The 72089-nt window shown below is 38.9% G+C and overlaps 1 protein-coding gene across 4 annotated transcripts; it reads right to left on the bottom strand.

Moving 5' to 3' along the window:
• Nucleotides 1-12380: 12380 nt before the first annotated feature.
• Nucleotides 12381-41407, bottom strand: LOC145108050 (ABC transporter G family member 29-like). 4 transcript variants are annotated; one of them, XM_079045040.1, is made up of 18 exons: nucleotides 40955-41407; nucleotides 40156-40365; nucleotides 30653-30897; nucleotides 23955-24085; nucleotides 23713-23803; nucleotides 23305-23606; nucleotides 20655-21253; nucleotides 20286-20556; nucleotides 19716-19869; nucleotides 19430-19632; nucleotides 16411-16743; nucleotides 15962-16336; nucleotides 15746-15879; nucleotides 15161-15388; nucleotides 14913-15084; nucleotides 14582-14836; nucleotides 14221-14497; nucleotides 12381-13742 (listed from the first exon to the last, which is right to left on the bottom strand). In XM_079045040.1, the coding sequence occupies exons 1-17, from the start codon at nucleotides 41350-41352 to the stop codon at nucleotides 14225-14227; spliced, it is 4374 nt and encodes a 1457-aa protein (XP_078901166.1). In that variant the 5' UTR covers nucleotides 41353-41407; the 3' UTR covers nucleotides 12381-13742; nucleotides 14221-14224. The 4 variants fall into 4 exon arrangements, with proteins under 4 accessions (XP_078901166.1, XP_078901169.1, XP_078901168.1 ...); XM_079045043.1 differs by lacking the exon at nucleotides 12381-13742 and having other exon boundaries at nucleotides 14013-14497; nucleotides 40955-41034; nucleotides 41143-41407; XM_079045042.1 differs by lacking the exon at nucleotides 12381-13742 and having other exon boundaries at nucleotides 14013-14497; nucleotides 23955-24073.
• Between the last annotated feature and the right edge of the window lie 30682 nt (nucleotides 41408-72089).

The following is a 72089-nucleotide window of genomic DNA, read 5'->3' on the forward strand; positions in this document are numbered from 1 at the left end:
GAACATAAAACTGAGCTTAAAGAGGAAAGTTGGAAAGTTAAAGAGTGATAATGGAACAGAGTTTTCTTGATTCATTTTTGACCAAACTGGGCATCTCTCATAATTTTTTGTCCCCATACACACCACAACAAAATGGTGTTGTCGAAAGGAGGAATCATTCCTTGTGTGAAGCGGCGAGAATGAGGCTCACTTATGCGAATTTGCCACAATACTTTTGGGCGGAGGCGGTTTTGACTGCTTGCTTTACGCAAAATCGTTCTTTCATTCATCATCATTTCAACATAACACCTTATGAAATTATAAACAAAAGGAAACCTAATGTTAAAATTTTCCATGTTTTTGGATGCAGATGTTTCATCATGAATCTCAAGGATAATCTTTCGAAATTTCAGTCGAAAGCTGATGAGGGAATTTTCTTGGGATATTCTCAAAATTTTGTAGCCTATAGGGTGTTAAACAAGCGAACAACGAAGTTGGAAGAAACTTTCAATCTCACATTTGATGATCATTACGTCAAAAGAGTTGAACAGTCATTTACTCAAAAACCAATTATTGTTGAAACAAATGTTGATTCTAAACACATAGATACTTTTGATATTGATATTGATTTAACTTTTGGTATTCCTAATACGCAATCAATGTAAAGATCAATGCTCACGATAATCAAATTCCTGAGGCATCAAAACACTCAGATGATTCGATGGTCACAATTGAACAAAATGAACCACATTCTTCATCGACTTCAAGAGTAAATGTCGAAAGAGTACATGGTTCGATTGATGATCAAGTGGAGGGGGAGCACTTGAGTTTTACATCTCACAATGAAAGACATTATTCGTATGTTGAGGGGGAGCATATGTCAACTCAAGCTCATGTCGAGCGGGAGTGTATGCCTAACCAAGTTGATATCGAGGGGGAGCATCACATCTCTAATCCATTGGTCAAGGGGGAGCCAAGTGGATTGAATCATGATAATGGTAATGATCAAATTAACACTTTTCAATGATGTAACTAATAATATCTCAACTGCAGGAGCAAATTAGGACGCAGAAGACATCTTTGAAGATGCACCTTTAGGCTTTGATCCTGCATATCTACCGACGGACAAATTGACCAGAATTCATCCGAAAGAATAGATTCTTGGTGATCCAAACTCTGGTGTCTTGACTCGATCCCAAATTTGAGCCAAAAATGAGGTGATGAATGTTCATCAAGAATTCTGTATGTTTAATGTTTTCATCTCGAAATTAGAACCAAAAATAGTAAAGATTGCATTATAACACTATAACATCCCGAAAATCAAAGGTAAAAATTGCAATTTTAATTTAAAACAAAACACTAATTGTCTTTCATTTAAACATTCAAAAGTAATTTATAATAAACAATCATCAGAGTAAAATCCCAAAATCATTACATTACAGAACCATGGGTGGATGCAATGCAGTCATGCAAGCCCTTCCCTTCTGTACCATAAGTACCTAAAAACATCAACAAGAAACCGTAACAACAAATCTTAGCGAGTTCCCCAAAATACCACATACCATACATACAATAGAGATCGTTATGTGCCAACCATAGTCTTACCATTATACCACGAGCTGTATCATGGTCTTTCCTTGCCAGGTCGGGGGCCAATACCTTGGGTCTTACAGACAAGTGCCAGGAGCCACCTCTCGGTCTTCCATGCAACTATCACAAAGACAACTAGCATAATATCTACATACATAACTATCTACCTATCTGCAAGGGTCCGATTCCTGGTCTTGGATATAATTTGCCAGGAGCCACCTTCGGGTCTTTCATACAAATGCCAAGGGCCACCCCCTGGTCTTCCTATATAACATAAGCCAATGGGCTAACATTGGTGCCTTTGACCCATAATATAGTGAAGAGACTCACCTCAAGCTGCTGAATATCACAGACAAAAGCTCGGACTGCCGATCCAAAAAATCCCTGCGCTAACAGGATCAAATAACACCATATAAATAATTGGTCCTCGACCCATAGCTGGAAACCTAGTCCGTTTTCCCAATAGTCAGGGTAAAAGTCAAGATAAGAGCAACTCTTTTTCATAAGAACAAACCAAGTGGACCAAAATATGCCATAAATCACCCCAAACTAGATCTTACTCAAAGAAATGTCAAGACAAGAGCTTTTTACCTTCAATGGATTGGAAAAGAGATGCCAATTCTGGATCACCAAGCTCCACTCCAAGTGATGATTCTTCAATAACCTTTAATCTCTTCAAAAAGCACAAGAAGGCACCAAGATACCTCCCAAGAGCTCAAAAACACCAAGAAGGTGGCTAAATGGTCGAGATTAGGGTTTAGGAGGTATGAAGGCTATCAATAGGCAAGGCTCAAGGGACAAAAGAAGCTTAAATAGGGTTAAGACCCTAAAAATTAGGGTTTCTAGCTGAAGAGAGTATGCCCTACGTACTCCTGAGTATGCCCGACGTACTCAAAGATTACACGCGATCAGTCCTTCCACTACGCGCTGCGTACTAGTTTAAGTCCCAACCCCTTCTAACTTGAAATGGTCATAACTCCTTCGTTCCAACTCCGTTTCTGACGTTATTTATATCACTAAAAGGTAATGAGACACTCTACCATTCTATCAACTCTCATTTGGCTGAAAACTTCCAGAAATTAAACCCCAAAATTCATAAAGGCCTGAACTACCAAATCATGGTTATACCCTTTAGCCCTGACACACAATCGAACTCTCGGATCTCCTAATCTATAAAACCGACATCCAAAAAGGGTCTAATTCTCTCTTCCCCCAAGGCCTGAAACTTATGATAATTGATAATTGGGCCACGACACTAAATAATGAAGCGGTTTGAAACCGGGTGTTACAACATTCCCCCACTTAAATTAGATTTCGTCCTCGAAATCACTCCTTACTAACACCCAGCCACACTAGATAACTTTAACAACCCATCCACAAATCTGATACGATCTGAGTGAACGGCTCCTACATACGACAACACTCCAAACTTGTGACCAAACCAGGCCTTATCAGGGCTCTCACTTTCTTGCGAAAAACGGATCCCTGCAACACTAGAGTTAACCCCCAAGGAATTAATCATTACCACCTTGTCCGAAATCTGAAATTCTAAGATACTGTGTGACTCCCTGACAGACGGCCCACTACAAATCACTATCAGGTCAACTCCACTTCGTATTCCAAACTAATCATAACACTTCCAAACCTTGATTATCTTGTTGCTTCCACTGGGAACATAGTCACCACTCATTGTTGCAGAACACTTGTACTTGACAGAAAGTTTAGATAATCCTTCGAGTAGAAGACTCATCCCTGCAACGGTTAGACTCAGACGAGAGTTGCGCAGTATGGTCAAATCAATTACTTTGAGGTTATTTAATCCAAGATGCAAATGACTTAACATATTCACTGAATAACAAGCGACTATATACAATAGTCCCATATCATTAACACCACCTCGGGCTCATCTTGTTGCCCCCCCCCCCCAGTTACTTTCTAGATGCAGCCAAGACCTCCCTGGTCTCAATTTATCTACCAAATGACCAGATACCAGATTTCCAACCGGTTGCTGAGGCTAAAAACCTCACACAATCGCACCACATGACTTCTAAACAAGGGTATTATCTGCCAAGAGCTATCCAAGCTCGCTTACCATCATGGCTCCAACAGCCCATCTGATCCAACCGTACCTAACCACCATCAAACCTGATGTCACCAAATCCCTTTGCTAAAATTGAATGTTACACGCTCAACTGTAACCTTATATCACAGTCGGCCTCATATGGCCCACAACCTTCCCTAATTCCATGAATGTTGTGGCATTCCCAGAGTCTCACAACCTGACCTACCATGGTCTAATCCTGTCTGAAGGAATCTACAGGTAGAATAATATATTTGCCATCCTCTCAAAGGTACCTAAGAACTCATGAATTCTACGGGCCACCCCACAATCTTACAGCACTACCACACTACCTGCCAATCTAGTGAATGCTACGACCACCCCGCAGTCTTACAACACTCCTATACCATCTACGAATCCAATGAATGTTACGACCACCCAACAATCTTACACCACTCTTATACCATCTACCAATCCAATGAATGCTACGGCCACCCCACAGTCTTAGAACACTTCTAATCCTGCCATGGCCACCACCCATGGTCTTACCGCTCATCTACCATACTGACCATAATCAACCTGAGTTAAACTCGCACCTGACTATACCCCACTCAGGTGTTTGGGTCATGCTTCAAACTGTAAAGCCTTAGTCTGACCAAAAACAAGCAGAGAGGCTCCAACCCTCAACCTATATTCGTACCCCTTCTCACCATGCGTCACCACTGATGTGCAATGATATATGAATATCCTTCCTCGTGTGGTCCCTTAGGCCAACGATTCTCCCCTACTTGGATTCTACCGCGCCCTTCCAATCCTCTAGATTTTGATGGGTTTCTAATCCATCTCGCAACCTTACAATTCAAACTGTCGCCAACCTAAGCTTAGAAGAACTAACATTCCATTACTATCCAATCCTAGCGATCACATATCTTCCCAAAACTAGACGAATACTTCGCAAAATCTCAACGAGCTCCATAATCCCAAACACTTCCCACTGACTCCCTACAAGCCCTCGGCGTCTTATCGGATAATGAAGATCAACACTACACATATCGAAGTGGGTAGCCATTTGATTCCACAACCTACTTGAACTTAGGGTATTTCCCATGCGGACCTGCAGCTGACCACGATACGAAAGTATGAGTCATGGCAACTTTTGACCTCACACCCACGTTCAAACTATTCCTTATTGCTTCGAGACCATGAGGAACCCTGACATACCTTGCATCCGAACCCGACACGTCCACCTGGCGAATTTCTTGAATCCTTGCCAAAACTACCAAATACTAAAACAACTGATGATCTTTTCTCACTTCATGCTTGATCCGACGATAGCTAATGCCTCCCACATCGCAATCCAAATCTGGCTCACCCAAACATTCCCCCAAATACGGCTCTCGGTATGCAAAATGGCATATGAATATTCTCACGATAAGATGTCTAGAACATCATGAAGAAAAATATAATCCCAAGCGGAGACTTAGATACACCCACATAGCATCTCACACATGAATATATAATCATAATTATATTTAATAAAAAAATGAAGGAAAACAATGCAATACACACCTGCGACATCGATGGATGGAACTAGGATCCCCTTGACCTATGACTGCAATGCTCGGCTCCTCACCACATGAACCTCCACGATACCGTCACGTTCATCTGTAGTCCTCAAAGTGGCTGGAGAGGGTGCCCTCACTGATCCTCTCATTAGCTCATGACAGTCGGCCTTCTTGTGGCCCACTTGGTTGTAGTGAAAACATAACGGGCTTGTCTCCTGAGGACAATCTCTGCTGAAATGACCAACCCTGCCACACTTGTAGCAGCCCATACCCCTAGAACGAAAAACCCCATCGTGCTACTTCCCACACGTGCTACACTAACCCAGGACCTGCTAGCCCATCAACCACTGGTCTGAAGTCTTGGGCCTCTTCGCAGGACCCTCAACTGCCTGCACCTGCTCTAGCTTCCTCTTCCCCAGGTGCTCCAAATCGATCTCCTATTCCCGGGCTCTAGAAATCATATCATTCAGGGCCTTACACCCTGACATACTAACAAACTCCCTGATTTCATCCCTCATCATATCATGATAGCTTACTTTCTTCATCTCCTCATCTGCTGCATACTGTGGAACCAACAAAGCCCTCTCTTGGAACTTGGCAGTAATCTCTACCACGGTCTCAGTAGTATGATGAAGGTCCTGAAACTCCCTCGCCAACTACTGCACCTTAATAGTTGGTGCAAACTCAACCTTAAACCGGGTCACAAACTCTTCCGAAGTCATCGTCTCCAGGGCTTCACATCCCAAGACGAAGTCTACATCCTCCCACCAATCTCGAGCTCTGTCTTTCAGAAGACAGGAAGCAAATCTGACTTTCGACCCCTCGAGGTAGAAACTCGTCTGAAAAGTGTTTACCATATCCGCCAACCATCTCCTACTAGCAATGGGGTCCTTCTCCCCAAATAGCTCTAGAACTCCACAAGAACGGAACTCATAGAAAAAAGAGTGTGAGCCCCAACAATAGCCATAGCCTTAGTATGGAATGCGCCCAGATGCTCATCCAAAGTCTCCAGAATCCCCTCCTTGACCGTACCAAAGATCATAGGAGTCTGCTCCAAATTACCGCGGGTAATCTCTAACGAGATGAACTCCCGCATCTGCTCACCGATCGACTCAATACCTGCACCTGAGCCCGAACCTGAACCTGAACCTCCTTCCTGAGTGCTCATCACCATTCTGAAACAAAATAATCATACAACTGATCATAACATACCCACAAATCCTCTCCCAACAAGCTCCCTAAACTATTTGGGACTCTCCTTGATTCGAGTATGGATCCTGTGCTTTCAGTAGTACGGGCACAATACTACCTACCAAACCTATCCATACTTTCCTAAAGTAACATCCTGAATCCTCTAAGTCACCTTCTCAAATTGATACACCAAATACTCGCTACATAGCGCAACCAACCCACTAAAAGCACTTCCTAGACCCTCCTAGGTTCGCGACCTCACCTTGCCATCAGCTGCTGAAAAAAAACTCCCACTAATGTCAGCTAACTACCTCATGAATACAGTCACATGAAACAAAGCTCAAATAATCCTTCGAGTAAAATACTCAACCCTAGAACGGTTGGACTCAGACAAGAGCTACGTAATAGGGTCAAATCCATCACTCTTAGATTATTTAACCTATGCAACATGTGACTTGCCATATTCACTTAGTAGTTAACCAACATCATTAAGAGTCCCTCAAAGCACAAAGCAAGCAATATCCGGGCAATGGAAAATCTAGCCAACGTGCCAACTAATCAAGCCATTCTGTCCAGTTATCTGAAATCCCTACTAGCATGCAATTCTAAAAGCTCAACAATCGGGCATATAATGGCATTTCTCCTAGCATAAAATCCTGAGCATAACCTTAGCCCTAATCTAGCATGCAATTCTCATAACATATAACATAATAAACAGGTGTGGGTATTCTGGGAATCACTTACTTGAGCTCGGCCGATTGCACGCATCACACCCCTTTCTTTTATTAGAAACTCCTTTAATAAAACAAATTTTATATGAAAAATTTACCAAACCCTCAGTTTGAGTTCAGACACACCCGGGAGCGTGTCCGAATCCCTCAAACCAAGGCTCTGATACCAACTTGTAACATCCTGAAAATCAAAGGTAAAAATTTCATTTTTAATTTAAACAAAAAAACCAATTATCTTTCAGTCAAACATTCAAAAGTAATTTAAACAGTCATCGTAGTAAAATCCTAAAATCATCACATTACGGAAACATGGGTGGATGCAGTGCATTCACACCGGGCCCTTCCCTTTAGTACCAGAAGTACCTGAAACCATAAACAATAAACTGTAAGTTCAAATCTTAGTGAGTTCCCCAAAATACCACATAACATACATACAATAGAGATCGCTATGTGCCAACCATAGTCTTGCCATTATGCCACGAACCGTATCATGGTCTTTCCTTGTGAGGTCGGGAGTCAATACCCTGGGTCTTACAGACAAGTGCAAGGAGCCACCTCCTGGTCTTCCATGCAAGTATCACAAAGACAACTAGCATAATATCTACATACATACTATCTACCTATCTGCTAGGGTTCGATTCCTGGTCTTGGATACAGTTTGACAGGAGCCACCTCCGAGTCTTTCATACAAATGCCAAGGGCCACCCCATGGTCTTCCTATACAACCTAAGCTAATGGGTCGACATTGGTTCCTTTAACCCATAGTATAGTCAGGAGACTTACCTCAAGCTGTTAAATATCACTGACAAAAGCTCGGACTGCCGATCCGGAAAATCCCCACACTAACAACATCAAATAACACCAAATAAATAATTGGTCCTCAACCCATAGCTAGAAACTAGTCCGTTTGTCCAATACTCAGGGTAAAAGTCCATTTTACCATTTCCTCACTTAGCCCAAAATCCGAAGCCCAAACCAATAGCAACAAAAACCTAATATGGCCCAATTCCTAAATTGGGCCCAAAACCCATCATGAGCCTAATCCCAGAAGGCCCAATTTCGTAAAAGGTACCAAATACCTATCGGTCAACTGGTCAAACTTATGGTTAAAGGTCAAAGGTCAAAAAGTTAACAAGTTAAGGAAGTCCAAATAGACTGAGTGCGCCCTGAGTACTCAGTTGGTATGCCCAACGTACTCTGGATTTTGACCATCTCACGGGGGTGTTGACCCAGTACGCGCTGCGTACCAGGAGGTACGCCCCGCATATGCTGCCAACTCTTAATCCATCAAGAAAAGTCTTAAACATTTAAGCCAAAACTTCTAATTCTCAGAACTTTCCCCAATACGTGACTTAATCCATAAAGTCATTAACTTTGAGCTTTTGCATGGCTCAATGGGTCCCAAATCCAAGCCCTATCTTCACAACTTCAACAAAAGAGCTAAATACACATGCATGGTAGCTATCAACCATAAAGATTACATTTTTTATACATTTGGGACCCTTAAAACGTCCATATCTAGTGACCAAACTCCTGGAGCAACTCTTTATCATAATAACAAACCAAAGCGACCAAAATATTCCATAAATCACCCCAAACTAGATCTTACTCAAAGAAATCTCAAGACAAGAGCTTTTTACCTTCAATGGATTGCAAAAGGGGTGTCCATTTTGGATCACCAAGCTCCACTCCAAGTGATGATTCTTCAATAGCCTTTAATCTCTTCAAAATGCACAAGAAGACACCAAGATTCCTCCCAAGAGCTCAAAAACAGCAAGAAGGTGGCTAAAGGGTCGAGATTAGGGTTTAAGAGGTATGGAGGTTGTTACGAGGAAAGGCTCAAGGGACAAAAGAATCTTAAATAGGGATAATACCCTAAAAATTAGGGTTTCTAGATGAAGGGAGTATGTCGTGCATACTCCTAAGTACGACCAACATACTCAAAGATTACCCGCGATCAATCCTTCCACTACGCTCCGTGTACTCAAAGAGTACGCCACGCATACTAGTATAAGTCCCAAACCCACCTAACTTTAAATGAACATAATCGGGCCACGGCCCCGAATAATGAAGCGGTTCGAAAGCAGGTGTTACAAACACTCTGATTGGGTTGTTGTAATGCAATCTGAACTTGTTGAATTTGAACGAAACAAGGTTTGGAGATTAGTTCCTAAACCTAAAGATGTTTCGTTAATTGGTCTAAAATGGATTTTTAAAAATAAAACTGACAAAGAATGCAATATTATTCGAAACAAAGCAAGACTAGTTGTAAAAGGTTATTCTTAACAAGAAGGTATTGATTATGAGGAAACCTTTGCCCCTGTCGCAAGACTCTAGGCGGTACAAATTTTTCTTTCTTATGAAGCTCACAAGGATTTTGACGTCTATCAGATGGATGTCAAACTGTATATGTCGAACAACCTCCAGGTTTCGTTAACGATAAGTATCCTGATCGTTGTTATATTTTAGACAAGGCAGTCTATGGGTTGAAACAAGCACCTCGTTCCTGGTATGCAACTCTGAATTTTTTTTTGAAGATCACTAAATTTAAACAAGGAATAGTTGATCCTACTTTATTTAGAATGAAAGTAGGGGATCATCTGATGCTCGTTCAAATTTATGTCGATGACATTATCTTTGGTTCGACTGATCCTTCATTATCTAAGGAATTTGAGGAACTTATGCAAAGTCAATTCGAAATGAGTATGATGGGTAAAATCTATAACTTTTTGGGGTTGAATATTCGTCAAAGAAGGGATGGAATTTTTATCAATAAAGAGAAATATACTCGAAAATTTCTTGAAAGATTTGGCATGATGAATAACACGAAAGTTAAAGTACAAATGGCAGTTGTCACACACTTAAGTCCTTCGTTGGATAAACCTGTTGTTGATCTAACGACGTATATAAGCATGATCAGTTCGCTTTTATATTTAACTGCAAGTCAACCTGATATAATGTTTGTTGTATGTAATTATGCCAGGTACCAATCAAACCCAAGAGAACTCCATCTCAATGCAGTCAAGAATATCTTTTGATACCTCAAAGGAACAGTTTTGTTCGGATTATAGTATCCTTCGAAGATAGACTTCTTTATCCAAGCATTTTCTGATGTGAACCTGGGTGGATGCCAATTGGATCGAAAGAGTACAACTGGAGGGTGTCAATTATTGGACAGGAAACTTGTGAGTTGGCAAACGAAAAAGCAAACCTGTGTTTCTATTTCGACTGCTGAGGCAGAATATATCGCTGCTGCAGCGTGTACATCAAAAATGATTTAGATTCAAAGACAATTGCATGACTATGCAATCAACATGAAGAAAATACCATTCGTTTGTCACAATCTTGTCCAACATTCGAAAACAAAACATATTGCACTTCGTTATCATTTTATTAAAGACCATGTTGAAGATGGAAACATTGAAGTCCATTTTGTCAAAACAACATACCATCTTGCTAACATTTTCACAAAAACTTTAGATGAAAAATCATTCTTAAGGATTATGAATGGTCTGGGAATGATGGACGCATCTTATGTTCCACATTCTTCTTGAATCTGACTCGAACATATGTTTTACCTTACTTTCGATTGATCTTCTTACTTTCGATTAGTGGGTATACCTTTTGTGTGTTTTAATTCACTTTCGATTGTTTGCATTTTGTTCAGAGGTTACTGTTCACGGTCAGCATTCGACTACGTTCGCATTCGACTTTCCTCTGAATCGTTCAGTACACAATTCACATTTGATGGAAGACTTTCGATGCACAACCCATGCTTGATGATTGTTAGCTTATGGGTCGAACGTATCTAGGTACTGTTTTACATTCTCTTATTTTTGTCTTGTTATTCAAAAACCAAAAATGCAAAATGATTTTCTTATTTTTGTATTTGATTTCTAAAAAACCAAAAACCCAAAAATATTTTCTTATTTTTGTATTTGAATCTAAAAATCAAAAATCCAAAAATATTTTCTTAATTTTTTTATAAATCCAAAAATACAAAAATATTGTCGTTGGACTCTCATTGTAACAATATGATGCATTATCGCATGCCAAATGACCACATTCTTTAAGGGAACAAGTATTATTCGAAACTATGTACTAGTTAAGTGTCCCTAGAAGCATGCTTCATCATGTTGTCCTCAAAGCCTGAAAGACTCTTTGTGTTTGAAGCCTTAATGAAACTTATCACACACAAATTTTCTTCCCAATCAGGCTGTATTCAGATTAGTCGTAGAGCTACCTTACTCTTCTTATGACGAGTCAAGAGTTTTCTACTCGGTCAAATTTTTAGTAGAGGTACAATGAGTTCTTTCACCACATCTTTTTCACCTAAAATTTCTTTCATGATCACACACTACACTACATATCCTCGACACCTCTGGTCGAAACCACCAGAATGTAGATATGCCACAACTCTGTGTTTATGATCCGACAGTCGAAATAGAGCATGACAGTGATAGCGAAAGGTCTGAAGTTCGCATCAAGGATTCCTTTATTGGTTTACCGCGAATGGATACCTCTATCAAGTCGACTTTCGAGGAGACAAGTATTTCCGATGTCACTATAAACGTATATAATATGGATACAAACATCAATTCGGGTGATCAATCATAAACCAATAAATATCCCTGAGAAGGCATTAGTCATACCATCTGGGTTTTCGAATACTGAGTCCCATAGTTAGGAGGTTGAAATTCCAGACATCACTGTGGACTTATCTAATAAGGACACAAATCTCAACATGGATGAGGGGATAATTCATGTCGAATCTTTTGTGGCAACATCAACTGCTTTACCACCACCATCATCACCCATTATAACTTTTGTTCCTGCTTCGACTATATCACCAACATTTTTTGGTGTCATGCAAGAACCAATCACCACTATTTCTCATCACAATCCGTTTGACACGGGGGCGAGTCCTTCTGAAGAAGGGGATAATGATGGCGGTGGCCCAAACTGACCCGTGTTTCGTGAAGGCCAAATTGGATCTCATGCCATTTGGTTTAATTTGCTTTTATCTTTAGTTTAATAATTTATTTAATTTTTGTTTGGGTTTTGATAAGACTGGAGTTATCCATTTGTTAGGTTGTTACCTAGTTTTTGGGATTAGAATTCTTTTTAGCTTTGGACGTTTGTTTTCATGGGGGATTCTTTATGATTGTTGAATAAAGTTTTTTTTTTCTCTCCTTCGGAACTCTCTGTTAGCCTGTGTTCCAGTTTGAGGTGCAAAGAAACTGCATCAGTCACGAACCCATAAAAACGAACCTTTCATTAGAATCTCATCACCAGTCTCTGCTAATTTCCCCAAGCTTATTATATTGTTACATAGACTTGGGATAAAATACACCTCATGTAGCACTCGTCTTTCATCTGTCTTACATTGAAAGACAATGGATCCTTTGCCTTCTATCCGCACCTTGAACCCATCTCCAAAACTTACGTAACCCCAAATACCTTCAGCAAGTTCCTGAAACTTATCTTTGTCGCATGTCATGTGGTTCGACGCCTCGTTATCCAGGTACCATACTTTCGTACGGTTCTCTATATCTTTTGAACTCTTTAACTTTGGTACTACATGTTGTTCGTTTAGATACACTTCCTCTTGGGCTTCAACTGGTTGAAACTTAGCTAACAAAAGTGTTGGTTCATCTTCATCTTGGCCTTGGGTCAGATGCACCTCCTGATTCCTTTCCTTCCGTGGGTTCTTGCACTCTGAAGCGTAATGGCCAAAATCTTGGCAGTTGTAACATTGTACTTTGGTTTCGTCTCTGCTACTCCCTGTATTGTGTCCGTTATCGTGGTGCTGATGAGGGCTGCTACCCCTCTGTTCACCACGGTTGTTCCAGCCGCCTCTTCCACGACCCCGGCCACGTGTGTTTGAGTTTCCTCCCCTACCATTCTTTTGTGACATCGTTGAGCCTCATAAATTTTCTTTTTTACCCTTCTCAAGCCACTCTTGCTGAGTCAACAACACTTTTCCTTCACTGTTTTCCCCTCGACCACGTACCCTTTCTTCATGGGCTTTTAATCGTCCCACAACTTCTTCCATAGACATAGTCTCGTGATCAGCGATCTGCTCTATTGTAGAGGCAATATGCAAGAATTGTTCTGGAACGGCTCTGAGCAATTTCTTCACAACATACGACTCTTCTAGTTTATCTCCCAATGCCCTAATATTACTCACGATGTTGTTTACTTTCCCAGCAAACTCATCGATGGTGTCCGCTTCTTTCATACTTATGACTTCGAACTCGACCTTAAGGGTTTGAAATCTTGCTGTCTTTACTCTGTCTGCTCCAAGGAACATAGTATTCAGCGCTTCCCACGCCTCCTTAGCTGTTTGTTTCTCTGCCAACGACAACAATAAGTCTTCCGGTATCCCTTGATAGATGGCCGCCATCGCCATTTTATCCTTCTTTAGTTCGACTACTGTGTTTGCGGTTCTGGGTTCGACTGCATCCCACACGCCTTGGGTTTGCATGAAGACTTTCATCTTTATCGCCCAAGCAGCATAATTGTTTCTGGACAACATCGGGTAATGGAGCATAACTTGGCTTTCCTTTCGTTTCTATCTCCCATAGTTGTTGGTCTTGGTTGGTACTTTGGCATATACCGTGAGCTCTGATACCAAATGTGGGGTAGACAAATAAGCCCAATAATAAAACAACAGAGAAAGAGAGGGATATTTTGGGGCAAACTTTTCTGAGTTTTCTTTGTGCTTATCAAAAATTGGAAAACAACCTTCTACTTATCTAAACTTCATGCTAAAAATAAGGAAACAACTACCCACGTGACTACTAAGCTACAAAAAGGGAAAATGGCCTACATGGCCTTTGATTACTTCAACTTGACTTACGTAAAAAAGTAAATAAAAATACTTGATACTCGAAATTACTTAATTGCCCCCCATGACTTCTGGATTAACCCAACATAAATTACAACACAATTCACAAATCTGATAGTAGTTATTGAATAAGGAAAAGAAAAAAAAAAACTAAGTTTTACTTGATCTTTCAAAAAATCCGTAAACATCACATAAAAACTAAGTTTTACTTGATCTTTCAAAAAATCCGTAAACATCACATACTTAAGAACTTACTTTTCTATCTCAATTGGAAGTTCATAAACCTGAGGAAAGTGGCATATAGGAAGGCGAAGAATACACAAAAACCAATCAAAACCGCAGCAACGGGACCCATGAAATCCAATTCAAAACCATAGTAGTCCTTGATATACGATGTGAGGGCCGGGTCAATTCCCATGCCAGGCACCTTAATCGTGTTATCCGCATCATGATATTGAGAAACAATGCAACCATACACAGTCCACGCCATGGGGCAGATCCAGTAGTACCACACCCACCATCCAGGAATTTTCTAAAATTTAAGAAATAGAATAAACATGAAATAATAGAATACAATTATCGAAAAATGAGTTGATTTAAAGAGATGATAACTTACAGGTTGCGGAATATAAAACCCTGAAAAGATATTAAAAAGTAGGTAGAAACCAGCTGCAAATATGGCTGCAATATGCTCGTTTGGTGTAATGGAAACAGTCATCATTCCATAGTATGTGAAGTAAAGGAACGAAAAGAAGTTGATGAAAAAGAGCCAGAAGAATTTGGGTACTGTCCATTCGAATGACACCATGGCGTACACTATAAGAGTGTAGTATGTCGTTTGAAGGAATACATATGGTATCTCAACAATAACCTTTTATTCAAAGAAAAGGGTCATTAAGTTTGTAATTTAAGTAATTAAGTAAATATTTGCTTAAAAAATTTCTTACTTGTGCCATGGCATATGGTAATGAAGAGTACATTCCAGCTGCTCTTTCACGATAAAAGACTGTTCTTTCTGTTGCAACAACTGGCTGCACTGTTTGGGAATTGTTAATGCCAACAAAAAATATAGCAGCGTACATGGCTCCAATTGTTGTGCTCAAATCATTGCTGCTCGACCTGAAATATTTTATAAAATATATGAAGGTTCCGACCATATTGTAAATGGATCATTTCAAAAGAAGCAAATACTCACTTTTTGCTTCCAATTTTCCAGAATACAGTCCCGACCATGAGTGCACAAAGCAAAGTGAAGAAGAAACGAACAAGGTTATAATCGGGATTTCGCCAGTAACTCCACCACATCTTCCATAAACAAGAAGTGAATTGTCCCCATATATTTTGAGAATATTGTGTTTCAAAGTGAAGATCTTCAACACCTGGTGGAGGTACACTCAACTCCTTCACCAAAGCCTTGTTCCTCCTGTCATGTATACAAACATATTATAATTACAAGTCCTTGCTGATTTTATATGATTATAATTTGTTGAGATATCGGTTAACATGAAAGAAAAAATTTGTTCCACATTGGTAGAGTTAAAAAAATATCCAAGGCTTTGGTGTGAAAGTGCCCCAATCAAATAAATTTAAACAATTTCATTTTTTTTTTGACATTCTTCTCTTGTTTTAGAGTGCTTAAAAGTCCGGTTTGTAGCGTTTCCAATAACTACTCATGCATGTGTTCAATTTTCTCTATTATTTTTCAATGGACAGGTTTTTGGAAATCTTTGAGACCATTTTCCCAACATATATTTTATCACCAAAATTAAAAAAGACTCACCGTTGGACACGCGATTCACTGTAGTAGTCAGCAAAGTCAACATCGAGCCGCATCTCTGCAGCAGCAGAGCTGACTTCCAACATCCATGTTGCTGGATTGGATTTTTCAGGGATCTTTGGAACCCCAGGAACTTCCTAATGATATAAAAACAACTTAATTTGTTCAGTGTTTTTGTTTTTTTGGAATTCTAGTTTATATATTATGCACGTGAAATACCTGAAAGTGGTTGATGATGTTTTTTGAATGCCTGCCTAGTGGGCCCGCATAGATAACTTTTCCTCCTCTTTTCAATAGCAACAACTCATCAAAAGATTCAAATATATCAATACTTGGCTGATGAATGGTGCAAACAACTGTTCTCCCTGTGTCCACAGTGTTTCTTACAGCCCTCATAACAATGGCAGCTGCCCTCGCATCAAGTCCAGAAGTTGGTTCATCCATGAAAATAATTGAAGGATTTGAAACAAGCTCTACTGCAATTGTTAACCTCTTTCTTTGTTCTGTTGACAAACCACTAACTCCTGGAAGTCCCACTATTGCATCCTTGATGTTGTCTAGTTCTACTAGCTCCATTACTTCACCCACAAAAACCTGAAACGTAATATGATTAACACTTTATTCTTCTTTTTGATATCTTGTTTGGTAATATTTTTTTTTAATTTTACCATTTTGTCTTCCTTGCTGACTTGTTTTGGGAGACGGAGGAAAGCAGAGTAGATTAAAGATTCATGAACAGTAATTGTGGGAGAGTGGATGTCGGTTTGCTCACAATACCCAGAGATTCTTGCAAAAGTTTCTTGTTTTTTTGGGAATCCTGATATTCTTATGTCCCCTTCTATATAACCAGTGGTCTTTCTTCCAGCTAAAACATCCATGAGTGTAGTTTTACCTGCCCCACTTACTCCCATTAAAGCAGTTAGGACTCCTGGCCTAAAAGCACCTGTTACATCAGTAAGTAACTGCAACCTATTGTCTGTCACCCCTTGCTCTCTCATTTCCTGTTAATCAAGAAATAATAGTTAAGCCTAACAGTGACAAGGTCAAACTTCAAGATTTTACTAGCAATGACGTTTTTGAAAGTGTGAATTGAAGCGGTAATTTTGTATACATAATATATCACATAAGTATAAATTTATATCAAATATATAGGGTTTTAGATGTATTATATCAATACCTTATAGAAAAAAGTTAACAAAAATTCATTGGTCTCATGCTCTCATAGAAAAAGCAGAAAAAAAAAACTCGCGCGTTGGAATGCCTTTTAAAACCTTGGCTTTAATCAACAACAACAATGACAATAATACCCAAATCCCATAACATAAATATGGAAAGGGAGGTTAGATGTATACAACCTTACCTCCACCCGAAGGTAGAGAGTTTGCTTCCATCGTGTTTGGTTTAATTCCGACTTTTAGTCAAAAGTGGTGACTGGTTCAAAGCATACCGTTTTACTAAGGGGTAGTTTAGTCTTTTGCTTAGAGTATGAATAAGTAAATGACCATGTGGGCACTAGAGATTTAGTAGGCAGTAGTTGCAGTCTTTTAAGGATAAGTAGTTGAAATTTGTGTTATCTACTCTTGTATTCGTTGATAGATGGACAATGAAAACCACAGAAAAGTTAGTCCCAAAACCTCTAATTCGTTTCTCATTTTTACCAGCAACTGTGTGTTTTGTTTTGGCATTCTTTTGTGCAGATTTTGGTCCTACACATCGCCTATCTCTAGCAAAAAGAAATATGTGCCAAAGAGAAAAGTGTGTATATGTGGATGCAAGAGAGCATAAAGCGACAAGAAGGTACATAAGCAGATACAAGCAACGGAGTAGAAAGAGGGACAAAAATACAAGTACAAACAATAGATCAAAAATAACAATCATATACCAATAATAGAGCATAAAATAGAAAGAGGGACAAAAATGCAGATAAATACTATACTAAGAAACTCATATAAATAAAAGGAAAATTATAGAAAAAACCTTAAGTTTGTCAAAAAAAAAATGATGGTTTCACTCCAATTAACATGAAATTTATGTACGATAGATACCTGAACTTTACACGATTTTGACATCAATGTGACAATGTCATTTAGCATGTAAATTCAATGTGACAAAGTCATTTACCCGCTAAATGACATTTATTACATAAATTGTGCAAATTTTGGGCATCTACATAGATAAATGTCATGTTATGGTAAAACCATCATTTTTTTTTTCTGTAATTTTCCCTATTGAAAAAGGAAACATAAATCCAATGCTACTCTACTACCCTACTACTATGTCACTACTCACCTATGCTCTTTAGCTACTACAATAATTCTAAGGTGTTGTTTGGTTTGCATAATATTTCTGAAAGAATTAGAATTGGAATCGGAAAATGAATCAGTCAGAAATTTGAATCCAATTCCCTATACTGTTTGTTTGACAGGAAATAGAATTAGAATTAATTCTAGATTCAGTTTGGTTGGCAGGAAACATAATTAGAATCCACGTAAAATGACAGATCTGTCTTTTTTTTAATCCGTTTTACATTGAATTCTATCTTGCATGTAAAGATTTTTTACACAAACTATAAAAATAATAAATTTTCATTTTATTAATTGAGCATTCATGTCGATGGCGGTGGTAGGTGGTGGTGGCGATGACGATGATAAGTGGTGGTGGTGGTGGTGGTTGGTAGTGGCGGTGATGGTGGTGGTGGTGAAGAGTGGTGGGTGGTTGTGGCGGTGACGTTGGGTGGTGGTGGCGGTGGTGGTAGGTAGTGGTGGCGGTAGATTGCGGCGGTGGTAGGTAGTGGTGGTGACAATTGCGGGAGGTGGGTGGTGATAGCAGTAGTAGTAGTGGTGGTAGGTGGTGGCGGCGGTGACAGGTGTTGGTGATGGCGGTAGGTGGTAGCCGTAGCAGTAGGTGGGTGGTGGTGGCGGTGGCGGTAGGTGGGTGCTGGTGCCGATAGCGGTGGTAGTTGGTGGGGGTAGGTGATAGTGCTGGCAGTGGCCGTATGTGGGTGGTGGTGACGGTGACGGTGGCATGGATAGGTGGTGGTGGTGGGTGACGGTGGTAGTAGGTGGTAGTGGTGGTGGTAGGTGATGGTGGTGGTGGCAGTGATGGTAAGTGGTTGGTTGTAGCAACGACGATGGCGGTAGCGGTAACGGTAGTAGGTGGTGGTTGGTGGTGGTGGTTGGTGGTGTTGGTGGTTGCGGTAGGTGGTGGTGGAGGTGGCGGTAGGTGGTGGTGGCGGCGGTGTCAGTGGTAGGTGGTGGTGGAGGCAGTGTCGGTGGTAGGTGGTTGTGATGGCGGTGGAGGTGGTAGTGGTGGTGGTGGTGGGTAGTGGTGGTGGTGGTGGTGGGTGGTTGGTGGTAGGTGATGGTGGTAGAAGTTATGTTCTAAAATAAAACAAGGGTAATAAGGAAAAATGCCACTTTCCTTCCTAGGAGAGAATTAATTCCATCATCTTCTTGAAAGAAAGTGTTTTCCTTTATTTGATGAAAAGTTTTCTAATTTTAAGATTCCAATTCCATCACACAAAGTTGAACCAAACACCGAAATGTGATGGAATAAGAATCTTTTTCTACAGAATTCCATTCCATTCCAGCGAATCAAACACACCCTAAGTCTCCACAGCCCATTAGTATCTATATCTACGCTGTAAATATTAATTAGCAGCAACACAAATTAAAGATTAGAACTTACACGAGGCATATCAACAAAATAGCTCACGTTGTCGAATGACATGGAATACGGAGTAAACTGAAGAATCATTCCCTTCTTAGCAAGACTACTAGCATCAGAAGTGCGTTTATTTCCATCAACAGGATGTGTTGTTGGTTTGGTATCTTGACCTTCCATGGCTGCAGCTTCTTCCTTGGAGATAATTGCTTGTGGTTTTCCAGGGGCTAGTTAGTAAATAAAAGACTCATGAAGGTTAGTAAGGGAAAATATCAATCGACTTTAGGAGAGTCAAGTGAAACGTAATTACCTTCTAAATACATGAGAGCTATAGTAAAGAGGATATTAAAGAGAAATGCAAAACAAAGAAGAGCAGCAGCACAAATCCAATATGAGCTCTCTTTAGTTGGGACGTCTAGGTTCTTTAACACTGCATACCCCATATTGGTTGTATTGTCTGTGCTCTGCCAAATATATACAATTTTTTTAGTTTTTTGTTGGGAAAATTACTAAGAAAAAAAAATAGATTTTTGGCAGTTTTGTGGTTTAATTAACCACAGATAATTTATTTTTCCAATCAAAGCATCATAAATTTTGAAAGAGAAATCAAATATCCTCCTACTTTTTTTCTTCTACCATATTCCTATACTATGAAGATTACCACACTTGTCATATTTAATAAAATTAATAATTTTTTTGTTAAGTGGAAGGAAGATAGATAGTAAGAATAAATAGGAGGATATTTCTCTAACTTCTATTCTTTTATTGGAAATTATTTTTAAGTATGGTTAACATACAAAACTGTCCAAAAATGTACCGTTTTTTTTAAATTCTTATTTTTATAAGTTTTTGAGATTTTGAATAAGAATTACCAACTTACCCTTTTGTTTGTCCATCTAGGATCAAGAAACTCGTTTATGGCGAACGCTTTCAAGCCATAAGACAGAGGTGAAATCCAATACGCCCACTCCCACCAGTTTGGAATACGGGTCTTAGGAACTATAAAACCACCCAACAGAAATATAAGAAGAAGTACGATAGATCCACCCGTGTTTGAAATGTTCATTGTTTTACACACCCCAGCAATTAGCCTAAATAGTCCCGCTGCTACATTTTGGATCAAGAAAACCAACAGCAAATGCTTGAAGAACCTGTAAACCATATTTCCATTACCATATATAACATCAAATTAAAATACCAAAGTTTATTAAACTAACAAAAACTATTAATAAATTAATTAATTAATTACCTGGAAGCATCAGGGGCAAGATCAACGCCAAAGTAATATATACCACACCACATAATACTCTCTAGCATAGATATAGGAATACGTAGCAAGAAAGCTGGAAGAGTGAAAGCCCATGAAGGGTGGAACATGAGATCCCTTTGTTTGTAAACTACCGGAAGCCTCAATATGATTAATGAAAGATCAGCAAGCCCATTAAACATGTTTATGAGCAAACTGTTTAAAAGTGCCCCTACATAAATAACACCATCTTGTTCATTCCTGTGGTGCATGGTTGTCCTAAAATACAAGGTCGTGCAAATAAATGCTATAAACACGATTTGTATAGACTTGAAAACATAAATAAACGCGTTTCTCTTCATTAGCAGCCACTCTTTATCCCATGAGGCCTTAAGGAGCTCCATTTTAGGGACTAAGTACTTTGTGAAAACTAAAGCTGCTTTATGGCTTTTGTTTTTATCGTATGGATCTGACAACTCCTTTTTCAAATTTTCCCCCACGTGGAAACGATTGAACCGCTCGGAAAACTCAGTGACTGGAATATATCTATATGGCATGCTTTTATCTGCCCAATATTGTTCTTGATCCTTTTTAGAGGTCACCTGTAATCATAAACATACAAAATTTTTAATTTGTAATTGAATGAATTAGGGATGTCAACAGGACTAAACGGGGCAAAAGTAGCCTCCCATGTCCCCGACCCGAATTTCCCGATTTCCAGCCCCTGACCCCGGCCCTCAATTTCAAGATCATCCCCACTTCCGGCCCCATTAACCCCATTTAGCATGAAATCCCCAATTTAACCTTTTTCTATCATATTTTTCACTTGTTTATTTCGTTTAACCTTACATTTTACATTAATTATTCAAATACAAAATGTATATTACACAATGGCTAATCTAAGTTTAAGATTTTTTTTTATAAATATAAATAGTTAAATATAGGATAATTACTTCGGGGCCCTCGCGAAATATTCGGGAGGGAACTCCCTGCCCCCGAAAACGAAACCTAGGGGGTCGGTAAAACTCACCCCTGAACCAGAAAACATTGTAAAACTAACCCTTTTCATCTTTGACTATTTTGCCTTTATCTGATTTTTTTTAATATATTAATTTTTTATTGTTTATAATTTTATAACTTTTTTCTTGGCCCTTTGTTACTATCAGTTTATCATCTATAATTTTGTTTTTCCTATTTCTTCGATCTTCTCTGCAACTGAGGAGGGGAAGTCAGAGGGATAAAAATCTAGGGTGATCAAAATCAGATCAGACAAGGATGATAGCTAAACCAAAGAAATGGAAAAGTTTTTTTTTCGAAAGAGAAAGAAATGGAAAAGTTAAAAATTAATGACGTGGACTAAAATCAATAATTTTTTTAAGACCATAGGGACAATTTTCGTAATTTAATCTCTGTAATATGTAAAATAGTAAAGATGACATTTACTTAGTATTAGAATAGTCTGTTTTTGTAATTATGTTATATTATGAGGTGGTCAAATGTAATGTTGGTTTTGTATATATATACACCGATATCAATGAGAGGGGGATTGATTTTGGCCTTATCACATATTCTATTATGGTATCAGAGTATTACGTTCCTTCCTAATTGGCGCTAACCCTAATCGCCTCGTTCTTCTTCTTTTGATCACCTCCACCACTCTCAAATGACAGGACCGACAGCCCCCCTTCACCCTGCAGTCACTGTCACGAACATCAAGAATTACATACCAATCCTCCTTGATACGGATGACAGCCAATACACATCTTGGGCCGAACTTTTCAAGATACACTGCCGTGCGTTCCAGGTTCTTGATCATATCATTCCACCTGCTTCATCTACTTCTGCCAAAGAAAAAGATCCTAAAGCCGATGAACAGTGGTCACACCTGGATGCCATTGTGTTACAATGGATATACGGGACGATTTCTAAAGATCTCCTCATAACCATTCTCTCGCCAGGAACCACCGCTGCCGCCGCCTGGAAGGCCATTGAAAACATCTTTATAGACAGTAAACCAGCCCGTGCTCTCCACCTTCACCAGAAATTCGCAAATGTCAAGCTCGAAAACTTTCCTAACATGGCGGCATATTGCCAAGAAGTTAAAAATCTATCTGATCAATCAGCGGCTTGTTCTACAGCTTATCTCCGGGCTCTCTGATCAATACGACAGCATCGCCACTCTTCTCCAACAATCCACTCCGTTACCCGACTTCTACACCGCCCGCTCTAAACTTTGTCTCGAGGAAACCAGAAAATCGCTGCATAACCCACCCGTCACCGCCCTCACTGCCTCCATCACCGCACCACCAGCGAACGTCGCCGGCACAGCCTCCTCTGATCAGCGGGACAACGGAACGTATTCAATGAGAGGGGGATTGATTTTGGCCTTATCACATATTCTATTACTTAGCAAGTTAGTTATTGGCTGTTAAGTTAGTTGACATCTATCTCTTAAACCCTTACCTTGAATAGTCATAACGGTTAGGTATCCTAATTATAGATACTACTTGTATATGAATAAGTAAACAGTAAAGGCATATACCCTATGTAAAGTTAATGTTGATTTTGTTAGTAAGAACATTTTTAGTATATCTATTTCTGTTCATGTGTTCTATCTTTGTTCTAACAAGATTGCTGTTGTGTGTTTAATTACCTCTTGCAAGAAGTCAGCTGTACCCTTTCTTTCGGGACACATGAATCCGCAACTCTCAAAGAACTCAACAACATATTCTCGTGGTCCTTGATACACGATTTGGCCCTCAGATAGTAGGATAATGTCATCGAATAGATCAAACGTCTCTGGAGCAGGTTGTAGTAGGGACATAAAGATTGTTGAATCGGTGAGGTGTACAACTTGCTGTAAGCACTTGACTATTTGAAACGTAGTTGAACTATCTAGACCTGTTGAGATCTCATCCATAAACAAAGTTTTCGCTGGTCCAACAAGCATTTCCCCTGAGTCCAGTATATATTAATTCATCACTTTATGCATACAACACTTGGAGGGAAAAAAAAACCAAAAAACAAAAAATAAATAGAGAAAAACGAGCAGACAGTTAACCTGTGGTTACACGCTTCTTTTGTCCTCCAGAGATACCTCGTCTCATTTGATCTCCAACAAACGTGTCACGACAGACATCTAGGCCCAATATCTGTTATAGTCATATGAATATTGTTAAGCAAGACATGATCCCATCTGTCTCTATATATGTTAGAAAGAAAATCCAAAACTTCATGTATCTAACTAACGAATCTTTTGATCTGGGTGTGGAAAGATTTAGACAATACAAAAGTTATACTTACTCTTAGAGTGTAGTACGTAATCAAACTGCTCTCGTCTCCTTCAATGGCAGTGGCCTTCATGAAAAAGTCGACTTCAGGTTCTGGGTTGACCCCATTTTCCTTTTCTCTTCTTGTAAGCTCTGTTAGCATTTCTGTATTTCAATATATTGTTATAAATCATGTCTTTTTGTTTCAAGAATCTGAAGTGTTAGTGTCTCACATCTGCTAGACACATGTCTCTATATATGTTGAGTTCTACCCAGGTTTCTTCAGGGGAATTTCGTATATTATATATACCTTTCATAAACTTTCAAAATATGAAATTTGTCCAAATTCTTATTCTTAATATTTTTAAACATTTTATAATAAATTTAAATCATTACTTATTATCAATTGACTATTATATCCCTCTTATCATATTGGTTGACTAAGGAGTTGGGGATTTCTTATTCAAAAATAAAAGCCATCATGAGAGTGTATTCTTGTAGTTTCTTTTTTGGTTGAAGATAATCATGAAGTGTATCAGGAAACTGAAGGCTCATCTGACTTTGATAAATCAACACATGTACCATGTATGTACTTCTCTTTTAATTTGTTGTTGGTATGATCATTCACAATTAATTTTTTGAACATGGTGAAAACTATTGATGAATTTGACCTTTAATTTGGAAGTTGAACACTAACCGTAGAACTGACTGCAAATAATTAGGATTATAGTTAATACTAAATTGAGAGTTAGATTTAGTTTTGTATGACTGCTAATGGGTTTTTTTGTTTAGAATCAAACAAAGTTCATATAATGGAATTTCCAACTGTTTAAAATCAAAAAGGGGGTGTAATTCTAGTGAACACCAATCAGTGTCAAGAAAATGAAAATCCATTTGAAAAATCAACCCAATATGGATACTAATTACTATTTGGCCATTTGATCAACAATCTACTTTTATGAATAGGATTCAAACTAAACGACAACTTTAATTTTACCTAATTCGAAACAAATTTATAAACTTCGAATTCCATAACCTGTCAATTGATCATTAAAGGGTTATAATAGCTAAGGATTTAAATTGATTATAAAATGTTTAGAAATATTAAAAATAATGATTTGGGTAAATATAATATTTTGAAAGTTTATGTTGAACACGACTCTTTGTATGGGAAACAAAAAGACTTTTATTAAGACACTTAAGAAGACCTTACACTTTGTGAGACTACTACACACTTTGCTCTCTTTGAGGCTTTCTTGGATGGTTTGGAGCAAATGAGCTCCACACCTATTTATAGGCCTCTTAGGAAGGTTCTAGATACTAGTATACACTTACTACCTACTAGATAACTCTAGAACTATCTAACATACTCTATATGCTTCCATATGTTTCTAGAATATTCTACCATGTTCTGGAGAGGTCTAGGTTGCTCCAGTGTCTTCTAGAATGATCCATAACCTTCCAGGATCTTCCATGTCCTTCTAGAGTATTCTAGACTCTTCCGGTGTATTCCGGAGTCTTCCATAGTCTTCCATAATGTTCTAGAATCTTCTAGAGCGTTCTAGAACAAGCTAAAGTCTTCTAGATAATATTTGTTCTATTGGGCTAGTGATGATCTTTAACACTCCCCCTCAGCACTAGCCCTCATTCTTCGTACCATGTTAAGCTGACAACGAAAACCTTCACATTTTCCAATACTCAGTCCTTTGGTGAACAAGTCTGCTATTTGGTCATCGGTCTTGATCTGTCGCATCTCAATTTCTTCCATCAAGACTTTCTCTCTGATAAAGTGATAATGCACTTCCACATGCTTTGTTCTAGCATGAAATACTGGATTTTCTGCCAGCCGAATTGCAGATTGGTTATCGCAGTGAAGTGGTACCGCATAGTCAACTTTTTGATGTAAGTCCTCCATTAGGAGTACCAACCATGTACTTTCTTGAGCTGCTACGGCCGCTGCTTTGTACTCCGCTTCTGTGGTTGACAATGATACGGTTGGTTGTCTTTTACTACACCATGATATTGGCCCCGACCCAAGCTTGAACACATACCCAGTGGTTGATCTTCGGGTATCATGGTCTCCTGCATAGTCAGCATCACAATATCCAACCAACTTGCAGTCTTCTCCTTTTTTATACAAGAGACCATAGTCAATTGTACCTTTGACATATCTTAAGATCCGTCGGGCAGCATCCAAATGAGGTTTCTTCGGATTTTGCATGTATCGACTCATAACTCCAACTGCATAAGCAATGTCAGGCCGAGATAAAGTTAGGTAGATAAGACTACCTACTAGTTGTCGATACATCGTTCCATCGTCCAACTCTTTTCCTTCATTAGCACTTATCTTGGTATTTGGCTCTATTGGTGTTGATACTGGCTTACACTCCAACATGCCAAACTTTTGAAGTATATCTCTTGTATACTTTTGTTGGCAGAGGAACAACCCTTCCTTTGTACGATCAACTTCTAACCCCAAGAAGTGTTTAAGCTCCCCCAGCTCTTTCATTTGGAATCGCACCGATAGATTTTCTCTTGTTTGATGGATTTCTCTTTCGTCATCCCCGGTGATGATCAAGTCATCCACATAAACCAACACAATTGCCAACTTCCCTTCTTTTTCTTTGACGAACAGGCTTGAGTCTGCATGTGCAACTGAATAACCACTTCGGGTAAGAAATTCAGCAATCTTACCATACCAGGCTCTTGGTGCCTGCTTCAATCCGTAAAGAGCTTTTCTCAGCTTGCACACATGAGTGGGATTAACTGCATCCTCAAATCCCTTTGGTTGGTTCATGTAAATCTCCCGATCTAATTCTCCATGCAGGAAAGCATTCTTCACATCCATCTGCCATAATTTCCAGTCTTTACTAGCTGCAAGAGCTAGCAGCACCCGTACAGTAGTTATCTTCGCCACTGGACTAAATGTTTCATCATAGTCCAGTCCATATTGTTGTGAGAACCCTCGAGCCACCAAACGAGCCTTGTATCTTTCAATTGATCCATCTGTGCGTCGCTTTAATTTATAAACCCACTTGCAGGAAATGGGTTTTATATCTCTTGGTCTTGGTACCAGTTCCCACGTTTGATTCTGCTTTAAGGCTGTAACTTCTTCTTCCATTGCCTTCTGCCAAGCTTTATTCTTAATTGCTTCTTCATATGTCTCCGGCTCTTTAACACCGTCTTCTAAAATAGCCGCATTAGCATACTTGGGATTAGGCTTTCGGATTCTTTCCGTCCTTCGAAGTTGTGGAGGCGGCGTCTCCCTTTCACCGGCATTACTTGTTTGAGTTACTTCTTGCTCAATGACATCAGTGTCGCTCGGATCTTCAGGTGTATCAACACTTGACCAAATGTGTGCAGTTTGCTCCCCCATCTTTTGTTTTAAAACTTCTTCAATATTTTCCGAGTCTGGTAATACTTTCTTCTCTAAGGACCACCATGAAGATGCTTCATCGAACACTACATCTCTTGAAGTGTAGCATCTTCCGCTTGTTGGATCACAACACCTCCATCCTTTTCTTTGATTGTCATATCCAACAAATATACACCTGACTGCTTTCTTGTCAAACTTGCTACGTAAATGACTAGGTACAAATACGTAGCAGACACAACCAAATACTCGAAAGTAGCTAACAGTAGGTTTCATGTTCCATAGTGTCTCAAATGGTGAGATGAAACCTAACCTTGGTTGGGGAAGTTTATTGATCACATGGGCAGCAGTTCGCATTGCTTCAGCCCAAAATCTTCCTGGGACATTCTTCGCGTGTAGCATGCTTCGACAAATTTCTGCAAGATGTCGATTCTTTCTCTCAGCTACACCATTTTGTTGAGGTGTGTTGGCACATGTGAATTGATGACGTATACCACATTCTTTTAGATAGCTATTGAATTCTTCCGAGGTGTATTCTCCTCCATTGTCTGAGCGTAGACACCGAATCTTCTTTCTCACTTCTCCTTCGACCGTTGTCTTGTATTCTAGAAACTTTGAGAATGTTTCAGATTTTTCTTTCATGAAGAAAACCCACACATATCTCGAATAATCATCAATGAATGTCACCATGTACCGCATCCCGCTAATTGATGTCTGCTTGACTGGACCGAACACATCCGAGTGAATTAACTCTAGTGGCTTCTTTGCTCTAAAATTTGACTCCTTGTATGGTAATTGATGAGCTTTACCATACTGACATCCAGCACAAACAACATCTGTTTTAACTTCAAGTTGAGGTAAGCCACTGAGCATGGATTTCTCCATTATTACCTTCAACTTGTGATAACCAACATGTCCCAGCCGTGCATGCCATAGATCTGCTGTCTCGTTCTTACGAGTCTTATCTACATAGGCAGACTCTGCGGAGAGAACATAGACGGACTCCACTCTCCGTCCTTCCATTGTTGGCTTTTCTAATATTTTAAGATCTCGATAGACCTTCACATCTTGTGGGCCAAACAAGACGTAGTTTCCTGATGATGTTAGTTGCGATACCGATAACAAGTTCTTCTTCATACCTGGCACGTGATAGACATTATGTAGTGACACCATGTCAGATTTATTACCAGGCATGATCGTTGTTTTGCCAATCTGAGCAATTGGAAGTCGTGCATTGTTGGCTGTAAGTACCATGCGACTCCCTTTGTACTCCTTCACGTCTTGTAGTTTGTTCTGATCACCAGTCATGTGATTGGAGCATCCAGAATCAATGATCCAGTCATTCTCATAGTTGATACGCTCTCCCATCATTGCCATGAGCGCCAACTCGTTTTCTTCTATGGCGCATAATGCCTCAGCATCCCATTCATCCTCTATTTCCTTTTTGGAAGTTACGACATTGCTTTCCACAGACTTTTTCTTTGACCAACAATCTTTGGACATGTGGCCCCACTTTCCACAATTGTTGCAGTTGCCTTCGAACCTCCTCCCCTGAGAACTCTTATTGTTGGTCTTTTGAGATCTCCATGGTTGTGAGGTTCCTGGCTGACTCTTCCCTTTGTCAGCATTTTTGTATCCTTCTTTAGAAGGTGGCTTGAAATTCCTCCGACTTTTACTTGTGTAGAGTGCTTCTTCTTCACTCTTCAGCGTGATGCCTCCCATTTGCTTAGCCATAGCTTCTTGGCTGGCCAACAAATTCTCAAACTCTACAAGTGATGGTTGAACGGGCCATCCTTGTACAGCAGTAACGAAGCTTCTATATTCCGGCCTCAGTCCATGGATGATGATCCTCTTCATTCGAGCTTCTGTAATGACGGATTGCGGATCTAGTTCAGTAATCTCCCGACATATCGACTTGACCTTGTGGAAATATTGAGCAATCGTCATGTCACGTTGTGAGATTGATAATAGCTCGTTCTCCAAAAGTTGTAGTCTTGTATCATTCTTCTTTGAGAAAAGCGTCACAAACGTGTCCCAAGCTTCTTTCGGTGTGTTCTCGTCCCGAATATGCTCCAACATCTCTTCTTCGATTGTGGTCTTCAAGGCAAACATTGCTTTGCCTGCTTTGATTTTCCATTTGCGTAGAGCGCCATTAACATCTTCCTCCGGAGGCGTGGTTTCGCTTCCGCCAACGACCTCCCATAGATCTTGTCCTTGTAAGTAGGACTTCATACATGTTTCCCATGTTTTGTAGTTGTTGTTGTTGAGTTTCTTGATTCCTCCGACGACTTGGAGATCACCCATCGTGTTGGCAGTACCTCGGTAATACCAAACAAGCTAGTTTCGACACTAAACTTGTAGAGTCACAAACTACTCACGATACAACGAGAATCACTCGTTCTCACTATCAAGAAACCTTGCTCTGATACCAGATTGTTGAACACGACTCTTTGTATGGGAAACAAAAAGACTTTTATTAAGACACTTAAGAAGACCTTACACTTTGTGAGACTACTACACACTTTGCTCTCTTTGAGGCTTTCTTGGATGGTTTGGAGCAAATGAGCTCCACACCTATTTATAGGCCTCTTAGGAAGGTTCTAGATACTAGTATACACTTACTACCTACTAGATAACTCTAGAACTATCTAACATACTCTATATGCTTCCATATGTTTCTAGAATATTCTACCATGTTCTGGAGAGGTCTAGGTTGCTCCAGTGTCTTCTAGAATGATCCATAACCTTCCAGGGTCTTCCATGTCCTTCTAGAGTATTCTAGACTCTTCCGGTGTATTCCGGAGTCTTCCATAGTCTTCCATAATGTTCTAGAATCTTCTAGAGCGTTCTAGAACAAGCTAAAGTCTTCTAGATAATATTTGTTCTATTGGGCTAGTGATGATCTTTAACAGTTTATGATGGGTAATATGATATTTAGAAATGAGGTTGGTCAAATATGATATTCTAATGCTTAAGGAGGGTATATACGAAATTCTTCCTTTTTCTTATTAAGACTCTTTTCACTACAAGAAATACTAGCTATAGCAGCGACATCAAACTGGATGCGCTTCGGGTCTTTAGTTGCGATATTTGTCGCCCCTATTGACCTGATTTCTTGTAGTTTTTCGAGAGAAAATCCAAGACTTTCTGACATGTAAACATGGCATGAGAGCGAGTCTAATTTAATTAAGTCTTCATATCGGGAACTGTTAGTCTCTCCCACTGGCTATATATGGTACCATCTATCTCTATAAATGTTGGATTTCACTTTCTCTCTAAAGACTCTTTTGGAGAGGAATGTAGGCATCTTGCTGAGAAAGCTAATAGTTAACATATCTAAGTAACAAAAGGGAAGCTACCTAAACGAGATCCAATTCCCTGGCATCTTGCTGAGAAATCTAATGTTTCTTTCACGGTCATTTCTCCAGCATGAATATCGTTCTGGCTAATGTATCCTGCTGTCCTTCGTGGTTCAAATTCATTGAGCTTATGACCATTGTAAGTTATCTCTCCATCAACTTTTAAGCTGTGATCCAGCCTTCCTGCCAAAGCCAACAGAAGGGTTGTCTTACCAGAAGATGGCGGACCCAATAGAAGTGCCAACCTATAACATTAAAACAATTACAATTAACCACTTGTAAAACAACAAAATCCACTTGATCACCCAACAATGGCAGCCTGAATGTATGGAAGAAGGAAAAATCTTGCAAAATGACCAAAAAACATATTGAAAACTGACAACATGTGTGCAAATAAATCTTGAAACCAATCAAAAGGAGAATATTAAGTAAAAAGTTAATAGAATATATAAATAAATAAACACATAATTTTAATTATACATGTTATAATAAATCTGTACAAATCCGTCACCAAAAGTTGACAATATCGGAGACATGAAACTTATAAATAGAAGAAAATAGTTAGGATTAGACGTATATAACACAAAACACATGCTAGAGATAGACGGTAGAAGGTAAAAGAGAATAATAATATGCTTGGTTTTGTTGCATTACAATCATTCAATATGTACAGACTACATGAGGATAACCATGTATATAGAAAGATGTTATCCTAGTCTAATAACAAAACTTATGATAAATACAATTGTAAATAACAAATGTATAAATCCAAGCTAGATAAATATGTCTAATGGTCCCATGCATTCGAAACTTCATTCAAAACTTGAGACGGTTGAATAGTGAGACGATTATGACTATTATGGAAGTCATTAAAAAGAACCCATGGCAATCCTTTGGTAAAGACATCAGCTAAGTAGCTAAGTGGTACCGTGATGGTACATGTAAAAACTCACCTCTCCTAGAGCTAGAAAGCGACATCGTTGTAGCAAAGGAGGTTCGAGGAGGTGGATTTGGATTAATGTAATACATAAGATAGCATAACTTGTAAGTAACATATGATGCGTTTAAGGCCAATCATAGGTGATGTTCATGGATAATGCGTACAAATGCAAATATGTTGCATCGATTAAGAAACATCTGCAAGTAAATGTGAGATATGGTAAGGCTCAAACAAGGCATCGACAAAATATGGGATAAGGAAATGGATCGCCGGCTATATATGGAACTTAACATTAAATCAATGTCAACGGGTGTAGTTGATGGTTTACAAGAAGTCATATATCGGCTCGTTTAATTTTCTGTTTTTATGTCTTTGGTGTATTAAGTGTTTGTGTTTTGTAACGAAAACCCCCAATAAATATCTAAGTGGCCTAGGTCTTTCATAGCACTATAAGAGCTTGGATTTGGTATAGTAAAGTCAAAATATGCAACCAGCTTCAAGCTAAAATCAAAGTCCATGACACTAAATGGGACGGTGGAATGGCCTCCACAGACGATGTAGCTGATTAGGTTTCTTCTCTTAAAAAACAAGAGGGTATTGACAATTTCGAGCGTATGGACTTACCCCAAAAGGATATGGTTACCCTGGGTACCCGATGAAATATCATGTCATCTTGAAGAAAAAGTATGGGTAAGTGGCAATCCAAGGTGTCATGGTGGATGGGTAATGGATAACCTTTGAAGGTCCGACGTTTTATTTGGAGAGCTACGATGGGTAGAATTCTAGTGGCTGATACCTTGTCCTTGTCCTGTAGAGATATTAATTCTCGAGTCTCTAATTGCAACTTTTGTGTTGCTGCTTTAGAATATATGGATCATGTTTTGATCAAATGTCAAACGGCTAAGTCTATAGAGTGGATTTTGGTGCTATATCCCTTCTCGACATTTCTCGAGTGTCATGGATTTCATTGACTTCGAAACTAATTGGGGCAATTGTCCGTGTAAATGAAATATAGTTAATGTCATCTTTTATTGTTTTGTTTGGAACATTTGGATGACAAAAAACAAGAAGGTGTTTAACTCCCCTACTAGAATTAAGGTAAATGTGATTACACATTCTTATGTTTGGTGTAATTATATAATTTAGGAATTAAATTGGGTTGACTGGAATTGTTCACCTTTCAACCATCTTAATTTGTAACATGTACCTTGTTTGATAGCCTACGTTTTAGCTATTTGCTAATTGTGGGTCTTTTTTATTTAATATATTTCGCCGTTTCCAAAAAAGGCTTGTGAAAGGTGAATTATAAATTATTATGCCTTGGAATTTTAAACCTTTGGAGAGGGTTTAAATTGGAAAATAAATTAGACAAGATGTTAACTAGAGTAGAAATTAGACATGTCGTTTGGAGTTATGGTAAGGATATACCCGGGTCGGATGGATTTACATCTAAATTTATGAATGCATATTGGTAGCTAATCAAGTATGATGTAGTGGCTGCAGTTTTGCATTTTCAACATACTTAAACTAACCCACAAAAATGCAACGTGTCTTTTATTGCTCTTCTTCCTTAAGTGTAAAATACTAAAGAAATAAATAACAATAAACCGATTAGTCTCATTGGTTATCAATATAGAATTATTCGAAAATTGCTAGCAAAGCGGTTATATGACATGATAAGTGATATTGTTAGCCTCGAGCAATCGACCTTTATAAAAGGTCGGCAAATTTTAAATAAGCCACTAATGTTGAACAAGAATGTAGCATGTCATGAAAAAACATTTCAAGCTACTTTTTGGTTTTCAAATTTGATTTTAAAAAGGCGCATGACTCTGCGTGTTAGGGTTATTTGGACGATATGTTCAAAAGTTGGGGTTTGGTGATAAACGGTGGGGAAGGAATCCTAGATAACAGGTCAGATCCATGACATCATTTTTGGCTCTAAACAAAGTGATCACTACAACCTTTCTTGGCTAGAAAAGGAAAGTTTTATGCTTAGCTCGACTGAAAGGAGAAGAAACACCTAGAAAAAACCATTTTTTGAGATTTCTTTGGTTAATGGGTTACCACCTTTGAGTTTCAACTTAAGCGGGGTCTTCGATTAGGTATTTCACTTTCTCCCTTTTTGTTCATTGTTGCCATGAAATGATTGCACATGAAAGTTAAAGTAGCAAAACAAAACTCACTCTTTTGTGGTGCAACTTTTGGCTTGGAGGAAATTAAAATATTTCATTTCTTTTTTAAGGATTATGTAATTCTTATGGTGAATTGTCCTTTTTAAATACACCCAACATTGTACAGATTCTTCATTACTTTTTTCTTGACTTGAGCCTCATGAGGTAAAACACTTGGCTAATCTTATTGGTTTTTCAGTGTTACATTTTCCATTCACGTGTCTTGGATTACCATTGTTTATAATATCACTAGAAGATCGATTTCAAAAGAAGTTGTGGATAAGCTCATGGCTAGACTCACTAATTGGAAAGTGAAACTTCTTTATGTTCGCGGCCATCTCACGATAATAAAATCTATTCTCGCAAGAAGTGAATATACCATACTACAAGGTATATAAACTTAGATACTTAAATCCATCATACTACGTTGTTTTTGTGTGATATATACATTGTAATCGTCCAATGTTCTTAAAATTAAACTCCGAACTTGATTTACTTCCAGGATTTTTAAAATTTCACCATTATCTTCCTCTTCCATCATATTTTTTTGCTAAACACCTACTACGGTGTGTGTGTGTGTGTGTGTATATATATATATATATATATATATATATATATATATATATATATATATATAGTTGCAAATGAAAACTACGTAAGAGAAAGATAATGATAAAATTTCTGAAAATATTGAAAATAAATGATGTTACGAGTTTAATTTTAAGAACTTTGGATGATCAGATTGCATATATGATACAAAAACAAGGTACTATGGTGGGTTTGGGTACCTAAGCTTATAAACCTTACACGGTATATTCACTTTTTCTCTCTCTCTCTCTCTCTCTCTCTATATATATATATATATATATATATATATATATATATATATATATATATATATATATATATATATATATATATATATATATATATATATATATAGAGAGAGAGAGAGAGAGAGAGAGATAGAGCTAGGTTCAGGTGTTTAAAGTAATTATTGTGTTATTGTATGCATAAATGTGGGCCAATCAAAATTAAATAAAAAATTAAATAATTAAATAAATAAGGGTAATTTTGTAATTTGTTTAGTAACTTCCAAAAATAATCCCTATAATCATGGATCCACTTAAATGATTAGGGCTTTTAAATCCGTGTTCCTTTTGATCGGGAAAAGATGGACGAAGGCAGATCAACGAGTGCAGGTCACAGAGACTCAAGAAATCGGGTGCTGGAATCGTTTGGGGGTGCTGTCGATTGGTGGAAGCCGAGGTTGTGTTTCCGGTGGTGGTAATCGACGAGACAAGATCTTCGGAGTTCTTTGATTAATAGGAACAGAAGAGAAAGGAGAGCGATGGCAAAGGAGGTCGCCGGTCTTTGGCCGATTACGAATGGGAAACGGAGGCTGTGAAGTTCGACGGGAAGAAGAAGCGAAGTGTAGCTCCGATTTATAACAGGTTTTTCTTCTTCTTATTTTGACTGTAAATCCATGAAGTTGAATCAACAGGTTTATATGGGTGTTTGGGTTTGACTGTTTGACAGAAATTCGATGGGTGTTTGTATAAGTAATTGAGTTTGTTGTTTTCACAGGGATGGGAGAAGAACACGAAGTTCGTCGTTCATGTGAGCTTGGATTCGTCTGTCGAATCCTTCAAGTCTGTGATTTGAAACTTCATCTGGATGTATGCACTCTGTCTTCATCCTTTTCCATATCACCAACCCTTATCTAGCCTTGATTTGAAACTTCATCGAACGTGCTAGTTCTATTTCAAGTTTCAAATGGGTTGATACACTAATGAAGCTTGTTTGATTTGGGGTTCTATATGTTATCATCTCACTTCTCACCATGAAGTTACTAATTGGTCGCTAGATAATATTATTAGTCTTGGCAGCTGCCTTGTTCTCAATTTGGTTTCAATTCAATTTGTGTTTGAACCAGTCAATCTGTAGACCTTCACCTTGAAATTGGTTTTCAAACTCAGTAAGTGATCAAGTATCTTCACTATTCATCAGTAGTGGCTTTGCTTTCATTCACCCAAACTCTTATGCAGACATATTGGCTGTTAAAGCTGTTCCCCTTGACCGAGTCGACCCAGCCCAGGTACAAAAAGGCCTAAATGAGTTCACTCAGAAACTGAGTTCAGCCACAACTGACTTGGAGAAAGTTGAAGCCCAAATCGGGGTGGATGTTCATAGTGCTCTTAACTTTGCTCTTACTAGTTAGAGTAAGGTGAGTGATTGCCTAATGGGTCTACTTTGTTGTGTGATCCTTTTGGATTAAATAATAATATGCCAGTCTTAATGGCTATTTGGAAGATTTTTGTTTGCATTTTTGTGGGGGGATGAATTTCATTTGATATCATATTTATACCTGTTTTGTTGTAGTAAGATCTATATAGGTCGCCTTCTCAGTTCTCAAAGACGATCGGACACTTAGGAGTTATGGTATACTACTTTCATCAAGTCATTACTGGTTATACATCTGCATGTTTACATGTTTACTCATTATGATTGACATCGTAATTTCAATCTGAAATGATTCAGATGCTATGATAAATTGATAATAGTTCTTATTCGATATTGAACATTAAGATCAATTTGTTTTGAATTATGTGTTTGTGTTATTAATCTTTTTTTTTAATAAAGAGAATACCAAATTACTAATTTTGATAATATTCGTTTATAGTATTTCTATCAGAAAAGAATGTTTTTATGATAATCATGAACATATTCTGTTAGAATGCACCGAATTAATATAATTATTGGTAAATGAATTCCAATTCTATCATAATGGAATCATGAATTCCAATTATGCTGGATTGGAATATGAATATTTTCTCACTAATTTATTCATTGAATTTGTTTCCACAGAAGCTGATGCTTGAAGAACGGACCACGAAATTTGAACGACGCCTCTTAGTAACATTATTCTTTTAGAATAAATTAGTGTATTTGTTAGATTTTGATGTTTTTTCCCGATTTGAAAGTTTTTTAGTTTTATCCTTTAACAATAAATGTAATTCTTAGCAATTGTTACATGTATTCTATAAGAATTAATATAATTTTTGTTTTAATTCTGCAATTACTGGTTCGAGAATTTATTATTCTACAAGAAATATGTTCAAGAATATTTTTATTATTTTATGGTTCTACAATATTTTTCTTTTTGAACATACTCAAACAAATTCTGTCAGAATGTCCGAATTAAAAACCTTATAATTCATAAAATCGGAATTTTAATTATAAAAATTACGTTATAATTAAAATTAAAGTAATTAAAAAAATTAGAATTTTAAAATCAAGAGAGTTAATTATCCCAAAAAATATGGAATTTTCCTTTTTTAAATTTATCTCAATTGTCTAAAATACCCTTAGAATGAAATTAGATGGTATTTTTCAATTATCTTTGATTAAATAATATGTATTAATCACTTTCTTAAAATAAGTAAAATGATTGGTCCACATTTATGCATACAATAACACAATAATTAATTTAAATAGAATAACCTAAGCCTATATATATATATATATATATATATATATATATATATATATATGATTTTTTTAATAACCAATATTTGCTTGAGAACTTCGAATTCGTCAACCATTTTTCGAAACCGACACCACTATTGGACTCCATCTAAATGTTGTGTCTAAGCAAATGTACATATATGTACAGTTATAGATTTCAATTTATTTTGTGTTTTTTAACGTTTTCAAGTTGTAAGTCTATTAAATGCTTAAATTAGAGTCCTATGGATTTGTAGATTTTAAAGAAAAATTAAAAAAAAATTAAATAATACAAACTGTGCAATATATATATATATATATATATATATGCACATTCATGTTTACATATATACACATTTAGAAAAAAATTATGTCAAAACTTTTTTTGAACCTATATACGGCTTAGGGGCAATATCTAGACACTAATGGTGAGGTTGGCTTGGTAAAATGTTGGTCCAATTAAAAGTTCTGATGTTATCATTCAAATATTGGTTCTCAAATAACTTATCTCTCTCTCTCTCTCTCTCTCTATATATATATATATATATATATATATATATATATATATATATATATATATATATATATATATATATATATATATATATATATATAGAGAGAGAGAGAGAGAGAGAGAGAGAGAGAGAGAGAGAGAGAAAGAACCATGTGTGTATGTATGTATGTAGGTAGAGGTATGCTTATGAGGTCTCTTAATTACAAGGAAAAATATAAAAATAATTTAGATTTAGATTTTCATATGGGGTCTTGAGATTTTACAACATAATGAGTTTTTAACGAATTCTTGTATAGTGAATCTTTATTTTTAGATTAGTAAGGTTATACTTGTATAATATCAAGTTATTTGGTAGAAATAAATAAAGAGCCGATGTAATCCATGATTAAAAAAAGATAAAGAAACTTGAGAACTTATTAATACGGTTAAGAAGAATATTTTAAGTTGTCCGTAGTTATAGCTACTAGCATCAAACGATAAAAATTTCTGAGTTGTTAAATTGCACATGCATAAGAAGTCAAGAGTACCATATTATATAACAACATTAAAAAAATATATCCGACCAATATGCCACTTGATGATATATAATTTGGTGAAGGGATACTATATATAAAGACAATACAAGTTTTTGTACATATTCTATGCATAATATAATTTTGAATAAACAACGACACATTATCTAAATATAAAGTTAATACCATAAAAACACCTTGTAGTCTTATTTTGGATTAAAACACAATTCTTTGTCCAAAAAAGTTAATATGGTTTTTATTTTTCTGAATTGAATAGGTTTCGAATATACTAATTGTTTTTTTTATTTCGGATTATAACGATGAAAACCATTAAAAGCCCTATAAAAACAACAAAAAAATGTGAGAATTATAAATCAAAACAAAAAAGTATATTCAAATAGAAACAAAAAATGAGTCTTAAAGGAATTTAATGTCATTATCATAAATCAAATCATTTTAAAAATTGAAATTTTTTTAATCGGGAAAACATAAAAGTTAAAATTAAAAATGTCATATGTGATGTTATTTATTTTTTATTATTATTATTATTATTATTATTATTTTGTGTGTGTGTGTGGGGGGGGGGGGGGGGGTGGGGTTGGGGTTTGAATGTTGAGAGTTTTTTTTATAAAAAAGGTTTGTGTTTTTTCTATAAAATGTATATAAAATCGAAAGATTATTTATGAAATTGCTAGATGATGATGATGATGATGATGATGATGATGATGATGATGATGATGATGATGATGATGATGATGATGATGATGATGATAATAATAATAATAATAATAATAATAAGATCTTTTATGGAAAAAGATAATAATTAAGGTTTAATCTTGAAAATATATAATATATAAGTTATGTCATGACATTAATTAACCATTAAATATATAGTTATTATTATTATTTTTTTGTGTAAACCTATTTCAACGAATTATTAGAAAGATACTCAATGATTAGGCCAGATACACCATTAAGTGATGAGTTGTTATTTTATATGCATCCTCTAATTTTAAAATTTCTTGCACAATGTCAATTAAAATGATATGTTATTATTTTTGTTTAAAAGGGTAATACTAGATTCTTGTAAGAGATTTCATATAATTATTATTTTGGAAAAAAAAAAACAAAAAAAACAAAAACAGTGTTTATTTTCTATGTATACCGGTTTTTTCCAATTTATAATTATATATATATATATATATATATATATATATATATATATATATATATATATATATATATATATATATATATATATATATATATATATATATATTAAATCTAAAGGAGTTTAGGAATAGTACTTTTTTACGTTTTAGGTTTTTGCCACAAAAGTTTGCTGAATTTAACACTTTTAGTCCCTAAAGTCAAAATTTTTACATTTTTGCCTTTTGATTAATGTGCCTTGAGGTTTTTGCCACAAATCTTTAATGACTTTGACACTTTTAGTCCTTACAGTCAAAAGTTTTAAATTTTGGTGTTTTTCCCGCAAATCTTTAATGAATTTGACACTTTTCGTCCTTATAGTCAAAATTTTTACATTTTGACATAAAAAACACAGAAAACCTCCTTTAAAATTTTGCCACCATATTTTCCCAACTTTAATAACTTTAACATTATTGCCACATCATTTTTGGATTTTCTCCACCAATGCCTCTTCTTTTCGTTGTACACTTTTGACATCTAATTTTAGGGGTTGTCGACTTTCTCCCCTATTTGTGGCGATTTACAATTTTAGCACATATGTTTTAAAATTTGCCGATTTTTCCCATATTACCCCAAAAGCGGCGTAGCCGTGGGTTCTTTACTAGTTAGAATAATAGTCATGCTATCAGATGTTGGAAAGTATATACCTTGATGGTCTGATAACTCCGGATGCATCTTTAAGAATATGAAGTTTAGCCTTTTGGGAAAAATTGATCCCGACAATAGCGAAAAAGGATTCAACAATATTTCTGGCAGAATTTATCAGCGTTTGGAGTGCTCTATCTCCGACATGGCAATCAGCTTCTATAGACAAATTTTGAAACCGAACTTCAACCGTTGGAAGTGTGATTCCAGCCCTAAGATTAGCCAATATAACAATATTTTAATTACTAACCAGATGTTGGCTTAAACACTTGTAATATTGACCCAACCTTGTCGATAATTGCAACTTAAATTTTGTAGTATCATCGTATACCCATAAAAAAAAGCCAATTTTGTACGCTCCTATATAAAACATGGGTTGTCCATACAACCTACTACTGTCCCCAGTTTTCGAGGTTCGAACCATGCATGACCTTCTGAATGAGGAGTTTAACATTGCTATTCTCTACCGATGACCCGTATAAAAACATAAAAATATATAATTTGATAAATAAAAACATTGATAAATGGTATAAATATATTCAATTTACATATGACTACAATATAGATCGATGAATATAAGTTGTCTTTTTTTGCCTAACTATTTTAGAAAAACTCCTAGCCTTCTCGGTACCCATTTCATCATAGTAAGCAACAATTAGAAACCGAATGTATTGAACTTTTAATGGATATATATTTTCATATCAAACCAGGAGATCCGACTATACATGAATTTTGGTAGACATGAAAGCAAAAAAGAAAAATAGGGCAGTTAAATTTCGATGATGGATCAGAAGGACTTACTTGTCAACCCGATCTCTGAACTTCTTCAAGAACTTATCGTTATCTTCTTCAGGGTCCATAAAAATCTTGTCTATAAATTTCTGTCGAGCATTTGAGTCAAGCGCTCTTACATCCAACAACATCTGATTATCAGAATGCTTTTGCTGCTGACCTAACGGACTATATGACTTGAAGATGGTGGTTCGTACCCGACTGTAAGTAGGAAGTTTCTCCAGTGCAGCCCATCGCAAGGCCTCTTCGTCTTCCTTGGAATTACGACTTGTCCGTCCGTCATGACTACCACCTCTACCAGGGGAAAACACATCTTCAATCCGCCAACCCGGGGAAGCCATGCTGATACCCCTACTTATGCTTCTCGCCAGACTCTCGCTCACACTTGACTTCCCCTTTTCATCCATTTTTGAAACTTCAATCTGTTAATAATCCCACTAGGGTTCTTGCTTAAATACAGGTCCAGGGATTGGAAGTTTATACAACCCATTTCCAGGGAATCTTGATACTTTTTGAACGAACAATAAAAAAAAAAAACACAAAAGTTCACGTTTGGTCCCTATGATTTGGAAAAAGTCGTTTGTTATGGCCCTATGGAATATATACTCTTCACGGAGCAATCCGTGCCTTATGTGGCATCAGTGCCACAACCGTAGCCTTTCGTGGAGAGTGGCACCGTGGGACGTGGGTCACGAACCAATGGTTGGTTTTTGGCTGATTTTCAAAGCAACAGGTGTTGCATATTTTTTTTTTTTTAAAAAATCAAATTTATTATGCATACCCATCTTTTCTATATATACCAATTCAATTTCACACACAACATCTTTTAACATTTCTAACACTATAAACATGAAATTTATGGAATTTTCAGAAGAATATGATTCAGAAGACGGAGAGTTTGACACAACACTCTTTAATGTTGTTACAAATGTTGCCAATGAAGAGTCTATGCATGTTACACATAGAAGAGCTATTGTCAATTGAGGTAGTCAAGAAGCAAATGAGTGTTTGCTACATGATTAGTTTATGATAGTTGTATTTATAATGAGGAAGCATTTGAGCGTCGTTTTTTGTTTAAATAAAGAGGTGTCTTTATGCTTTAGTAACGACTTAGAGGCGTGATATGAATATTTTTAGCAAAGACCAGACGCTAGAGGTCGGATGGGCTTTAGTTGTATATAGAAATATACTGCGACACATAGGTATCTAGGTTACAGTATTACCTATGACTCAACGAACGAGTATTTGAAAATATATGTGAGAACCGCATGAGCGTGTGTTGAGTATTTTTGTGCATATGTTATAGAATTATTTGCCAAAGTATACTTACGTAAACCTACTAGACGTGGCATTGAGAGATTGTATGCGACTCATGAAGCAAAGCATGGTCTACCAGGATTGATATGTAGTCTTGACTATACGCATTGTGAGTAGAAAATTTTTCCAAATGCATGGCGATGTCAATTTACCCGAGGTGATGTTGGTGATTTTCTATCACTAATATTATTTAAGTGTAATGAGATTAATTTTTTGATCAATGTCACTTTGATGATTATCGAACAAATTAGTATGGTGCGGAGTGCACATTTGTTTGATTTTGTCATTATTGAAAGTATACTGCTATTTAGGGAGCCCCTGAACTGACGGGGGTCCGAGGGCAGCGCCCCTGGGAGCAGGGTCCAAGGGGCGGCAGCCCCTGGCTGGGGTCGAGCTGCATGACCGTTTTGTGATCCGTAATTTTGGTAAAAACACCCGGTTTTGTGATCCACTTATAGACTCGGTTTTATGTTGGTTTATGACAGGTAATATGAGCGTTTTTTGGATAGGGAGTTGTTTTCCTGTAACTACCATATGACAGTTTTAAGACAGGAAGTTAGTTTCTGTTATATGATCATTTTCGGATTCATTTTGGGTACAAATTTCATAACATATTCTTCATTCTCCCTTCTAGAAAACCAGTGAGTTTCATTCGATTAGAGATTTTGAGTGTACCCTCGAAATGTTTTAATCTGAAAGTGTTTCACAACTCTCATTGATCCAAGTATATCTATATCCCGATTTTCTAACAAAGATTAAAGCATTCTGTGATCATGGCAAGTGGTGATTCTGTGAAGGAAATGACAAGTAAGTTTGAAAAACTGAACAAGTTTGAAGGGCAAGATTTTCGTAGATGGCAGAAGAAGAGGAAGTTTCTCTTTACCACTCTAAAAGTGGTGTATGTTCTGAGTACACCCATGCCAGTCTTACCAGAATCTGTTGAAGATGAACCTTTGGAGGCAACAAGAAGAAGATCAAAGTGGGAAAATGATGATTACATATGTCGTGGTCATATTCTCAATGGTATGTTTGACTCTCTTTTTGATATCTATCAAAATTTCAAATCTGCAAAAGATCTGTGGGATTCTCTTGAATCCAAGTACATGGCTGAAGATGCTTCTAGTAAGAAGTTTCTTGTTAGTAATTTTATGGGTTACAAGATGATTGACTCCAGGCCTGTTATGGAACAATTCCATGAAATGTTAAGGATTTTGGGACAGTTTGCTCAACACAATTTGAAAACGGATGAAGCCATTACTGTGGCTGTGATCATTGACAAACTGCCCCCTTCCTGGAAGGATTTTAAACACAATCTGAAACATAACAAAAAGGAATTGACTTTGACTCAACTTGGAAGCCATTTAAGGATTGAAGAGTCCATAAGGACTCAAGAACTTGACAACAATCCTAAAGGCAAGAAACAAGTTGGTTCCTCTTCTGTGAACATGGTGGAAGGAGAATGTTCAAAGAATCCGAAGAAGTCTAATGGAAAAAGGAAGTTTAAAGGAAAGGATGACAAGTCTTCCAACAAGAAGGCTAAGTTGGTTTGTTGGAATTGTAACAAACCGGGTCACTTCAAGAAAGATTGTCGTCTTCGCAAAGTGAACAAGGATGATGTTGGACCAAGTGGATCCAAGGATCCAGAAAAGCGACAAGGTCAGATTTCTGTTTTCATGCAGAATTCTAAATATATTCAGAATTATATTTCTGTGATTTCTGAAGCATTTTATGTGCATGATGATAATGTTGCATGGTGGGTTGATTCGGGATCAACAAGTCATGTTTGCAAAGATCTATATTGGTGATTTTCTATCACTAATATTATTTAAGTGTAATGGGATTAATTTTTTGATCAATGTCACTTTGATGATTATCGAAAAAATTAGTATGGGGCGGAGTGCACATTTGTTTGATTTTGTCATTGTTGAAAGTATACTGCTATTTAGGGGCGAAGCCCCTGAACTGACGGGGGTCCGGGGGCAGCGCCCCTAGGAGCGGGGTCCAAGGGGCGACAGCCCCTGGCGGGGTGGAAGGGGCAGAGCCCCTGGCTGGGGTCGAGCTGCATGACCGTTTTGTGATCCGTAATTTTGGTAAAAACACCCGGTTTTGTGATCCATTTATAGACCCGGTTTTATGTTGGTTTATGACAGGTAATATGACCGTTTTTTGGATAGGAAGTTGTTTTCCTGTAACTACCATATGACGGTTTTAAGACAGGAAGTTAGTTTCTGTTATATGATCATTTTCGAATTCATTTTGGGTACAGATTTCATAACATATTCTTCATTCTCCCTTTTAGAAAACCAGTGAGTTTCATCCGATTAGATATTTTGAGTGTACCCTCGAAATGCTTTAATCTGAAATTGTTTCACAACTCTCACTGATCCAAGTATATCTATATCCCGATTTTCTAACAGGTGATATAGGTGCATCGTCTTTGATACTGGAAGCTATTGCATCTAATGATTTGTGGATTTAACATGCGTTTTTTAGGGCTACAAGGTCCGATAACTAAATAATATTCTTAGTAGTTCCCCTATTTTAAATGATAATATGATCGGCAAGCACCCGATATATCTTTCACGGTGAGTGGAAGATAATACTATAACATCCTAACTTTCATGACCAAAATTTTTGTTTTTAATTAAGTAACTTATAAAACTGTTTACTGAAAAACTTCATCGAATCATATCTTTTCATAAAACCATAGTCACATGTCTCAAACCATATCATAAAATAGTAACAATGTCAGAGTACAATCCTATGAATCTCATAATGTGGAAATCCTGTGTGTGTGATGCGCTGCTACCGTTCCGGCTCCTTCCCCTTCGACGAAGAGGTACCTGAAACAAAACTGAAAACTGTAAGCACAAAGCTTAGTGAGTTCCCCCATCATACCACATACCATACTCTAAACATACTGACAGACATATCTAGGGGCCCGACCTACCCTGCTAAGCATACCGGGGTGCCTAACCTACCCCTGTCAGACATACCGGGGTGTCTGACCTACCCCTCCGGTTTATCTCAACCGGTTACGGGGACTATTCACCCCTACTACTACCACATAATAATATAACATAATCATAATGTCAGGTATACCAGGGTACCCGACCTACCCCTTCGGTCTTTACAACCGAAACATGGGGTACTACCACTACAACTTAACATCATATCATACTAGCACATAAAAACATATCAGACAGTGGCAGAACCAGGTAATTATCACAAAGATAATTAGCTGACAAACAACTCCTACTAGTGGGCCGACATTGTAGCCGTAGACCCACTTCTACTGGAAGGTAACTCACATCGATGTTGTGCAGTAACTGACGATCCTCGGCGCTGGAATCGACTCCACTCAAACTCTTACACATAAAATGTTGGATTAGGTGTCTAAGCCCATAACTATAATTGGTATGTACTTGAATTGATAGCAGCACAATCCTTTTGGGTTGCCCTCAACCTACCAACTGGACAAGGAAATTATGAAAGGAGAGATATTAATTTATAAGATTAATAAATTAATATATATATAAATGATTTATTAATATGTTAATGGATTAATATATTAATTAGAAATCATTATGTTTAATTAATTGTTAGCCAGAAATTAATCAGAATTGATTTTGGGGTTAAAAGAATTAATTATAAGGTGTAGGGACTAGTTTGCAATTATCTAATAGTTGAGTGGAAGGCTCTAGAACCCCCTTGGAAGAGGGTGGACGAAATATTTAGGGGAAACCCTAATAATTTCATCCATAGGGGCTTGGATAAGGCCTTTGGGTTTGCTTAGGCCCTAAGCAAAGGATAACTAGGATTTCCCTTAAACCCTAGATCCCTCAGCTATATAAGGAGCCTCCTGGTTCATGTTTTTGGTCACTCTTTCTTTTGAAGAAACCCTAAGGCCGAGATTTTACATACTCCCTCCCCTCTCTCTTCTTCTACTTTCCTTCTTGCTAGTCATTGGGTGTGATTCCATTAGAGGCATTACACTTGTGGTGCTAAAGCTTCCAAGAAGATCAAGATCAAGATCAAGGGAATATCAATTGTTTGCTATAACAATTGAAAGGTATGTAAACCCTAAACCCTAGTTTGTTAATTTCGAAATTAGCCTCTCTCCTCTAGGGTTCTTGTTTTGCAATTCAAAGTTGTATGTTCAATAGTTAAAACATAGATCCAAAGTAGGTTGCATGTGAACTTAGGAATTGTTTCTAGTTTATTTGTTTTACCTAAAACCCATCAGTGGTATCAGAGCCATTGTTGTTTTAAATTGAATTGCTACAATTGTTGAATTGCAAATTAGGGTTTATAGCTATTAAACCCTAAAGGCCAATTTTTCGATTTCTAGGGTTTTAGATCAAAGGGTTTTTTCGAAAACCCTAGCCTCCAAAGAACCCTAATCGAAATTAGGGTTAGGGTTTTGAAAACCCTAGCCTCCTCCCTTATGAATTTCGAAATATGCTAAGAGGATAACTAGGGTTTCTTGGTTTTGGATAATTGTTACTTAATTAGATTAATTGGATAATTATCCTTACCCTATTTTTCGAAATTAGAGGGATAAGGATTAGGATTAAATTAATTGATTAATTTAATTAGATAATCCTTACAAGATTTAATAATTTGATTAATAGTTAATTAATAAGATAAATATTAAATCTAGTTAATTGGTTTATTTAAATTTGAATTTAATAGCTTAACTTTCGAAATTTATATAAACCCTTGAAGTTTTAAAAGGTTTTAAAACACACCTTATATATATATATTATAATTAAAGGTTTAATATTATATGTATAAGAATATGGTCAGTCAAATCGCTAGTATGCCTCATTCACGAAGCTAATCTATAAGGGGGGTATAAGGAAACTGCCTATAAAATGGTAGTTGAATGGGTGTCCACTCTCACCCACCGCTTCCTTGATTAGTGGAGGGTCGTTAGCAGAACGGATTTGATATGACAACTACTTCTCATTAAAAGTATAATGATATTAAAAGTACTAGAACATTATTTTCAAAAATCCCAACTCTAGTTACTTTAGGAAAAATGTGAAAAGTATGCTAATCCATGAAATTGCACATTATGCTTTATTGGTCGTTAGTGGAGCGTGTGTGGTTAACCAGCACACTAAAAGGCACTAATAAAGAGTAGTAATGGGTATCTCATAATTGATGGAGCATGTGTGGTTTACCAGCACATCAATAGTTAATGATAAAGACAATGAGGTTACCAAGCACATTTGCATGGTTATTCACATCTTGTTTGTGATCCTCGGCATTCCAGTCACAAATAGAAGAGCATAATCTGAGATTAAAACATGTCATTGAATAGTTTCAATGTATCTCAAAAGAATTAGGAATTTCACTTCGTTTGTTTCATGTAATGGTGGAATTGGTGAATCGTCATTCGCCTACCTTTATGAAATTTGCACTTGGATCTCGGCATCCCATTTCTGAGTTGTGAATCTTCATAGTTGGGTCCTAACCTTGATATTATATCTTTGGGTTATTCTATTAAGGTATCTTGAAATCTAACTAAAACTTTCTTTCTTTTCAGATGTCTACTCCTGGAAACACTTCTACTTCATCCTCCTCCAACCAGAACTTCTCCTTGCTCAATATATGCTCCAAAGTCGTTATGGATGGCTCAAACTATAACGATTGGATGCGCAACATCAAGATGGCTCTTCGTTTCGAGAACAAAGAATATGTTCTTGAAAAGGAGCTCAAAGAGCTTGATGAGAATGAAGCTACTCCTGAAGATCTTGCTGCCTACAAGAAACATTACGATGATGCTACCAAAGTGGCATGCATCATGGTGGCAACTATGTCCCCAGAACTGCAGAGGTACTATGAGGACTACTGGCCTTTCGAGACGAACAAGGACCTTATGGAAAAGTACCATAAGCGAGCTCCTCAAGAAAAGTTCGAAGTAGTCAAGTCACTCATGGCTTGCAAGATGAAAGATGGGGAGTCGGTTGTGTCACATGTGCAAAGAATGCAACGCTACATAGAGCGTTTGGTCAAGCTCAATATTCACTTTGATGAGGAATTGGCCATTGACATGGTCTTGAACTCACTTCCTGAATGTTATGGTCAGTTTATTCTAACTTACCATTTGAACAATACTGAGCAGACCTTGGCCCAATTGCACAACTTGTTGCAGACAGCTGAGGCAGGGATGAAGGGTAAAAGTATACCCTCCACACCTACGAGTGCCCCTGTTTTGGCTATTGGACAAGGAAAGGGGAAAAAGAGGAAAGGTCCTCCCAAGCAAAACTGGAAGAGCAAGGCTCAAGCTGGGTCATCTAGTAATGGCCCAAAGGCTAAGCCCAATGGTTCCACTCCCCATGTTTCTGATCCAAAAGAGGCAGTTTGCTTTTACTGCAACCAAAAGGGGCATTGGAAGAGATCTTGCCCACAATATCTGCAAGATATCAAGGATGGCAAAGTGAAGCCATCTTCGGCAGGTATTTACACTATTTCTGCTAATAACTCATTATCTTCTCGTTCATGGGTCCTTGATACAGGATGTGGTTTTCATATCTGTTCTGATTTGTAGGGTCTAAAGGAAAGTGAGGAGATAGAGCGAGGAAGGATAAACCTGATCATGGGAAACAGAAAGTCTTCACCAGTAACCAAGATCGGAGTTTATCAGCTTCTGCTTAGTAATGATGTTAGATTAGATTTAATAAATTGTTGCTATTCGTCTGAGATGACGAGAAACATTATTTCATTTCATGCATTGTTCAGACAAGGTTTTACATATTCTTTTAATGATTTGAATGGTTCAATTTTTGTTTATAAGAATGGTGTTTTTATGTTTGAAGCTTTGCCTTGTAATGGTGTGTATGAAACAGTGACTTGTGTTGATAGCCTAGGAAATAGTGTACTTAATATCGACTTGTCTAATAGTGTAGACAAGGCATGCTTGTGGCATTGTCGTCTTGGACACATTAACAAGAAACGCATAGCCCAACTCCAAAAGGATGGAGTGTTGGAATCATTTGACCTAAAGTCAGATGATATGTGTGAATCTTGTCTTTTGGGAAAGATGACAAAATCACCATTCACAGGGTCTTGTGAAAGAGGTGAAGGTCTGTTGGATCTCATACACACAGATGTGTGTGGGCCCTTCAGATCAACTACAAGAGATGCTAATCGATTCTATGTGACTTTCACTGACGATTATAGCAGATATGGATATATCTACTTGATCAAGCATAAGTCAGAAACTTTTGAAAAGTTCAAAGAGTTTAAGCATGAAGTCGAAAATCAATTGGGCAGAAAGATAAAGATACTTAGATCCGATAGAGGCGGGGAGTATCTTAGTATCGAGTTTAACGACTATCTGAAAGAATGTGGGATAGTCTCACAATTGACTCCTCCTAGGACACCACAGTTAAATGGTGTAGCTGAGAGGCGCAATCGAACCTTGTTAAACATGGTTCGTTCTATGATGAGTCGGGCTTCGCTTCCTATTCACTTCTGGGGGTATGCCTTAGAGACAGCCGCCCACATCCTCAATCTTGTCCCTACAAAGAAGGTTGCCAAAACACCTCACGAAATGTGGACAGGGAAAGTTCCCTCGTTAGCACACATTAAAGTCTGGGGTTGTGAAGCTTTCGTAAGACGAGAGACTCACGACAAGCTAGCAGCTAGAAGTGAGAAATGTGTTTTCATTGGTTACCCAAAGCAGTCTTTTGGATATTTGTTCTACAGGCCTAGTGAGAACGTGGTCTTTGTAGCACGAAGAGGAGTCTTTCTTGAAAGAGAGCTCATATTCAAAGAGGACAGTGGGAGCACTATTGACCTTGAAGAAATTCAAGAGTCAGCCAATGAAGGAACCTTAGATGACACTAGCACTCAACCAGAGGAAACAGTTCCTGTTGAACCAATCGATAACTCATTACCTCTTAGAAGATCCACTAGGGTAAGTGTGCCACCTGAGTTGTATGGTTTTCATATTACTTCAGATGGTGACACATTCATAAGTGACAGAACACTGGTAAACTTAGATGAACCAGTCACTTATAAGGAAGCAATGGCAGGCCCAGAGGCTTCCAAGTGGAAAGAGGCAATGGACAGCGAGATTAAGTCCATGTATGACAACCAAGTTTGGAATTTGGTTGACAGTGCACCAGGTCGTAAGACAGTTGGGTGCAAATGGATCTTCAAGAAGAAGACAGACATGGATGGAAATGTGCACACATTCAAGGCTCGATTGGTTGCAAAAGGTTTCACTCAAACCCCAGGGGTTGACTATGATGAGACCTTCTCGCCAGTGGCTAAGATTAAATCTATTAGGATATTGCTCGCCATAGCTGCCTTTCATGATTATGAAATCTGGCAGATGGATGTCAAAACTGCTTTCCTTAATGGGAAGTTGGCTGAAGATGTTTACATGAGTCAGCCAGAGGGTTTTGTTGATGCAAAGTTCCCCAATAGAGTGTGCAAGCTTGAGAAATCCATTTATGGATTGAAACAAGCATCTCGCAGTTGGAATCTTTGCTTCCATGAGAAAGTCAAAGAGTTTGGTTTCTCTAGAAGTGAAGATGAGTTCTGTGTGTATATCAAGGCTAGTGGGAGTATAGTAACTTTTCTGGTGTTGTATGTCGATGACATATTACTCATTGGTAACGACGTTCCAACCTTGAAAGAAGTTAAGTCTTGGCTTGGAAAATGTTTTGCCATGAAAGACCTTGGAGAAGCTGCCTATATTCTTGGGATTAGAATATTGAGAGATAGAAAGAAGAGACTAATTGGACTTAGTCAGAGCACATACTTGGATAAGGTACTAAAGAGGTTTAGTATGGAAAATTCCAAGAAGGGAGAGCTACCTATCCAGAGCAATACCAAATTGAGTAAGACTCAATGCCCGAGTACAGATGTTGAAATAGATGACATGAGTCGTGTACCTTATGCTTCCGCTGTCGGATCGATCATGTACGCTATGACATGTACTCGTCCTGATGTGGTATTTGCTTTGAGCATGGTCAGTCGCTATCAGGGAAACCCAGGTAGAACTCATTGGATAGCAGTTAAGAATATACTCAAGTATTTGCGAAGGACAAAGGACTGGGTCCTTGTGCTTGGTGGCAGTGACACTTTGAGAGTAGATGGTTACAGTGATGCCAGCTTTCAGACGGATAGAGATAACTTCCGTTCTCAGTCGGGCTGGGTGTTTTTACTGAATGGAGGAGCAGTTACTTGGAAGAGTTCCAAGCAAAATACGGTGGCTGATTCTACTTGTGAATCAGAGTACATAGCAGCAAGTGAAGCGTCGAAAGAAGCAGCTTGGTTGAGGAACTTCATCGGGGATCTCGGAGTTGTTCCAACCATCCAGGAGCCTATGGAACTGTTCTGCGATAATGAAGGAGCGGTTGCCTTGACAAAGGAACCGAGAGATCATGGTAAGACCAGACATATCGACAGAAAGTACCATTTCATCAGACATAGAGTTGAAGAAGGCCATCTTATAGTAAAGAGGGTGTCATCTGAAGATAACCCAGCAGATCCCCTCACAAAAGGGTCTGAGTAGGGCTAAGCATATTCAGCATGCTCGGAGCATAGGACTGAAAGATGATATTAGTTTTAGTAGTTAGATTAGTTTTATTCTGAAACTTGTAACAAAGTAAATGTAATTGACTTTTGGTGATTAAATAATAAAGTATTATTTATAAGTTTGGCTACTACCTTTTGTCAATTGTTTATTATTGTGTTTCAGTTTTGCATGTTTTACTTCCTGAATAATGAGATTATTCAAACTCCACAGTCGCTCGTACTCTTGGAAGTAAGTAGTGAATTAAGACTGTCATGAATTGGATTGCAGATTGTCTAAGGATAGACATGGCAATAGAATTGCTGCAATGTTCATGAGTACTCAGAAATTGAGATTTGAGTATTGGATAAACCCTCGCTCAGAGTATCACTTCATGGAATTCATCACGAGTAATACTGAGACAATAATATCTTATAATCTTGAAACGAAGATATATGAGTTGTAATTTACAAAGTCGGTTATACATTGGTGATACGAAACCGCATCAGTAACTTGGTGTTATAAAACGTATTGTCATGTATAATTTGATGAGTAAAAGATACAAGCATATGAGTCAACGTTTATTCGTTCCTTTTGCTCTAACAGGAAAAGCGATATCTGTGGGCCCCTCGATGATTTGGTGTTGACTTATATGCTGGGCCCAGCCAGGACTAAATTGATGTGTTCAATTAGAAGTCCTACATCATCACAAATCAGGAATCGGGAAACATAGATTCTGGACAAAGAGATTGATTACATTCCATGTCTTATGTCTAGGGATATCTAGCAGAACGAAGGATTATATGATCACTTATCTTAGGACACGTAACTGACTGGGTCAGAGTTCGGCAGCAGCTTTTGGAAGCTACAATTTGCTGGTCAAATTTAGAAGGCATACTAGCAATTATAGTTACAGAATTATCCAAGTGGGAGACTGTTGGATTAGGTGTCTAAGCCCATAACTATAATTGGTATGTACTTGAATTGATAGCAGCACAGTCCTTTTGGGTTGCCCTCAACCTAGCAACTGGACAAGGAAATTATGAAAGGAGAGATATTAATTTATAAGATTAATAAATTAATATATATATATATATATATAAATGATTTATTAATATGTTAATGGATTAATATATTAATTAGAAATCATTATGTTTAATTAATTGTTAGCCAGAAATTAATCAGAATTGATTTTGGGGTTAAAAGAATTAATTATAAGGTGCAGGGACTAGTTTGCAATTATCTAATAGTTGAGTGGAAGGCTCTAGAACCCCCTTGGAAGAGGGTGGACGAAATCTTTAGGGGAAACCCTAATAATTTCATCCATAGGGGCTTGGATAAGGCCTTTGGGTTTGCTTAGGCCCTAAGCAAAGGATAACTAGGGTTTCCCTTAAACCCTAGATCCCTCAGCTATATAAGGAGCCTCGTGGTTCATGTTTTTGGTCACTCTTTCTTTTGAAGAAACCCTAAGGCCGAGATTTTACATACTCCCTCCCCTCTCTCTTCTTCTACTTTCCTTCTTGCTAGTCATTGGGTGTGATTCCATTAGAGGCATTACACTTGTGGTGCTAAAGCTTCCAAGAAGATCAAGATCAAGATCAAGGGAATATCAATTGTTTGCTATAACAATTGAAAGGTATGTAAACCCTAAACCCTAGTTTGTTAATTTCGAAATTAGCCTCTCTCCTCTATGGTTCTTGTTTTGCAATTCAAAGTTGTATGTTCAATAGTTAAAACATAGATCCAAAGTAGGTTGCATGTGAACTTAGGAATTGTTTCTAGTTTATTTGTTTTACCTAAAACCCATCATAAAATTCTTCCTTAATTACCATTTCATACTCATAACCCTTCCAAGGGTCAACCCAGGTCAAAGTCAAAGTCAAGGTCAACGCCCTGGACAAAGTTAACTTTTGGTTGACTCAACTCGCCGAGTTGGTCCACCAACTCGTCGAGTTCCATAATCCACAAAGTACTGGAACTTCGATCGTACTCGTCGAGTCTTTCAAGAACTCGTCGAGTTCTCCTTTATACAGAATCAGGTCCTTTTTGGTCTTGACTCACCGAGCTCGTCCATGAACTCGTCGAGTCCTTCTTCATACAAGTTGAAGTGTTTAGCCCTTGACTCGCCGAGTTCTTCCTTGAACTCGTCGAGCTCTTCTTCATATAAGTTGGGACATTGCCTTGAACTCACCGAGTTCATCCTTGAGCTCGTCAAGTTCTTTGATCTCCAAGTCCATATTCACGTCCATTTTGCTGAGTCCTCTTCTAGACTCAACCAGCTTGATCGGAAACAGAAAAGGTTGGGGAACCATGAACCAACTCGCTGAGTCCTATTAGCCACTCGCCGAGTCCCCCAAAGTCCAAGTCTAACAAGTCGATTTCAGTCGGGCTCAATGCATCCAGAACATAGATCTGACCTTCTAGGATCGATATAGCACGTAAATTTACAAACTTTACGTGCATGCATGGGTTAACTAGCTCATAAGGACCCAAAATGAAGTCTACATGGCATATAGGACTCCCATGGCCATAAATTTGGCACCTTTATGCCATGGGAACCCTTAAAGGTTCAAGATCTGAAGTACAAACCCATTGATACTCACAATCCCGAATATCGCTTCACTAAGACTTAGAAAAGGTAGAAAATAGCCCTAAATGGAGATCTAAGAAATGAATAGTCAAGGTATCAGCTTTATACCTCAAATGAGCTGGGAATGTGCCAAAACCTCTGGATCTACTTGCTTTCTCTTGATCTCCCAAGCTTCTTTCTTCTTCTCAAGCTTCAAATACACACAAATGGCACAAAAAGCTCAAGAACACTCAATATTTGATTAGGGTTTCATGAAGAGAGTCTGAGGGTGATTGAGGCTAGAGTGGAGACCATATAAGTTGTTTAAATAGGGTGCAAACTCTCAATTTTAGGGTTTCATCCAGATAGGTCAACTCGTCGAGTCGGGGCTTCCGACTCGGTGAGTAGACTCTTCCACCTGCGTCCAACATTCGCATCTACTCGACGAGTTGGGCCTCCAACTCGTCGAGTCCCTGTGTAAAAATGCAAAAACTTATAATAAAAATATGTACCGAGAACCGGGCGTTACAAATCTCCCCCACTTATTTTAGACTTCGTCCTCAAAGTCTGCTGTTGCATCTGGAAAAAGCTCGGGGTTATGCTCCCTTATCTCGTCCTCCGGCTCCCAAGTCCATTCTGAGCCCTTGCGGTGCTGCCATTGCACCTTCACCATCTCGACCCTCTTGTTCCTCAGATCCTTCGACTTCCTATCGAGGATAGCTACTGGTCGCGCAATGTAGTTCAGGCTGTCATCCACCTGAATATCTATAACGCCCGAGTTTCGGGGCTAAGTATTTTTAGACGATGTAATAGTCTAGGTCAACTATTGTAACTCTTTTGATGTAATAAAGATGAAATATTTGAGTATTTTGTGAATTATGTGAATTTATATGCTTATTGTTTAATTATAAATGTATAATTAATAAAGAATAAAAATAAGCGTCAAAATTAAAGATTGAGATAAGCCCGATATCTTTACATAAAGTTGTAGTGGTCGAAACAAGGATTCCGGAGATATAAAGAACGCCGAAATCCGAGTTATAACGAAGAAGTTATAACCCGTCGAAGTTTCGTGATGGAACCGGCACGATACCGGGAAGCGTAAATAGTGAATTTACGATAAAGCGAGTTTTAGCCATAGTGATCTAAACGAAAGTCGTAGAAAACGTTAAACCGAGAGCGTCCATAAAAAGAACGCCCAAATCTGACTTCGTATGAGGAAGTTATGATTTTTCGAAGTTTCGGCTTAGCAGTGTACAGCCCGAAGTTCGAATATTAGATCGAGCGGTTTTTAGCCGACACAACCTAAACAAGAATCAAAGATCTCGTTAGCACAACGATAAAAAGACAGACGAAAACGGACGTCGGATGAAGAAGTTATGAATTTTTAACGGACCAATCATGTCCCGGCCTGTTAAAAATATAACTTTTAAATTAAATTCAAAATTAGCCGACGGAGTCTAAACGAAAGTTGTAGAGTACGTTCCCGCCTACGCGTGGATATAAAGAACGTCGAAAATGGAGCTCGTATGTGACAGTTATGATTTTTAGAAGTCGGGAAGCAAAATTGCGAATCTGCGAGAAAGGTGATGACGCGGCCGCATCTGAGCCGTTGCTTGTTGCCCAAGGCTTCACACCGGATGAAGACACGTCGCCTCACCTTCGCTCTACGCCCCGCGTCCAAGGCTGGTACGCCCAGCGTACCTTCGGACCTGATCCTCTTGCGAGTGCGAGCCAGCTGGATCCGAGCTGGTGACCTTATCCGGAGTTACGCCCCGCGTAATTTGCTGAACGCCCCGCATAGATTCGAAGTTCGGCCCCTATAAATACCCTGCGAGGGCTGCCGAGGAAATCACACCAAAACTCATTCTTTCTCTCACTACTTTCTCTCTTTAACCCATTTTAACCCCCTAAACCCTAGGAAAAATCCCTAGCACCCAAAGGAAGCCCCGAGGCTCCCGGAGTCTCGAGAAAAACGGTCTTTCGGTTCGGAAACGCTGCTCCGAGCAAGGCCCGATTTTCTTTAAAATCCGATGTAAGTGAGCTACGCCTATGCAATTTATAATATAACTTTTAAATAATTATAGTAATGTTATTAGGTCCTTAAAATAATTATTTGGCCTATTATTATGAGTTATATTGAGTGTTATTTAACGCTTATATAATAATAATAATAATAGCTAGACTATTAATTAGTCGCGGTTAACGTTAAAACTAAACTCTAGTGGTATTAATACTAGGTTTTGATCAAGGAAAAATTGTTTTGAGATAACGAAGTGCTGTTCGAGTACCGAGTCACCACCTAATCAGGTGAGTGCATAGTTACTTTCATCTTACACATAGATATGAAATATTTTATATAAATTACGTGCTATGTGTGCATATTATCTGAATACTTGCAGTCTATCTTGGATGAATGATTTCTATACCCGTTTTTCATGATTTAAATTGTATATGTATTTTATATCTACAAAAATGTTGGGGTAAAACATGGGTAGATGTAATAAGACGATGTGTGACAAAATAATGAGAGGCCTCGATGTTGTTGGTGATCCAGTCATCTAGCGAAGTATAGATGACGACCACAGACTCTTCTAGACAGTCCAGTGGAACGCTAGCAGGCTCGCAACCTGTAGGTGTTTGTGAACGATTTGTTCACCGGTGTACTCCATCCCCCTCATGGTTGCCTTTAGGACGTTTATTGTTGAGGAACCCCCTTAGCAGTAGTGTCCATCCCGATGATGATCCTTAGGCTAGGTCCCTTATGATAGGTGTTTAGGGTCGTAAAGTGAGGATAACGGGAACGTGTAATCGGGTTATTGTTGATTGATGAAATTAATAAACTTATTTATTGTGGGTTGAAAACCCTATGTGCTCACCAGGCTCCCAAGCCTGACCCACTCAGTTTCATGTATTACAGGTAGTGGCGCTCGAGCATAGATGTGATGTTTTGGATGAGGGATTACGGATATAGGCCTGTAGATATGAAATAATGTAGTAAGGCTTATATTGTACTGTTTATGTTTTTGATCTGTATCGAACATGACATCCCGAGTCTTTTAATGAAATACATTTCCTTGGAAATGCTTTTGATAAATCTTTATCATATTTTGTTTTGGGACAAATTCCGCAACACTTTTACTTAAAATGTTACTCTGATTTTCAAACAAGCATAAACAAAATCGGTCTTTTCTGGCATTGAAAATGGGGATGTCACAGTTGGTATCAGAGCATTAGTTTAAGCGAACTAGGAATTTGTAGGATTTCTAGACTTAAACTTAGAATGCTAAGTGATGATTGTGAGGTGTGAGCACTAGCTTATTTTAAGAATTATGCCTAAAATGCTTTTATGTGCTAAATGCTTTGTGCCTGATATGCTGTTAATTGTTCGGATCTATGGTCTGTTGCCGACCGGATCTGGAAACCTTATGTGTTTAGGATTCTAAACGTACGACTACGATATTAGAACTAGCATGTAAACGTTTCGGAGAGATAAGGATGATTTAAACGTCTATCCTGAATAAGAATCTAAATTCACCTTATTCGGTGTATAGATCAAAATGGCAAGAAGCCGCAGTGGAGCTGGGAATGCAAATGGGAATAGGAATCAACCCCCAGTGATTCAGGAAATACTTGTTGTAGCAGATGTTCCTGAGCCAATCACGATGGCCGGAGTGCAAGCGATGATCCAGATGATGTTGGATCGTCAAATGGAGGAAACCAGGCGTTTGCTCCAACAAAATCGCGAGGAAGCTACCATACCAATCGTAGAGCCCGAGCTGAATGATGGACAGTCAGAAGGAGGAAACTATAGTGGGACTGTTGGTCAAGCCAACCCACCGATAGTTAGGCAAAACCACCAGGATGGAGGGAATGACGGACGTGGATGCAAATACAAGGATTTCATGGCATCTAAACCACCGTGTCTATCTGGAAGCCCGACGCTGGTGGAGGTCATGAACTGGATCTCCGAGACGGAAACGATGTTTGAGAGTTGCGAGTGTAGCAACAGGCAGAAGACCGCTCTCGCGGTTCCTCTGTTGAAATCTGGAGTACTAAGTTGGTGGAAGCTACTAGCTGATTCAATCCCCAAAGGAGAAGCGAGCAAGATGTCGTGGGAGGATTTTTTGGTGCAGTTAAAGATGCAATACTGCTCTGAGCAGGATCTTTTGGAGATCAACAATGAATTCCAAAATCTGAAGAGGGGAAGAATGAGCGTTACTGAATACGCTGCAAGCTTTACAGAGAAAATGAAGCTTGTTCCTCACCTCATCCCAACTGAACTCTCCAAGGTTAACAAGTTTGCCCTCGGATTACCAGCGGACTTCGGACCAATGGTCAAGCAAACAACCACTCTGAAAGCCGCCATATGGGCTGCTAAGAATGTGGAGACCCAGATACGAGAGAAGGCTCTGGAGAGAGCGGAGGTGGGAGAGAAAAGGAAATTTGATGGGTCGTCGAAATTCAGCAAGAAAAACAAATTCTCAAGGTCTAGTACGCAGAAGTCTGGAGGAGGTGAAGCTAAATGGTGCGACAAGTGCAAGAAGAAGCACCAGGGGAAATGTGACGGAGGAGTCACTTGTTTCAAATGTGGAAAACCTGGGCACTATGCCAACGAGTGCACGTTCACTAAGAAGGTCTGTTATGAGTGCAACGAGGAAGTGCACATTTCGAGGGACTGTCCGAAGAAGAAGGAGGCAGGAAGACCCAACATTCCACCGAAGCCGAAGGCAAGTGCCTTCCAGATGACGCTCGAGGCTGCAAAGGAGGCAGCAGACGTCGCTTCAGGTACCTTTCTTGTAAATGGATTGCCTGCCAATATAATATTTGATTCGGGAGCAAACTATTCCTTTGTATCGCATATATTTGGAGGAAAATTAGCATTGCCTGTAGAAAAACTTGATAATGCCCTAATTGTGGAAGTTGCCAGTGGCAAGTTCGTACCTGTTAGTAATCGTATTAAGAACATCGTCATCGACCTAAGCGGAAACGAATTCCACGAGGAACTGTTACCCATAGAATTGAACAGTTTCGACATCGTTCTGGGAATGGATTGGCTTAGCGCCAATGATGCTGAGATTCAATGCCGAAAGAAGATAGTAAGGGTAAACCCACCCGGAAAAGAGTCATTTATGGTGTACGAGGACAAACGCCGAGTAAATTCTGGAATCATCTCCCTGATGAAAGCCAGAAAATGTTTGACCAAGGGATGTGCATCATACTTGGCATTCGTAATCGATGCTAAGAAGGAAAAGAAAGAGGTGCAGAATATATCGGTTGTATGTGATTATCCGGAGGTCTTTCCCGAAGATCTTCCTGGATTACCGCCTGATAGACAAGTGGAGTTTAGAATAGACTTGTTACCAGGAACAACACCGATATCGAAGGCACCATACCGATTAGCACCGACGGAGATGAAGGAGCTCATGATGCAACTTCAGGAGTTGTTGGACAACGGTTTCATTAGACCGAGTTCATCACCCTGGGGAGCTCCGGTGTTATTCGTGGAAAAGAAGGACGGGAGCATGAGAATGTGTATAGACTACCGAGAGCTGAACAAGGCAACGGTGAAGAACAAGTATCCATTGCCAAGGATTGATGACCTATTCGATCAGCTGCAAGGTTCGAGCTATTTCTCAAAGATCGATCTTAGGTCAGGGTATCATCAGCTGAAGGTGAGAGAGCAGGATATTGAGAAGACTGCATTCAGAACTAGGTATGGACACTATGAGTTCTTGGTTATGTCATTTGGACTAACAAATGCTCCAGCAACGTTCATGGATTTGATGAACAGGGTTTGTAAACCATTCCTCGATAAATCCGCGATAGTGTTCATAGACGACATTCTGATCTACTCAAAAAGCCAGGAAGAGCATGGCAAGCATCTACGAGAAGTGTTAGAAGTCTTGAAGAGGGAGAAGCTGTATGCAAAGTTCTCCAAATGCGACTTTTGGATCCGAGAAGTCCAATTCTTGGGTCATGTGGTTAACCAAGAAGGGATAATGGTTGACCCAGCAAAGATCGAAGCTGTGATGAAGTGGGAACGTCCGAAGAGTCCCACAGAGATTCGAAGCTTTCTTGGATTAGCTGGATACTATCGATGATTTATCCAAGGCTTTTCTTCGATAGCTGCTCCATTGACAGCTTTGACCTACAAAGGAGCTACTTATACATGGAGTGAGAAGCACGAAGAAGCATTCGAGAAGCTAAAGAAGAAGTTATGTGAAGCACCGATTCTTTCTCCACCCAATGGAGTTGAAGACTTCGCGGTCTATAGTGACGCATCTGGAGTCGGGTTGGGTTGTGTTCTGACCCAAAGAGAAAAGGTGATAGCATACGCATATCGACAATTGAAGGAGCACGAAAAGAACTACCCCACTCACGATTTGGAGTTGGCAGCGGTGGTTTTTGCTCTAAAGATATGGAGGCATTACCTCTATGGCACAAAGTGCAAACTTTTCATTGATCATAAGAGTCTCCAGTATCTCTTTAATCAGAAGGAGTTGAACATGAGGCAACGACGCTGGCTAGAGTTACTCAAGGACTACGACTGTGAGATACTTTACCACCCTGGTAAAGCAAATGTTGTTGTTGATGCTCTAAGTCGAAAAGTCAATCTTGAAAGGAAAAGGCCAAGAGCGTTGAGAATAAAAGTTGTATCGATGATTGTGGAAAGTATCAAGAAAGCTCAAGAAGAAGCTTCAGAAAAGAATGACTGAAGGGAAGAACGTTTGGGAAGGACGTTGGTATTCGGTACAAACCGTCAAGGACTGAAGGTATTCCAAGATCGGATTTGGGTACCTAAGACGGGAGGAATAAGAGATCTTCTGATGGAAGAAGCTCACAAGACCATGTACTCGATTCATCCCGGTAGCACTAAAATGTATAGGGACCTAAAACCCTACTACTGGTGGCCGACGATGAAGCTCGATGTTGCAAAGTATGTGGCCGAGTGTGTAACTTGTGGAAGAGTTAAGGCACAACATCAAAAACCGTATGGGAGTTTAGAACCCTTACCTGTACCCATGGGTAAATGGGAAGACATCACCATGGATTTTGTGACTAAACTACCAAGGACGAAGAACGGTCACGACATGATTTGGGTAGTCGTGGATCGTTTCACTAAGAGTGCACACTTCATAGCAGCCAATGAGAAATGGTCTATGGATAAGCTTGCAAATGCTTACGTGAAGGAAATTGTAAGACTTCACGGTGTTCCTCTAACGATTGTGTTAGATCCTGATAGTCGATTCACGTCAAGGTTTTGGAGGAGTCTACAAGAGGAATTGGGTACGAAATTGTGTTTAAGTACAGCTTATCATCCGCAGACCGATGGTCAGAGTGAAAGAACGATTCAAACACTGGAAGATATGCTAAGAGCATGTACCCTGGAGTTCCAAGGTAACTGGGATGAGCACTTACCTCTGGTAGAATTTTCCTACAACAACAGTTTCCACTCGAGCATCAAGATGGCACCCTATCAAGCCTTGTATAGACAGAAGTGTCGTACGCCGTCTTGTTGGCTTGAGGCTGGAGAAAAGCAGTTTATGGGCCCCGAGATAGTCCATGAGACTGCTGAAAAACTGAAGGTGATTAGGGAAAGAATGTTAGCATCTCAGGATCGTCAGAAGAGCTATGCTGACAAGAAAAGACGATCGATGACCTTCGAAGTTGGGGATTCGGTTTTGCTTAAAGTCTCACCGTGGAAGGGACTTATAAGATTCGGGAAACGAGGAAAGATAAGTCCAAGGTTTATTGGACCGTTCAAACTTCTTCAGAAGATTGGGAACCAAGCTTACAAGTTGGAATTGCCCGAAGAACTCGATGGTATTCATAACACCTTCCATGTGTGTTATCTGAGAAAATTCACGGGAGAAGTTCCCGACATAATTCCGATCTCAGAGCTAAGAATGGATGAAAACAAGAGGCTGATTGAAGAGCCCGAGGCAATTGTTGACCATAAGACTAAGAAGTTACGACGCAAGATGGTCGACTTAGTGCTAGTCCAATGGAAACATTCGAATGGGTTGAATCTCACTTGGGAAACAGAGAGTGACATGATGAGTCACTATCCACATCTGTTTGCTGATACATGATTCCGGGACAGAATCATCCTAAGGGGGAGAGAATTGTAACGCCCGGGTTTCGGGGCTAAGCATTTTTAGACGATGTAATAGTCTAGTTCAACTATTGTAACTCTTTTGATGTAATAAAGATGAAATATTTGAGTATTTTGTGAATTATGTGAATTTATATGCTTATTGTTTAATTATAAATGTATAATTAATAAAGAATAAAAATAAGCGTCAAAATTAAAGATTGAGATAAGCCCGATATCTTTACATAAAGTTGTAGTGGTCGAAACAAAGATTTCGGAGATATAAAGAACGCTGAAATCCGAGTTATAACGAAGAAGTTATGACCCGTCGAAGTTTCGTGATGGAACCGGCACGATACCGGGAAGCGTAAATAGTGAATTTACGATAAAGCGAGTTTTAACCTTAGTGATCTAAACGAAAGTCGTAGAAAACGTTAAACCGAGAGCGTCCATAAAAAGAACGCCCAAATCTGACTTCGTATGAGGAAGTTATGATTTTTCGAAGTTTCGGCTTAGCAGTGTACAGCCCGAAGTTCGAATATTAGATCGAGCGGTTTTTAGCCGACACAACCTAAACGAGAATCGAAGATCTCATTAGCACAACGATAAAAAAACAGACGAAAATGGACGTCGGATGAAGAAGTTATGAATTTTTAACGGACCAATCCTGTCCCGGCATGTTAAAATATAACTTTTAAATTAAAGTCAAAATTAGCCGACGGAGTCTAAACGAAAGTTGTAGAGTACGTTCCCGCCTACGCATGGATATAAAGAACGTCGAAAACGAAGCTCGTATGTGAAAGTTATGATTTTTAGAAGTCGGGAAGCAAAATTGCGAATCTGCGAGAAAGGTGATGACGCGGCCGCATCTGAGCCGTTGCTTGTTGCCCAAGGCTTCACACCGGATGAAGACACGTCGCCTCACCTTCGCTCTACGCCCAGCGTCCAAGGCTGGTACGCCCAGCGTACCTTCGGACCTGATCCTCTTGCGAGTGCGAGCCAGCTGGATCCGAGCTGGTGGCCTTATCCGGAGTTACGCCCCGCGTAATTTGCTGAACGCCCCGCATAGATTCGAAGTTCGGCCCCTATAAATACCCTGCGAGGGCTGCCGAGGAAATCACACCAAAACTCATTCTTTCTCTCACTACTTTCTCTCTTTAACCCATTTTAACCCCCTAAACCCTAGGAAAAATCCCTAGCACCCAAAGGAAGCCCCGAGGCTCCCGGAGTCTCGAGAAAAAGGGTCTTTCGGTTCGGAAACGCTGCTCCGAGCAAGGCCCGATTTTCTTTAAAATCCGATGTAAGTGAGCTACGCCTATGCAATTTATAATATAACTTTTAAATAATTATAGTAATGTTATTAGGTCCTTAAAATAATTATTTGGCCTATTATTATGAGTTATATTGAGTGTTATTTAACGCTTATATAATAATAATAATAGCTAGACTATTAATTAGTCGCGGTTAACGTTAAAACTAAACTCTAGTGGTATTAATACTAGGTTTTGATCAAGGAAAAATTGTTTTGAGATAACGAAGTGCTGTTCGAGTACCGAGTCACCACCTAATCAGGTGAGTGCATAGTTACTTTCATCTTACACATAGATATGAAATATTTTATATAAATTACGTGCTATGTGTGCATATTATCTGAATACTTGCAGTCTATCTTGGATGAATGATTTCTATACACGTTTTTCATGATTTAAATTGTATATGTATTTTATATCTACAAAAATGTTGGGGTAAAACATGGGTAGATGTAATAAGACGATGTGTGATAAAATGATGAGAGGCCTCGATGTTGTTGGTGATCCAGTCATCTAGCGGAGTATAGATGACGACCACAGACTCTTCTAGACAGTCGAGTGGAACGCTAGCAGGCTCGCAACCTGTAGGTGTTTGTGAACGATGTGTTCACCGGGGTACTCTATCCCCTCATGGTTGCCTTTAGGACGTTTATTGCTGAGGAACCCCCTTAGCAGTAGTGTCCATCCCGATGATGATCCTTAGGCTAGGTCCTTTATGATAGGTGTTTAGGGTCGTAAAGTGAGGATAACGGGAACGGGTAATCGGGTTATTGTTGATTGATGAAATTAATAAACTTATTTATTGTGGGTTGAAAACCCTATGTGCTCACCAGGCTCCCAAGCCTGACCCACTCAGTTTCATGTATTAAAGGTAGTGGCGCTCGAGCATAGATGTGATGTTTTGGATGAGGGATTACGGATATAGGCCTGTAGATATGAAATAATGTAGTAAGGCTTATATTGTACTGTTTATGCTTTTGATCTGTATCGAACATGACATCCCGAGTCTTTTAATGAAATACATTTCCTTGGAAATGCTTTTGATAAATCTTTATCATATTTTGTTTTGGGACAAATTCCGCAACACTTTTACTTAAAATGTTACTCTGATTTTCAAACAAGCATAAACAAAATCGGTCTTTTCTGGCCGTGAAAATGGGGATGTCACAATATCCTCTAGAGGCACCACTGCAGAGTCGTCTACCATGCACTTTCGCAGCTGGGAGATGTGAAATGTATTATGAATGTGGCTAAGCTCGGCTGGTAGATCCAGCCTAAACGCCACCTTGCCCACCCGGGATGCAACCCTGAAAGGATTGATGTACTTGGGGCCCAACTTGCTCCGCTTCCTGAACTGGATGACACCTTTCCAAGGTGACACCTTCAGGAAAACCATATCCCCGACCTGGAACTCCTGGTCCGAACGGCGCTTGTCGGCATAACTTTTCTGCCGACTCTGAGCAGTCTGAAGCCTGCTCCGGACCTGCTGGATCCTCTCCGTCGTCTTGAGTACCACTTCGGTACTCCCCATGACCCTCTGTCCAACCTCTCCCCAGCATATCTGGGTCCTGCACTTCTTCCTGTATAACATCTCGAAGGGAGGACGGTCGATACTCGCATGGTAGCTATTATTGAAGGAAAAATCTGTCAAGGGAAGGTAGGTATCCCAGCTACCACCAAAGTCTAAAACGCATGCCCACAGTATATCCTCCAAAGTCTGGATGGTCCGATTGCTCTGACCATCCGTCTGCGGGTGAAAAGCAGTGCTAAAGTGCAGACGAGTACCCAACTCGTCATGGAATTTCTTCCAGAATCTAGAAATGAATCGCACGTCTTGATCTGAAATCACAGAAACTGGGACTCCGTGTTGAGCTACTACCTCTCGGATGTAGATATCGGCCAGCTTTTCGGCCAAGATGCTCTTTTGGATTGGTATGAAATGTGCACTCTTGGTGAACCGATCCACGATGACCCAAATCGAATCCACTCCCCGTGCGGTCATGGGAAGCTTTGTGATGAAATCCATAGTAATATCTTCCCATTTCCACATAGGGATATCCATTGGCTGCGACTTGCCGTGAGACCTCTGGTGCTCGGCCTTGACCTTCCTGCAGGTCAGGCATCTCTCGACGTACCAGGATACATCCCGCTTCATGCAGGGCCACCAGTAATCAGGACGAAGATCTCTGTACATCTTCGTCGCCCCGGGATGAATAGAAAATCTGGACTTGTGCGCCTACTCCATCAAGACCCGACGCACACCTCCATGATATGGAACCCACACTCTGCGGCGTAGTGTCAACAACCCACGGCTATCATAATCGAAGGAGGAAACCTGACCCACAATACGCTCACTCTTCCGATGTTCCTCGTTCATAGCCTCCCGCTGAGCCTCTCGGATTTGCTCCAGAAGCGGAGTCACTACTGTCATCCGCAAGCAAATGTCTCTGATCGGGGCTGCCTTGCGGCTAAGAGCATTGGCCACACCATTGGCCTTCCCCTGGTGGTGGAGGATCTCACAGTCGTAATCCTTCACCACATCTAGCCACCGTCGCTGCCTCATGTTCACATTTAGCTGATCTACGAGGTACCTCAGACTCTTGTGATCCGTGTAAATGGTATAACGGACTGTATAGAGGTAATGTCGCCAAATCTTGAGCGCGAATACAACCGCCCCCAACTTCAAATAATGCGTCGGGTAGTTCGCCTCGTGAGGCTTCAGCTGCCTTGAGGCGTAGGCGATGGCGTGCCCTCTCTGCATCAGTACTGCGCCCAACCCCAAATGGACGCATCGCAGTATACTACAAAATCCTCCACGCCCTCTGGCAGGGCTAGGATCGACGCCTCGCATAACCTCTGCCTCAGAGTCTCAAATGCTGCCTGCTGCTTAGGCCCCCAGCGAAAGACCACGACCTTTTTCGTCATCCGAGTCAAGGGTACGACTATCTTGGAGAAGTCCTGAATAAATCTCCGGTAATAGCCTGCCAATCCCAGGAAACTCCGAATCTCATATGGAGACTTCGGAACCTCCCATCTCATCACGACCTCCACTTTAGCCGGGTCAACCAAAATACCGTTCTGGTTGACAAGGTGCCCAAGAAACTGCACCTCACAACCATAACTCACACTTGGAGAACTTGGCGTACAAGCTCCCCCTCCTCAAGGTATCCAGTACCTCTCGCAAGTGATCCTCGTGCTGCTCCTGCATCTTGGAGTAAATCAAGATGTCATCAATGAAAACTATCACAGACCGATCCAACATCGGTCTGCATACGCGGTTCATGAGATCCATGAATGCGGCAGGAGCATTGGTGAGCCCGAAGGGCATCGCCACGAACTTGTAGTGGCCATAGTGAGCCTGGAACGCAGTCTTCTGTACATCCTCATCTCTGACCCTCATCTGATGGTAGCCTGAACGTATATCTATCTTGGAAAACCAAGATGCCCCCTATAGCTGGTCGAAAATATCATCAATCCTCGGGAGTGGGTAACGGTTCTTCACTGCTACCTTGTTCAGCTCCCGATAATCTATACACATCTGATGCGACCCGTCCATCTTCTTCACAAATAGGATTGGGGCTCCCCAGGGTGAACTGCTCGGCCTAATGAATCCCTAGTCTAACAGCTCCTGCAGCTGTGTCGACAACTCCTGCATCTCAGGAGGAACCAACCGATATGGTGCCTTGGCTACCGGAGTCGCACCGGGGACTAGGTCAATTCGGAACTCCACCTGATCTCCGGAGGTATCCCAGGCAGCTCCTCTGGAAATACATCCGGGTTCTCACGCACCACTGACACATCACTCACGGTCGCCTTACCCGCTTCCCGGGTAACCATAACGTAGGCGACGTACCCTACGCAACCCTGCTGAAGGTAGTGCCTAGCCCTCGCTGCTGAGCACAAAGGTGGTCCTCATTGCGGCCTCTCGCCCTGAATCACCAGCTCTCCCCCACTTGGGGTCATGATACGCACTAGCTACTGCGCACAGTCGATCACCGCCCCATTCGGGCTCAACCAATCCATGCCTATAATAACCTTGTTCCCACGTAACGGAATGGGAACTAAATCTACGAGGTAACACCACTACAAATAAAATGACATTTAGTGGCATAGAAAAAGTGCCACTAAAGACCCAAAATAAAGCCACTAAAAGCCCATTTGGTAATCAGCGACACAAAAAAAATAGTGCCACTAAAGGCCTTTAGTGGCACTTTTTGGTTGTGTCGCTGCAGCCTTATAAGGATTTAGTGGCACTTTTCAGTTATGCCACTAAATGTTTTGTAAGTTTTAATGGCACTTATTTTATGCCACTATATACCTACTAAATGTGTAACATACACGTTCAGTTATCGTGTTTTGTAGTTTAAAAATAAATAATATTATGAAATATTATATGATATTGAGTATTGAGTTCTAATGGATAATTTTTACTGGAAATGAAGTAAAACTATATTTAGAATCACTCGGAAAATATTGGAAGTCTTATGAGATTCCAATCAAAAGTCAAATATTGAAATTTAACGAAAATATAAAATTTAAAATAAGTAAAATTTTATTATTGAAAGTTATAGACAATTTCGTTAGAAACATTTAGGCGAAAACCACATCGAAATCCGAGTTATAACGAAGAAGTTATGACCAATCGAAGATCCGCGACAAAACCGGCAAACACTATTTAGCGCAAAAAAAAGAGTTTTCGATAAGCTACTTTTTAGCCTTAGTGATCTAAATGAAAGTCATAGTACTTGTTAAACCGAGAATTTTCATAAAAAGAACGCCCAAATCTAACTTCGTATGACGAAGTTATGATTTTTCTAAGTTTCAGAATAACAGTAGACAACTAAAAACTCGAAATAAAGATCGAGTGATTTTTAGCCGACGCAACCTAAACGAGAATCGAAGGTCTCATCAATAGTAGTACAACGGTAAAAAGACAGACGAAAACAGACATCGGATGAAGAAGTTATGAATTTTTAACGAACTTTTCCTGTCCCGGCCTGTTAAAAATATAATAATAAAAATAAAGTCAAAGTTAGCCGACGGAGTCTAAACGAAAGTTGTAGATTATAATCTCGCCTACGCGTACATATAAAGAACGTCGAAAACGGAGCTCGTATGCGAAAGTTATGGATTTTTGAAGATATGGGCACAAAAACCGAGAAATCTCGCATGGATAACGTCAAAATTCAGACACGTCACCCGGATCCTCGCAGCTTGCCCCGTGTCTGACCCGCGTGTCGCAACCCCTGGCATCCGATGGTGCGGCCCAGTCCGAGACCGACGCGCGTCCGATGCGTGTTGCGTCCAAGCTCCGACGCCTGGCACCCTCGCATGCGAGCCACGAGCCCCCCTCGGTCCGAAGTTCGCCCTATAAATAGGAGGGTGTGAACCCTCCCGGTTATAGTTTGGAAAATTCATAATTTTCACCCCTAAACCCACTTCTTAGCTATTTTACAACCCCCGAAGCCCCGGGATCATATCTAACACCTGAAAAATGTCTCGAAGTGCCCGAAGACCTCGAGAAATTTATCTTTTCGGTTTGATGCTCAACCCTCGCAAGGCCCGGTTTTCAATAAAGCTCCCGGTTTTCATCGAAGAAACTTATTTATTAGAACGAAGTGCTGCCCAAATTACTATTTTAACCTCCGGTTATTTCACGGTGAGTTCAATATATAGGAACAATTGTATGTTATGTGTTATATGTACTATGTGATTTTCCGTGTTATTATCTCGTGTTATTATTTCATGCTATTATGGTAGCAAAGTTGTACCTCTGACCATGTGATCAGTGAAAGGACTTAGATTCACGATGGTATTGGTATGTAGCCTCTGACCGTGTAGAGCATACCTCGTAAGAGAATGACTTCTACCCGTATGGCATTGGTAGAAGGTTAGATAGGGCTAAAAGCCTGAAATCTACCAAAATGTTTAATCAGAAAGTGTATGTCTTCTGTGCCATTTGGGCCGAAGCTTTATTGATGTATATGAAGTATTGAAATTGTTATGTCTCATTGATTGTATATATTTGAATCAAATCATCGATTGATATGGAAAGCTTGTCACATGATCCACATATGACTTTGTTGGCCCTTGTTCCTCTTTGCTTCTGGCACATTGATGTATATATATATATATATATATATATATATATATATATGACATAACGTTATATTGTATCTATTATTGAACTCACTAAGCGTCACCGCTTATCCCTCTCAGTGTTTAAACATTGCAGGGTTTTTCATAACTTGTCCTCAAGTTATGGAATATGAAGAGTTTTTCATAAAAACCACATTAATTCATAAGTTATGGATATGAAGAGTTTTGACAAGTTTCAAAACTTGCCCTCAAGTTTTGGAATTTGTAAAGTCTCACTTTTGAATACTTTAATTCCAAACTCTAGTGTTTTAAAAGTTAAAATTCAACCCTTATACTATTATATTATTATAAGTTTAACAATTATATATATATATATATATATATATATATATATATATATATATATATATATATATATATATATATATATATATATATGTATAAGAACAAGTCAGTCTTACCGTTAGTAGGACTCATTCATGAAGTCGGTCTATAAGGGGGGTATAAGGTTACTGCCTATAAAATGGCAGTTTAATGGGTGCCCACTCTCATCCACCGCTTCCTTGACTGGTGGAGGGTCGTTAGCCGAACGGGTAGGATAGGACATTAATTCTCCCTCATTAAAATTATAATGAAAATATCAAGTAACTAAACACTTATAAATTCTCAATCTTAGTTACTTAGGAAAAATGTGAAAAGGTGCTAATCCATGAAATTACACTTTGCACCTTGTTAAGTCTTTAGTGGAGCGTTTGTGGTTAACCGACACACTAATCTGGGACTGACAATGTGTGGCAAAGGGTAACTTGATGTTAATCATAGATCAATGGAGCGTGTGTGGTTAACCGGCACATTGATTAAGTGATTTGTAACATTGGGTGTACCAAGCTAATTTTCATGGTTATTCACACCTTGTTTGTGATCCTCGGCATCCCAGGCACAAACTTGAAGGGCACAATCGAGATTTAAACATGCCATTTAAAAGGTCAATGAATCTCAAAGGATCTAGGAATTTCAAATCCAATTAAAACTTAATAATCTATTTCGTTTTTCATGGTGGAAATTGGTAAATCGTCATTTACCTACCTTCAGATATTCTACAATTGGATTACGGCATCCCTTTTCGCAATTGTAGAATATTGTGTTGGGTCCTAGCCTTAAGATTTTGTTTTGGGTGTTATATTAAGGACTTAAATCAACTAAATTGAATTTCTCCCTCATTGATGTCTAGTTCTGACAACTATGGTCTTCCTTATCCTTTTGGAAAAAGCTTTCTAATGAAGATTATATCCCACATGGTGATCAAGGTGAAAGATTAATCCCTTTGTCGTGCATTAAATGGGACTGGAAATCATACTTCACTTCCTCCACCTCCTCCAATAATTGTCCCTAACCCACAAGTTCAAAGAATTGAAAATTTTAAGGTCACTCAAGCCCTATTGGCAAGCAAAAACAAAAAGGATGGAAGTTTGTATGTGCCAACATCTTGGAGATGAAGTTACGTATTGACAGGCTGGGAGAGTTGGGTGTCGAAGTGTCAAGGAAGTTGGTTGTTGACTGGGTTCTTCAATCACTTCTTAAGTCGTATAGCGGGTTCATTAATGACTACTATATGACAAACCACGACATGACCCTTATCGATCTTACCTATTTGCTTGTTGCTGCAGAATCAACAATGATTTGGTGCACTGGTAAAGCAAATTTGATTGGAAGGTCTACTCCCCTAACTTCCATGAACATTGACAATGGTAATATTGGAAGTCCAAAAAAGCTTTCTCTTCCCAATGGAAAGGGATCAGTCATGGTAAAGTCAATTGACCAAATGGTAAAGAGAAAGGCTAAGTATGAGATAGTCCAGTATACTATTCCCAAAAGGCCCATATGTTCTTATTGCCAAGAGAAGGGGCATTGGTTGCAAAGCTGCTCTATTTACCTGAAAGATTATAAGGATGGTAAAGTCAAAAAGGTTTGACTCTACTTCAGGTAAGTCCAATATCTAACTCTATTAAGTTCCTATTTTGGAGAATCGAAGAAAAGAAAGGAAACTTAAAGGAAGAATAAGCTGATTCAGATCGCGAAGAGATGGATTTCGATCGCATGGTTCGGTGATTAGAATTTTGAGCTGTTGCTTAAGAGTTGTGATAGATTGCTTAGGAATGAATCAGCAACATAGTTTTCATTTGTAATTGTATTGTAAGGAAAAGTTTTTCCAC

Source organism: Lactuca virosa, chromosome 4, assembly GCF_052849685.1.
Source record: "Lactuca virosa cultivar CGN04683 chromosome 4, Lactuca_virosa_CGN04683_v6, whole genome shotgun sequence".
Lineage (NCBI taxonomy): Eukaryota > Viridiplantae > Streptophyta > Magnoliopsida > Asterales > Asteraceae > Lactuca > Lactuca virosa.

Bases quoted from the DNA above. Each gene is read 5' to 3' on its own strand.
- LOC145108050 (XM_079045040.1), bottom strand. From the start codon at position 41,352: ATGGATGAAAAGGGGAAGTCAAGTGTGAGCGAGAGTCTGGCGAGAAGC. The intron at 23,804-23,954 runs GTAAGTATAACT...TGACTATAACAG, and splicing joins TTACGTACTACACTCTAAGA to ATATTGGGCCTAGATGTCTG. The intron at 20,557-20,654 runs GTAATTAATTAA...TATGGTTTACAG, and splicing joins CTTGCCCCTGATGCTTCCAG to GTTCTTCAAGCATTTGCTGT.